Source organism: Amblyomma americanum, chromosome 9, assembly GCF_052857255.1.
Source record: "Amblyomma americanum isolate KBUSLIRL-KWMA chromosome 9, ASM5285725v1, whole genome shotgun sequence".
Lineage (NCBI taxonomy): Eukaryota > Metazoa > Arthropoda > Arachnida > Ixodida > Ixodidae > Amblyomma > Amblyomma americanum.
Genome location: NC_135505.1, coordinates 47,976,718 through 48,048,806, shown reverse-complemented (window position 1 = coordinate 48,048,806; position 72,089 = coordinate 47,976,718). Strand labels below are relative to the sequence as shown.

Below are 72,089 nucleotides of genomic sequence, written 5' to 3'. Positions count from 1 at the left end.
AATGTCCTAGGAATGAAAAGGTGATTCAGAAAAAAAATGAGGTACCTGAAATCTGGTGATACTGTAGCCCGGTGTAGGGATATATTGGGGTCCCGAAGCAGGCAGCTTCTAGACGGCCCCATTTAGGCCTTACTAGAAATTATCACATAAGCAATGATGGCAGAGTTCACTGCGCCTTGTAGACCTAAATATAAAGCACAGTCAACGAAAAATAATCGAATTGGAGCATTTTCAACAATTCACCCGTTGTGAACAGTATCTAACGATGACAGAAATAATTAAGCTGAAGGAATTCGAAGCGCGTAAGATAGTAAAACATAGAGAAAATTAAGAGAACTCAGTGTTTATGGCGCACGTCTACTGAGCCGGAGTACTCGTGTGCGAACACCACCGCGGCGGCCGCGTTTCGATAGAGGCGAAACGCAAAAGGCGCCGATGTTCTGCGCTTTATCAGTGCACGATAAAGGTTACCAGGTGGTCGAACTTATTTCGGAGACCTCCACCACGGCACCTCTTTTTTTCTTTCACTCCCTGATTTATTGTAGCGAGAGCTACACTACGCTAGTAAGAGCCGCGTTTCGCGTGGGCAGCCGGAGGCAGAACTGTGCATGCGACGTTACCATGGCAACCAGCTGTGCCGTTTCACACGTGTTCGCTGCTTCGCCGCGCGGGTTTCCACCGCTACGGTGTCCACCATGACAGCTACTGCGCCCTTTCCTTTCCTCAAAGCACATGCTTTCCCGGGTTGTAGGTGTCCACCGATATGTCGAGATCTGAGAGCTATTAGGCCCTTTCCTTCCGTCAAAAATGTTTCCTTTCCCGACAGAAAAAATAAAAAAATGAGTTTACTTATTAAGTTAAGAATTATGGAAAGGGAAATGCGGCGCGAAACCGCGTCCGCCAAGGTGGCATCGCCAGTTTGAGCAGCAGATATCGCACGTGCAGATGCAATACCAGCGATGCCGTCACTGGTTGACCTCAATGCGGTCAACCACAGTTAGATTTACGGCGCATGCGCGGCAGCGATGCATGACGTCACACCTCACTACCGCGCATGCGCCTCTTCTATGGAAACCAGCTGCGCCGCTCCGCCGGTGTTGTACTTGCGTCTGGCTATGGAGCTTAACGCATAAAAGCCCTGAGGCTATATGCATTGCTAATGAGGTACTCCATGGGTGAAGAAGCTGTGGTGAGCGCGTGTACTGCACGCGGCATCTTCGTCGGCTACGAGAAGATACTTCGGACGACACCGGAATCGTTGCTTGACGTGAAGAGGCCCGTCAGCGTAAGAATGAAGCTTGAAGGGCAAAGCATGCGTATCTAGCTCTCGCTACGCATATTTGCCAGCTGAGCCATACCATTGCCAATTTTTTTCTTCTATTACCGTGCGGTTTAGGTGTAAACCGAGGTATGTGAGACAGCTACTGCTTCATTTCGTTTCCTCAAAACGAATTTTCAGCGGGCCCAAATTTCCGGAGACCTTCACTGTGGCATCCTTCATAGCCTGAGTCGCTTGTGGACCTCAAGCCCTTTTAACCAAACCAAACGGAATCCATTTTCAATTTACACAAGTGGTATGGTGTGGCTCCAGCGTCCCGTTCAGTAAACCTCTCTCCTAATAGGAATACGGTAGCGCTTCAGCAACACTGTGCGCCTACTAAAGGCCGGTCTTTTATTACGGCTGACACCGATGTGAACGTATAGAGCCTATCACTCACCTCGGAACGAGCGATATTCTCTAAGGTTGAACCTTCGCACCAACGATAGGAAACTTCAATCAATTTAAAGTTACCAGGATTTACACGACTTCGCAAGAAACTTACGTCTCCGTGAGTATTTTCAACAACCAAAAAACTAACCGTGATACATGCCAAGGACATCCGACTAATTATAAGCTCTAAACGAAGACAGAGACAAACGTTTAGGTGCCTACATAACTACAGTTCAAAAGGGTATTCAGACATCGTAAATGAAACCCAAAACCAAAATACGGTCCGCAGAAATCCGTCCTGCGAAGAACGCCAAACGTTCAACTCTTTAACTTAGCGGTCCGACTGCCGGCAAAGGAGGTGCTATCGTTGTTATGTACAAGGCTCAACGCTGAACTGAACGTTTTCGACAATTCGTAAACAAACATGTTGACACTGAGCTCACTAGCGAAGCTTCAAGAGGCTTCAAAATAAAACTTAAAAATCCCAAAAATTCTATCCCTAAAAAAATAAAGATATCCTAGGACATTTAAAAGCAATGAAGATGGTAAGACATGTGCACGGGCGGTTCTACCTCGAAAATAAAGTTCACAAACGCAAACGTCCTGACTGTAACACTGTTTTAAGTAAAGGTGCACTAACTCAAAAAATTACCAGCGCCCTGGCCTTTCTATTCAAGGACATTATTCCAACTTTGCAAGCCTACATTCAGGACACAATTCACATCCTCTGAGTGTGCCTAATATTGAAATTCTGGGTTAAAACGTTTTACTCAAAACGACATGATTTATACAGAAATATCTCCTCCTCGGTGGCATAGGCGCTGCATTGGAGGCGTACCTACCAACGGAAACGCCGGTTCACCTGGATGACGATCTGTAGCTACTATTATCAGTTTAGTTCTCGTTTACAACCACTTCGAATATGAGGGAACAGGCTTTTTTCACGTGAGCGGTACGGCGATTGGAACCAAGATGAAAGCTGCTTACGCGAATGTATTGATGGCGGGTTTTGAAACACAATTTTTGGACACACAACCTTCGAAGCCACTCATCTACAAACACTTTCCGGACATCTTTTTTTTGTGGTCCCACAACAGAGCTAGTCTATTAACATTTATACCAAATTACAGCAAACTTCACCCATCAATATCGTTCACCCACAGCATCTAAAAAATAAGTACAAACTTCTTGGGAATACACTTTAGGAGCACCACTGCAAGACTACAGCGTGCTTTACTCAGAGACTCATAGATGACGGAAGCCAACAGTCACCGATACGAAAGTGCGTAAGAGATGTCTTTAAGTTGGTTTTATCAACGGGAGATTAATAAATGCAGAAGAAAAAATCACAAGCGGCTTAGCTCGGCTATGCCAGGATATTCGTAGCGTGAGCTACTCTGAGGAGGTAAACATCAATTGCCACTGAGCAGCAATTTGGCTCTCCTTCTCAGTGGTGTATAGCACACTGGCAAACGACCCGCTATATCTATGCCGCACTGACACCTCTGCGCATGCCCCCAAAATTAGAGGCGCTATCAAGGGGCTCTAGCGCAGCGTCAGGCTTGACTACTGCGCAATGGAGGCGCACAGCTGGGCACGCGCCGGCGCCAGTGCGTCTGCGGCGGCTATGACGGTACTGCTCTGGAATGCACAGACCGGCGAGGCGCGCGCGGTGGCGGCGGCACCGGCGCGCTAGCTGAGCGCCTTGTGACGTCACTGCTCCTCGCTCATGCACAGCACGGCTCTCCAGGAGCCACGTGAAGCTGCTCAACCTCAGCCAGAGTAGCTCTCGCTACAAAACCACACGTCATAAGTGTAATCCGAACGCACGACCTCAAAATTCCGCCTGTGGTGTTCTACCAACTAAGCTACGGCGACGACTATACAATCTGCTTTCCGGGGCATTGATGTGCAGTGTAAAGGATCCTTAAGTGTTCACCAGCGCATCCTCGTACATACCGGCGGACGTGGTGCGTATTGTATTACTGCGAGTGCATGTAGGAAACAGGTCGAACGGTGCGGGCGGAAGCTGTACGAGTACCCTATTATGCTACCTATGGCAACAAGGCTGCCGGATTCGAGGCCCTCGTTAAACTTCTTAGCAGAGAAGGGAATTGAACAAAGTGCTCGTTTTGACATACATGACGGAAACCAACGGTTACCGAAACCAAGAAGTTTAGGGGTGTCTCTTTTTTTAATTCGTTTTTCATCAAATTGCCACACGCCGCCGTTGCGATCCCAACGCACGCCCTCCGAATTTCGCGTGTGGTGCTCCACCAACGGAGTTACGGTGACGGCTGTCCCAGCTAACTGCACTACAATCGAATCATGAGAGTGCTCCCCAGCGACACCCTCGTCCATAATAGCAGACGTAGTACACGCTGTATTACCGCAAGTGCCGCGTAGTAATATGGTCGAAATGTGTGAGCGGAAGCTATGCGAGTACCCTCTTGTGCTTCCAGTGGCATCAAGACTGGCTGGTTCGAGACCCATGTTTTACTATTTAGCACACAGGGTAATGGAAAGAGGTGCTGTTTATGACATACATCACTTAAAACTACACTGACCGAAACCAAAGCGCATAGAGGATGTATTATTTTTTAAGCGAAAACCTTTACTACGCTAGCTAAAGCAATCGTAGCGTAGGCCGGAGAATGAGCTTGAACGACCTTTAGCCCAGCCACGTTAGCCGTGTATGACCATGTGTGGTACAGTTATTCTGTCGAACCCTTAATCCATATCCTTGATCTATGACCATTAGTTGACCTTTGACCTCCAACCTTTGATATTGGGTGACCTTTGGGTTTACCTTGGACCCTAAGAACATCCGATGGGGTGATGGGAAGCCACGTGATGACATCTCATGGATGTGTCTTAAGACCATGTGATACCACGTCATAGCCACGTAGTCGTATGGGTATGTATAGAACGGCTGTCGCGAGCTGCCATGGACAAGTCTTAGAGGCTTAGGAAGCGTCCTTGCTTTTCGCTGAATTCCAGGGTTAGCCGGGCTAAGCCATTTCTAATTTTTTAACTTGTAGTTTTTCATCTGTGGGAAATTAATAAAAGGAGAAAAAACAACCACATGCCGCCGGTCGGACAAACACGCACGACCTCCATCCTCCGACGCGTTTTCTTAAATTCGTAGTTTTTTTCATTAATGGGAGATAAATGGCAGCAGAAGAAAAACCATACGCCGTTGACAGGATTCGATTGCATGCCGTCTGAATTTCACGTTCCCTTGGTACGCTTCTCATCCCTTGCAATCCAGTCTGTCGCCCTTAAGATCCAATGCCTAGATAACATTATAAAAGTTTTCTGTCAGTTCCTTCTGAAAATTGAGCGACGCAACTGATGGAAATGCTGCACATGCCGCTGCTGAAAAACGAGCTGCCCGAGCACAGCCTTCGCGCCGCTTCCGAGAGTATCCTGTCGTTTCGCGCCGCCTAACCACAAGCTCATCGCTGACGCCGAGAGTACCCACGACTGCACTGCGCCGAAGTAGAGGCCACTCGGCGCCTTCGACAAACCTCTGCCGTTCGCGATGCCGAAAGCCAAAAGAGATGCTCTCAAATCTCGCTTTAGGGAGTATCGTAACCATCCTTTCGGTTCTTTTCTTGTTTTTTTTTATTTCTTCTAATATTTCGCTTCCTTGTACTCGAAGGTCTCGATCCCGTCCATGAAAGGCTCTTCTAGCAATATTACTTGCTGCCTTGTTCTGAGAGAAAGCTCGCCCTTCTCCGCCTCCACTACATCTCTCGTATCCCCGGTTTTGTTTTTTTCATCTGCTTGTTCTGCAGCTATCCTGTTTGCCCTCTAATATTCTGCAGCGCTCTTGTCTTCTACTTTCGTAATGTGCTTATCGCCTAAAACGAGAGAGAGTTCCCCCTATTCAAGCGCATTCAGAACTTTAAATACGTCGGCCTCTCTGTTCACTGAACATTTACCTTGATGAAAGACGGTCCACCATTCGAAACCACTGGATAAATAAACCTACATAATTTCACCAGTTGAGACCATTTCAATCTCCCAAAGTCAAAATGTACTTCAAAATTTTGATTGACACATTGCTTCCTGTTCTGATGTATTGGCAGCCTTGCCTATACAATATAAACAAGAGTGTATTAATTAAAGCTGGGACAACAGATGTTTGTTCAATCGGCCGCAAGCGCTTTCTTTTTGGAGCAAAGCGCCACTATGCCATGTTTCGTCAAGGTCATGGACAGCCGCCGCATGACCTTCAAGCAAAGGAGAGCCGGAGGTGTGTCCGGACATCATACCACGTGATGCGCCGCAGCTGTAGCTGCTGCGCCCCCGCCGTCGCAGAGCGGTGCGCTGCACCCCGCATCGCCAGCTGTGGTCACATGAATAACCGCGTGACTCGCCGCTTCCCTAATAAGGAGACAAAGCAGCTGCTCAGGTTGTTCCACCACCAAGAGCGCGGCGGTCAGTGCGGGGCGTAACGGCTGCGACAGCCCCGCGCCATAGACAACAGGCTGAGTCGGAGCGCCCTGCACATTTCGCTCGACGGGCGGCGGTGTTCAAGAGACAACGAGAAGAAAGCTAGAAGCAAGAACGTGATGAACGAGTTGCTAAGCGGTGGTTGCAAGCCAAGGAAAGGCGACTGAGGAAGGCATTGGTATAAGCTGCTAACAGCTAATACTTTCGCTCTGCCTACCTAGGTTTACAAGACTCAAACCTCAGCCATATTTAAACGTGAAACATGAGCCTTACCTGTGAAAGCGAGGCTTCTTAAAAAAGTTTTTTTTCTGCCACGATCTGCGAGCTGTCGCTTGTGCAATCAGCCAGAAACTCTTGATCATTGCTTTGTATTTTTTGTCGTAATGCTGCTTTTTGGTGTGTGTTTTTTGTTTGGGGAGGGAGCATACTTCAACGGACTCTCAAATCAGACATTGAGAATACGCCCTGGACAATAAGACTTTTACCGACAGTCGAAGGTTCTAAGGTTCCATGATATCTCTCAGTGCTCAAGGGGCTATCCAGTCTGCGGAAGAACCGCATGACAGACCATCACGAAAAGCTGCTTAGTTAATCGAAGTCCGGTGCCGTAACTCAATTGGTAAGAGCACCGGACGCGATATTCGGAGGTCGTGGGTTCGGATTCCACCGGCGGCATGTTTGTTTTTTCTGCTGCTTTATAAGTAATATTCTTTAAACCAATTGATTGTCACTAGAAATTAAAAAAATTTAAAAAAACATTCCTCTATGCATCTTGGTTTCGGTGACTGTTGGCTTCCTTAATATGTTTGTCAAACGAGCCCCTCATTTCCTTTACCTTGTCTGCTAATAGCTTAACGGGGTCTCGGTTCTGGCAGTCTTGTTGCCATAGGTAGCATAAGAGGGCTCTCGCACAGTTTCCGCCCTCGCCGTTAGATGACGTTCTACGTCACACTCGCGGTATTACAGGACGTGCTACGTCCACCGCTATGCTCGAGGGTGGCGCTGGTGAACACTCTCAAGGTTCGCTTACACGCAGTAAAACATAAATACCCACGAAAGCAGCAGATTGGACAGCCGTCGCCGTTGCTTAATTGGTAAGAGCACCGGACGCGATATTCGAAGGTCGTGGGTTCGGATCCCACCGGCGGCATGTTTGTTTTTTCTGCTGCTTTATAAGTAATATTCTTTAAACCAATTGATTGTCACTAGAAATTAAAAAAATTTAAAAAAACATTCCCCTATGCATCTTGGTTTCGGTGACTGTTGGCTTCCTTAATATGTTTGTCAAACGAGCCCCTCATTTCCTTTACCTTGTCTGCTAATAGCTTAACGGGGTCTCGGTTCTGGCAGTCTTGTTGCCATAGGTAGCATAAGAGGGCTCTCGCACAGTTTCCGCCCTCGCCGTTAGATGACGTTCTACGTCACACTCGCGGTATTACAGGACGTGCTACGTCCACCGCTATGCTCGAGGGTGGCGCTGGTGAACACTCTCAAGGTTCGCTTACACCCAGTAAAACATAAATACCCACGAAAGCAGCAGATTGGACAGCCGTCGCCGTTGCTTAATTGGTAAGAGCACCGGACGCGATATTCGAAGGTCGTGGGTTCGGATCCCACCGGCAGCATGGTTGTTTTTCTGCTGCTTTATTAGTAATTTTCTTTAAACCGATTGATTGGCACTACAAATTTAAAAAATTAAAAAAAACATTCCCCTATGCACCTTGGTTTCGGTGTCTGTTGGCTTCCTTAATATGTTTGTCAAACGAGCCCCTCATTTCCTTTACCTTGTCTGCTAATGTATATATATGTGTGCGTGCATGTGCGTGTGCGTGCGTGCGTGCGTGTGCGTGTGCGTGCGTGCGTGCATGCGTGTGTGTGTTTGTGTGTGTGTGTGTGTGTGTGTGTGTGTGTGTGTGTGTGTGTGTGTGTGTGTGTGTGTGTGTGTGTGTGTGTGTGTGTGTGTGTGTGCGCGCGCGCGCGCGCGCGCGCGTGTGTGTGTGTGTGTGTGTGTGTGTGTGTGTGTGTGTGTGTGTGTGTGTGTGTGTGTGTGTGTGTGTGTGTGTGTGTGTGTGTGTGTGTGTGTGTGTGTGTGTGTGTGTGTGTGTGTGTGTGTGTGTGTGTGTGTGTGTGTGTGTGTGTGTGTGTGTGTGTGTGTGTGTGTGTGTGTGCGCGTGTGGGTGAACCATACAAGGGAAAGGAAATGAGCGGTTCGTTATACTTATATACTTGTACGTATCGTTATACATAAAGCGGAACCTTTTTATATTTAGTGCTCATCAATGGAATTTATTACTGGTTGTTTTATAGCTTAAATATAACTTATTAGAAAGTAGAAGAACACCTACATGCCGCTGGTGGGAACCGAACTTACGGACGCTCGCTCCGTGTGGCCCTACCGGATACTATTATCGTTTTAGGAATAGAACTGCGACATTCCAACAAAGTGACGGACACGACCCGCAGCGGTTCATTTCGTCCATGAATAGTCTACGCCCACTCCAACGCTTTTCTGTTTAGGAGAACAGGAACGAAAGCCTTCCATTTCCGTGGAGCGGAATGCTTTGCTTTAGTCGCGCAAAGACACCTGCATGAGACCGCGCCCTCGAGTACCCTTCGTACTGACCATTTACCCTCCTCAGCGGTAAACAGCATTAATAAACATAAATGGACCTCGTCGGAAAACCTCGCTATCACATGCATATACAAGAGCTCTCAATTCAATGTGCTCGCCGACGTGATTAACCGCTCTTTTTGGGCTAGTTGGTGCATACTCGAATTAGAGAAAAACTTGCACCAAACCAAGCACGCGGCAAGACAAGAATGAAGACGAGTGTAAGTAAAGCGAAATCAGTGCACTCGTGAGTCAGGAAACGCATTCGCAAGGTAACTTTCAATGCCAATCAAGCATAAGTGCAGCCCGGATGGCGTGCTTTAACACGCGCATAGATTCACAAAAAACGGCTTTGTAACAGGCGCATTTCGGCCCTAAGCGCAGAAGCAGGGGATATAATAAATGCCATACAATATACAGTCAGGTGTTCTGTGAGCGTAGACACCGGAGACATTTCTTGAGAGTCAGTCAGAGAAAAACGTTAGCGCCAAAGAAACATAACTGTTCACTTCGGGTGGAGGCTTCAAACACAAGGTCATTGAACACAGTGTAAAGAAGACGATCGGCATACACGCGAACCGTACGGCCATCGCCTGGGGCAGTCTCCTGGCTGGACTAGCTGCCCTCAGACCGCTGTTGGCTCTGCTGCAGTTAAGAAGCTTCTGCGAATAAACCCCACCTTACATTTGGTGGAGGTGCGGGGAGTGCCGGTCTCACGTACCGCACTGTGGATCTTCAAACCGTTTTCAAGCCTCTTCCCTTTGCACCGCGGGAATGCGTCGGAGTCGTGCAGCTCTTTGATTCTGTTTTTAGACTCCCCGACGCTGCCGCAGAATCACCGCCGGTCGCCATGGGCGCCCTCAGCTCACCTACTCTTGCGCCCGCCCCGTCGTCGACCGACCTATTCCTTCGCTCTGTTTATTTATTTATTTATTTATTTATTTATTTATTTATTTGTGATACCCTCAAGGTACAAAGTACATTTCAGAGGAGAAGGGCAGTTGTTAACAAAAAAAATAAACAAAGCACAATTCATACAAAACTATAGAACAACGGAGGCAGGATAAAAAGAAGTGAGCAAAATGAACACGGAACAGATTAATAAAATAGTTTAAGAACAATACTAATACGTGGAGAACACAACACTCCAATAAAATATAAAATCGATCATTATGTAATCAGAGTGGTAAGTATTCTTCTAAATTGAGTTGAATCAGTGATGCTAGTTAATGATGCGGGTAGGGAATTCCTTTCTTTAGAAGTTAGCGGAAAATATGATTGCGCACATGTCACTGTGTTACAATGAGGCACTGTGACCTTGTGTTGATGATCACGACGGTGAGAAATGAACGGTGCTGGTTGAATCCATCGAGAGCGAAGTTGAAAATTGGAGTAGAAAATCTTATGGAATAGGCAGATGCGGAAGTGCTTACGGCGGGTAGCTAGGGGCAGGAGGTTTAAAGACTTTTTCATTTGGGTGACGCTAGATGTACGATGGTAATTGCCTAAAATGAATCTAGTTGCACGATTCTGGACAGTTTCCAGAACCTGTGTCAGTGAGACCTGTCCAGGGTCCCATATAGATGAAGCGTATTCCATTTGCGGTCGTACGTAGGTCATGTATAATAATGATTTTAATGAAGATGGAGCAAGTGTAAAATTTCTTCGAAGATAACCAAGCGTTTTGTTTGCTTTAGATGCTATATGTTCTATATGAAGTTTCCAGGACAGGGTGTTAGTTATATGTATGCCAAGATACCGGTACGATCTTACGCTTTCAAGGGGATGACTGTGAAGAAAATAAGGAGGACAAGTAGTATTTGAACGTGAAACTCTCATAGATTTGCATTTTTTAATATTTAGTTCCATTTTCCAATTATGACACCAGTCTAGTATGTTATTAAGATCGACCTGGAGAGAGCGAATATCGGAATCGTTAGTTATTTTACGGTAAATCACGCAGTCGTCGGCAAACAAACAAATCCTAGAGTTAACAGTAGCAGGCAGATCATTAATATAAATCAGGAACAGTAAAGGGCCAAGGACAGATCCTTGAGAAACCCCAGAACCAACTGGCACGGTAGAAGAATTAGTGTCATTAGCATGCACAAACTGAAGGCGAGAAAAAAGAAACGCGCGAATCCAGTTCAGAACAGAAGGGTCAATATTTAGAATGCTGAGTTTATATAGAAGTAATGAATGGTTAACTTTATCGAATGCCTTAGCGAAGTCGAGAAATATGCAGTCTGTGGAAAACGCGGAGTCTAAGTAGAAGTGCAGATCATTAGTAAAGGAAAGTAATTGGGTTTCACAGGAGAAACCTTTCCGAAAGCCATGCTGAGTCAGAGAAAAGAAGCTATTATCTTCAAGAAAATTAACAAGGTGAGTGAGAATTATATGTTCCATTATTTTGCAGGGTATTGATGTGAGAGAGATGGGTCGATAGTTAGATGGGTTCTGTTTGTCACCGGCTTTATGTACAGGTATGACCTTAGCAGTTTTCCAGTCCTCGGGTAGTACGCCATCATGGTACGACTGTGAGAATATGCTTTCCAAAATGATAGAGGTATATTCAACAGTATTCCGAAGAAATTTGCTATTAATGCCATCGATTCCGCTAGAAGATGTTTGTTTTAAATTATTAATGATCGGTATAATGCCATGAGAGTCAAACACAATTGGATCCATACAGTAGTAGTTACACGATTGGAGTTTGGGATGGTGGCGATCAACGGATGAGGAAGAAAATGACTGGACAAAAGAGTCATTTAGTGAAGTGGCACAAAGATGGTCCGGAATGGGATTTCCAGTTGCTGAAAGTAATGACACTTTGTCGTTAGTGCTAGGTTTTATTATGCTCCAGAAGCGTTTAGGATTAGACTTTAAGATGTTCGGGAGGGTTACATTAAAAAAAGAAAATTTAGTAGTGTTTAGTGCACGGGAATAGGCTAAGGCAGCTGATTTATATGCAGTCCATCGCTCAGGTTTTAATGAATTCCTAGCAGTTCGAAAAAGTCTTTTCTTTTTGTTAGAAAGGCGGTTTAAATATCGATTATACCATGGAGCTTGGTTATTCGAGTAGACGCGCCGAAGAGGAATATGTCGGTTAATCAATTCAGATACCTTATTTCGGAACATGCACCAGTTAGTTTCCACCGAGCGCTCGAGGTAATTAGGCAAGAATATGTCTAGAAAAGAGCTCAGTTCATCATTAATAGCAAGAAAATTAGCCTTGTTGTAGTCCCTAATATTTTTGGAGCGGTTTGATGAAGGTACGTGTTCATGAGTTAACGTGAAATGTAATACATCGTGGTCGCTCAGGCCAGGCATATGTATTACAGGTGACGTGCAATCTTCTGCAGTCGTTAATACAAGATCTAGAAGAGAGGATGAATTTTGAGTAACACGTGTGGGTGAAGTGACGATTTGTGTCAAGCCAAAGTCTGCGCAGATGGTGATAAATTGGTTAGTTTCTGCGCTCGGTGGGTTAGAAAAAGGGAACGTGTGTGACCAGATAATGTTGGAATAGTTGAAGTCCCCCAAAAGTAGAATTTGTGCGCTGGGATATCGAACAGTGATTTGATTCAGGCTGTCATGCAAGCTATCACAGAATGACATATCGCTGGAAGGGGAGCGATAGCAAACGCCGATGATCACTTTCCTGAAACCTAAATTCACGCAGCACCACACAGATTCAATATCAGAAACAATTGATATGCAGTGACAATCAAACTGCTCGTCAATTGCGAGCAAAACACCACCACCTGTTCTTTGAGTGCGGTCACTGCGGTAGACAACATATTTTTTATCGCAATGAAACAATTCTGAATTAGATATTTTGCTGCTGAGCCACGTTTCAGTTAATGCAATAACATTTGCTTTGAGGTCGTTAATCAAGGTGCATAATTCATCCTTCTTACGAAAAATACTTCGAATGTTAGTATAACAAACACAAAATTCTGATTTCGATGATGTGGCATCTCTTCCCCTCGCGCATTCCTATTTCTTATCCTTATCGGGGAGTAGTTGGCGTCCAGAACGAAGAAATCTAGTTGATGCAGAAGCATTCATCGGTGCAGTATTCGAGGATGCGATTTCAAAAACAATGTCATCTACTTCATTATAACTGTAACATTTTCCATTGACATGCAGTTTCTTATACCCAAGTTTATATGGTTTATGCAGGCTTTTACGGTATTCTCTTAGCTTTTTTTGAATGTTGCGTGTGGCAACGCATAAGTCCTCACTGAGAGCAAAGCCAGTGTCTTTTAACATGGAACATTTTGCGAAAACTGATTCTCTGTGCTTATAGGTAGCAAATTTGACAATAACCGGCCTTGTTTTTATTTCTACAAACCGACCGATCCTGTGCGCACGTAAAATGCTTTCACTTGTTAAGCTGAGGTTTAGTTTATCGGCAATGACCCCTAAAACTTTCTCTTCAGAATCAGCATACGCTTCACTTTCATCGTCTTTTATTCCGTAAAAAAGCAGATTGTCGCGTCGAGAACGGTCCTCTGCGTCGTCTAATCGGTGGCGCATTGCGCAGGCTTCCAGTTCAAGACGGTTAACTTTATCGCTTAGCTCAATAAGATCGGCCTGCCAATGCTAAAGCATTGAAGTCTGGCCTTCAACAACGTCTAACCGGGTCTCTATGTCGGAAATAGCTTGAAAAGCGATTCTTTGCTGGTTCTTTGCCCACTCAGCGAACCCAGCTTCTTGCGCTTCTTGAAGAGTTTCGCTCCTCCTTTGATTGCCACCAATGCGGTTTGAGGCGCACGTCGACTGTCGAGCACCGCTTTGACACCGGCGCCCATGCCCATCTGCGACAGCGCCCATATCGTGTTTCCGCCACTGAACGGCGAGTTGTTGAAGACACCATGCTTCAGAGCGGCGTTATTCAGCCTTCCACCCGCACCTTGGCCTCCCTGGTTGACCTCGTCAAGAAGAATGGCTCCGTTCGATTTTTCGTCGATTACCACCGTATTATAAAGATCACACGCAAATATGTCTACCGTCTGCCCCGTATTGATGACGCCCTTGATTGTCTACAAAGCGCGGAACTCTTTTCTTCCTTTGATTTGCGCTCTGGTTTTTGGCAGGTCCAAATGCAAGCTGCAGATCGTGCCAAAACCGCGTTTGTGTCTCCTGACGGCCTCTACGAGTTTACCGTAATACCTTTCGGCCTCTGTAACGCTCCTGCTACCTTCGAACGAATGATGGATACGGTTTTGCGTGGCCTCGTAGAAGACGTGCCTGTGCTACCTGGACGATATAATTATTTTTTCGGCCGACTTTCAAACGCATCTATGTCGCCTGAAGCGCGTCTTGCCATGCCTAAAAAACGCAGGCCTGCAACTGAACTTTAAAAAATGCACCTATGCCTCCAGTGAACAGAAAATTTAGCTCACGTTGGGTCGATAGACGGTGTGCGCCCTGACCCCGCGAAACTTCGTTGCCATGACTGAGTTTCCCAAGCCTTCCACCACTAAGGAACTGCGCAGCTTCCTAGTGCTCTGCTCTTATCTTAGGCGTTTCATTCGGAACTTTGCCTGAATTGCTGCCGCTTTGATTCAGCTACTCGGAACCAATGTCGATTTTTCGGCTTGGCCACCCGGATGCAACGACGCCTACATGTTGCGTCGTCTCCTCACAGCGCCAACCACCTTGCGCCATTTTGACCCGGCGGCCCCGACTGAAGTTCACACGGATCGCGGTGGTATTGGTCTCGCTGCAGTACTCGCCCAGCGCTAATATGGATTCGACGAATATGCCGTCGCCTATGCCAGCCGCATGCTTACCAAGGCTTAGTCTCACTACTCTGTAACTGAAAAAGAGTGCCTCGCCATTGTCCGGGCATTAGGCAAGTTTCGTCATTACGTGTACCGCCTTCATTTCGACGTCGTTACGGATCCCACGCCCTTTGTTGGCTTTATTGACTGTATTATCCTTCTGGCTACCTGGCGCGATGGGCACTGCGTCTTCTAGAATATAAGATCCGAGTCGTCTAACGGTCAGGCCGAAAGCATCAGAACGCTGATGCCTTGTCTCATTCACCGCTTTCCGCCGAACTTCCCAGCCTCTGCGAAATCGCAGCCCCTGTCCCGTCTCACACCTTCCGTGGACTGCCTTCTGAAAAGCTCAAGGATCCCTGGATTCGTGCTCTTCTCGACTTTCTATCCGACCCATCGGCGGTTACACGATCCCGCGAGCTACGCCGTCAAGCTTCACATTTATAGATCAGAGATAACCTGTTTTATCGCCGTAATTATCTTTATGATGGGCGAAAATGGCTCTTCGTCATTCCTCGCCACCTCCGGACCTATATCTGCTCACGTTTTCACGTTGACTTACAATGCGGTCACGCTGTTCTTATCTTGACTTACACGCCCCTCCGCCTCCGCTACAAGTGACGTGGCATGTACAATTTCGCTCTGAAATACGTCCGCTCGTGCCTCGACTGCCAACGCCGCAAGGCACCCACTAACCGTACTGCTGGCGAGTTGCAGCCGCTCTCTTGTCCATCTCACCTTTTCGACCACGTTGGCATTGATTTATACGCCCCCCCCCCCGGATACTGCTTTTGGCAACCGATGGATCATTGTTGCCGTCGATCACCTCACGAGGTATGCTGAAACCACCGCGCTCTCTGCTGCCACGGCACAGAATGTGGCATCATTTCTTCTGCGTCGGTTCATCCTTCGACACGGTGCCCCTCGTTAACTCCTCAGCGACAGAGGCCGCGTCTTCCTATCTGATGTCGTCAAAGCTCTGCTCCGTGAGCGCAACGTCATCCATCCGAATTGCACCACTTACCACTCTTAAACCAACGGCCTCACTGAACGCTTTAACCGCGCTTTGGGGGACATGCTAGCAATGTACATCGGTTCGAACCACACGAACTGGGATCTTATTCTACCGTATATTACGTTCGCTTACAATACGTCTACGCAGTCTACAACAACATTTTCTCCTTTCTGTCTGCTTTTTGGCCGACATCCCTCCATTCCGATTGATACTGTTCTTCTCTATCACCCTGACATATCTGAGTGCACCACCGTTTCCGAAGCCGCCAGGCACGCCGAAGATTTCCGCCAGATCGCCCGGTCGCTCATGACAGCTACCCAGTCCCTTCAAAAAACCCGACACTATGAAGCTCAACCTCCCCAGCATTTCTCACCCTGCTCTTCCTTGTATGGCTTTGGATACCTCCCCGTACTCCGGGCCTCTCCCGCCCGGAAACTGCTCGCTAAACATTAAGGAGCCTATCGCGTCTTGGAGCAAACATATCCAGTCAACTATATTGTTGAGCCCCTCACGTCGTCACCCGATCTCAGACGCCGCGGCCGTGAGAGCGTCCATATCCAGCGCCTCAAGACATACTACGACCCCGCGGTCTTGTCCATCCCTTAAGTCGCCAGGATGGCTCCTCTTCTATCCGGGGACCATTGTAAGGAAGACGACGGGCATACGCGCGAGATGCATGGCCTTCGCGTGGGGCACGCTCCTGGCTTGACTGGCTGCCTTCAGAATGCTGTTGGCTTTACTCCCGTTAATAAGCTTCTGCGAATAAACCCCACCTTACAACAGCAAAATTTCTGTTCGCTTGGCATGTCCTCAGCTAATTAAGGGGAACGCGACTGATGCGTTCCAACCATGGTAAGTCCGAGATAGGGCGTGTGCATGAACTAGTTGTTTCTAATTATCCTCTTCGACCATATACACGTTGGTTGTGTCCTTGCGCGCGTACATTCCCACGTTTAGTACATTAATGCAGGAATGTATTCAACGCCTGTATTTTCAGCTCGCCTTGGCCGTAGATTTTTGGCCGTCTGTACGTCCACGCAGAGCCAGAATGACATTCTCCAACTCGTTCAAAATCATTCCCGCGTGCACACAGAAGAGGCTCAAACAAAGAGATACGAAAGGCACGTAGCAGCAACCACACCCAATTAAGCATTGCAGCTGCAAAAAATACCCCAAAAACACCCCCCCCCCCCAAAAAAAAAAAGTTAGACAGAGATACATGAGAGTGCTTACGTGCGGGAATGTGAAAGTGTTTCTGTCCCTGGGTGCATTCACACTCACCAGCACACAAAGGCGCATGAACGATGCTACGCGGAGCACAGTACGAAGAACCGTAGCACCAATTTCTTTTATGAAATTCAGTTTATGAGGAAAAGAATTGGCAAGCTAACTGTCTGACATCTCTGTGGACACCTCAACCGCACCTTAAGGCAGGAGGTAAAGAGTCTGAGAAGGTATAAAATGGAATGTGCATCTGTTGTAGGATGGAATTCCTGTCCTAAGTTAGCCTACAATTCAATTCGCGCTTTGAGCCATATGCACAGATAAATCGTGTAACACCATGAACGCTGTACGACTACGGTTGCTTTAAAATTTTGGTACGAATGTTGTCGGGAAAACTGCTGCCTCATGGAAGTGGGCAACTGGCGAATATATATATAGGAATGATATGTGAAGGATTTTCTGTAGTATTTCAGAGTACACACAGACACGCCGCAGTGCCTTTCTCTCATGGGAAAAGTATTGTTTTAGCAATAAAATCTGAGATAAATTCGCTGCTAGTAGCAACCTCGCCCGCGGGATTATTAGCTGTAGCAATAGATAGCCCCAGTACACCCTGTCATTTGGTAATTATGCCATAAAATCTTCAGCACAGTGCACATCCTCGTGTAATAACACACAACAGAGTGAAGATGGGTTTATGGGGACCCAAGGCGTGCTAAAGCAAAGTTTCGATAAGCGGACTGGTCTTAGCTGAGCACACTCAGGCTCCTCCCTAAACAGTAGTTCACTTTGTTTTCTGTTCTCAGGAATCGCATCTTCCTGCGGGCTCTCTAATAGCGCAAGTAATAGATTTACAATTAGTTCGGCCGTAAATAAGGCGTTTAAAAAATGAATAAAATTCCCTAACCAGCGAAACACGAGAAAGAAAGATATATACACGACATCTCACGGATGATAAGTTTAATCCCTTCTTAAGGCCCCTCATATAGACGAGATTACCATACAGAGCCTCCTTGCAAACGTCGCAGGTTTTAACTCGTCCGGAACGCGCAGGGGCTATTTCTGATGAGTTTGAGCTGTAGTCGAGCACTAGCTAGTAGCCTCTTTAATTGAAGCTATTATCGCAACTCGTACTTGCTTGCACTTTTCCCGTTTCTCGCTTCGAGTGAGGTAGTTTTCGCGGCCGGTTTACATCTATTTTTCTTATTTACAGTGTATAGATAAAAAAGAATTCGAGGATCAATGCTGCTCCCAATATCCAGTGGCTAGTACACTTCTCCGAATGCGAAGTATAAATCCCAATTCGTTCAAATAAAGGTCAAGTTTTACAATGGATAAATAAAAATTTTTATTGCAGTAATAACGGAATCAAAATCATTTCTATAGAACATGCATCCATATTTTCACCAACTACTAGTAATATGAGAGGGTAACTGTGGAATCATTGCGCATTAATTGCATCGTCGCATGCATGAACTGTCTATAAACGTTGTTCTTTTAACCTACATGGAAGCGAAGCACAAACCCGCCCCTGTATTGTGCGATGTCAGGGCGCTGTTGCATTTGGGTTGCAAGCCCCAAGGGTAGCGTTGGCCTGGCGGCCTGGGGCAAAGCTGGAAACATCCGAAGGTCCCGGCAAAGGATGAGTCGACTGGCAACAGAACAACTTGTTTATTCTGGCATCGCAAAAGAGCAGCCGCCGGTCAGGGCGACCACGTTACTCGAAGGAAGGAATCGGAGTCCCTCCGGCGTCCGGGGCAGCTGGTTTTTTATACCCACGGAGTCGAGGGCAAGAAGGAACGGCTTGGGAAGAGGCGTCCGATACGGCGACGCTTGAACATGTCCAGACGTGACGGGCGCGTCCGCCAGGCCGGCGCCGGTCAGACCTCCTCGCCTCCCAGTTGGGGAGCTCCTCTCCCCGGCTGCCGCGCTTTGACAAGCGTGGGCGCCAACATGCACACACACACACACACACGCACGCACGACGACACGTGGCACTGAAACCTGCCTGGACGCGCTTGGCGGGAGGCGTTGCGGCAGCGAAGAACGAAGCCGCGGCGTCCGTTGCATCCGCGCCGGCTATACCGCGCGTCGAAGGCGAGACGTAACAGACCGCCCCGCCGGGAGAAGGAGATCCCGATGGTCAGGGGACTGCATCCGCTGTCCAGAGGGATGTCGCTCGATGATGCTCGTAATCGAAACCGATCGTCCCTCGACGTTGCTTGAGCGCAGCGCACAGAGAAGGCCTCGTTCTCGGGTTCAGGATCACATAGGACACTGCAAAGTCACTTCGGGAGAGTTGCCATTTTTGTGCTCGTTCCCAGCAAGCGTTAGAACTACGCCGAAACGCAACCGCTCAGTCAGCAAGCACGAGACAACCCTCACTAAGCTCTGCCAGGCTCTTTCCCCTTTTATACTACTGCCTAGTTCCTTACAGTAGTCAAGCAGCACTCAGAACGCGTCCACAAATTGGAAAATTGCACTAGAAATTACATAATCACTTTGAAACACTAAACAAAAGCAATTTGTTAAAAATCCTGCCTCAGGAAGAAAACATCAGTAACAAACAACTTTGAGGCGGATTCCTACGTTAGGGGCTTCGACTTAAGCCATCGGCGTTACCGTTGAGACTCCCCTTTTTGTAACGCACCTCAAAGGAATATTGTTGCAAAGCGAGGCTCCAGCGCAGGAGGCGGCCATTTTTGGGAGAGATGGTCTGCAGCCATTGGAGAGGGCAGTGATCCGTCTCAATGATAAACCTCGAGCCGGCTAGGTAGCATGACAATTTCTGAACGGCCCACACGAGACACGCACACTCTTTCTCGGTGGCGCTGTACGCCTGCTCACGACAGGTCAGCTTACGACTAGCATACAGGACGGGGTGTTCCACTTCTCCATTGTCCCTTTGGCACAGTACAACGCCCATGCCTCGCTCACTAGCATCGCACTGAACAACGAACCCTTTGGTATAGTCTGGCGATCGTAGCACAGGCTGGTTTGTTAGGGCGCTCTTTAGGGCGCTAAAAGCTCTTTCCTTTGTCTCGCTCCAGACGACTGTTTGGGGCTCTGTTTTTCTTAGAGCATCCGTCAGGGGAGCCGCGATATCGGAGTACCTGGGGATGTACCTCTGATAGTAGCCGGCGACACCTAAGAACGACCGAATATCGGTCTTCGTGCGCGGTTGCGGGAAGTCTCGCACAGCGGCCATCTTTATTTCAGAGGGGCGGCGACGACCCTGTCCAATCACGTGACCGAGGTAGACAACCTCGGCCTGTGCTAATTGGCACTTGGGAGCCTTGATTGTCAAGCCCGCTTCGCGCAGGCGGGTTAGCACTGCCCGCAAGTGTGCCATATGCTCAGACCAGGATGCAGAGAATATCGCTACGTCGTCTAAATACGGTAAAGCGAATTCTTCCTGTACCCGCAACATTTTGTCCATGAGGCTTGAAAAGCAGTATGGCGCGTTCTTCAAACCAAAACTCAAAACATTAGGACGGAATGTTCCCATTGGTGAAATGAACGCCGCATACCTACTAGCCTCTTCTGTAAGAGGAACCTGCCAATAACCCCTGACAAGATCTAGGGTGGAAATAAACTGAGCGCTACTAACTTTCTCAAGGCGCTCCTCGATGTTAGGGATCGGATAAATTTGATCCTTAGTGATGGAATTAAGCCTGCGGTAGTCGACGCAAGGACGAGGTTCCTTGCCCGGTACCTCAACTAAAATCAAAGGGGAGGTATAATCACTCTCACCCGCCTCAATAACACCGAGCTGTAGCATTTTCTTTACCTCAGCCTCCATAATATCGCGCTGGCGGGGTGACACCCGGTACGCCTTGGATCGTACTGGCTCTGGGGAGGTAAGTTCTATATTATGAGTAAGGACAGAAGTCCTACCAGGCCTCTCAGAGAACTGACCTTGAAACTCTTGTAAGAGTTGGTGTAGTTCGGTTTTCTGCTCAGCCGACAGCGGTGCATTAATGATTAAGTCACTAATGACCTGATCAGTGTCTTCCCTGTTCGTCACTGAGCCTAGTCCCGGAAGCTCGACCGGAAGCTCTTCTAACTTTCCCTTGTCGGGCATTTCCTCTCCAGTACCTGGTGCCTTCAACGCTACAGGCTCAATTTTATCCAGTTCTGATGTGCTCGGAATATCAGCTTGCTGCGCCTCCGACCCTTTCTCATTGTTCGACAACGTCGGCCCCGCAACAACCGCCTTTGCCGCGAGCTCCCGAACTCTCGGTCTGGTTAAGGCCTGAACGCTAGCCTCACCAAACAAAAGCCCCTTCTCGCGCAGGAGGTGATCGGACCTGTTCGAAAATAGGTACGGGTACTGGGGGGGGGGGGGGCAGCATAGATGACACTACGGCCTCCGCCTCAAGTGCTCCGAAAGGTCCTTCAATAAGCACTTTTGCTACGGGCAGACACACGCTATGAGCTTCCAAGGCTTGCTTGATCCATGCGCACTCGCCCGTGAACATATCGGGTTCTACGTAAGAGGGGTGAACTACATCCATTGTAGCTGCGGAATCACGAAGCACTCGGCACTCTTTCCCGTTCACGAGGAAGTCTCGCATGTAAGGCTCGAGAAGCTTCATGTTCTCGTCAGTGCTGCATAATGACAAACACACGACTTCTCTTTTTGTTTCTGGTCACTGCGCCGAAAAGTGACCCGGCTTCTGGCACGTATAACACACGCGCGCTTGCCTCCTCTCGAACCGCTTTCTGCGTTCGGCTTCGGCTGCCGCCGTCTCCTTACGTTCGGTCGGACTGCTTTCACTCGCATCCGCACTACGCGTGTCCCCCCTTGCTCTCATGGGTGTGAACTTCGGCCTCTCAGACTTGGAGCCAAATTCACCCTTTTGACCGTCCTTAGCACCGCGAGCCCGACGCGTCACAAACTCTTCGGCTAGCTCGGCGGCTTTAGCCACTGTACTAACGTCTGGCCTATCCAAGACCCAGTACCGCACGTTCTCAGGTAACCGACTGTAAAACTGTTCCAGCCCGAAACACTGCAGAATTTTCTCGTGGTCACCAAACGCTTTCTCTTCTTTGAGCCACTCCTGCATGTTTGACATAAGCCTGTAGGCAAACTCTGTATATGACTCGCTTCTGCCTTTTTCATTTTCCCGAAACTTCCGACGGAACGCCTCCGCTGACAGCCTGTACTTTTTTAGCAGACTCGATTTCACTTGGTCGAAATCCTCTGCCTCCTCTCTCTTCAAGCGAGCGACTACGTCGGCCGCCTCGCCGGGTAACAAAGTGAGCAAGCGCTGTGGCCACGTTTCCCGAGAGAACCCCTGCTTCTCGCACGTTCGCTCAAAGTTAACCAGGAACAAACCAATGTCCTCTCCAAGCTTAAACGGCCGCATCAGGTCAGTCATTTTGAACGATACCCGTTCTCCTGCACCGTGTGCCTGACTTCCATTAGGAGCGCGTTCCATCTCTACCTCGAGACGCTTCATTTCCAAAGCGCGCTCTTCTTTCTCTTTTTGCTCTTTACGTTCGCGCTCCTCTTTCTCTTTTTGTTCTTTACGTTCGCGCTCCTCTTTCTCTTTTTGTTCCTTACGTTCGCGCTCGTCTTTTTCTTTTTGTTCCCTCTCCTCAATGGTCTCAAGGCATTCCGACAGCTCGTCATCCTCAGCCTCCAACTCAAGAATCGCCCTTAGCAGTTCTGGTTTTCTGAGTTTGTCTGAGACATCAAGACCCAACTCTCTTGCAAGCTCCAGCAATTTCGGTTTGCGCAACGACTTCAAATCCATGGCTGCTCCGAATGCTGCTTTCTCTACTGCCTACTATTGTCTTGCCGCAAACTAACCCGGCAGCAACGACAACCACAATTACCAGCTCTGTTTCTGACACTAACAAAAGCCTGGCAAAACTCAGAAGAAGAAAGTCCCGCACTCACCAAACCTCGCAGCCAAGAATTCAGCGCAGTCGTTCCGCTGCAGGCAACCAGTCATCACACAGGGCTCGTTGCACTGCTCCCGGATGGTCGTTGTGCTGCTCAGCATACAGTTGACCGCATATCTTCGCTGCTGGCCTCCGTTGTCGGGATCTCACCGCTGGCAACCAGTTGTTGCATTTGGGTTGCAAGCCCCAAGGGTAGCGTTGGCCTGGCGGCCTGGGGCAAAGCTGGAAACATCCGATGGTCCCGGCAAAGGATGAGTCGACTGGCAACAGAACAACTTGTTTATTCTGGCATCGCAAAAGAGCAGCCGGTCAGGGCGACCACGTTACTCGAAGGAAGGAATCGGAGTCCCTCCGGCGTCCGGGGCAGCTGGTTTTTTATACCCACGGAGTCGAGGGCAAGAAGGAACGGCTTGGGAAGAGGCGTCCGATACGGCGACGCTTGAACATGTCCAGACGTGACGGGCGCGTCCGCCAGGCCGGCGCCGGTCAGACCTCCTCGCCTCCCAGTTAGGGAGCTCCTCTCCCCGGCTGCCGCGCTTTGACAAGCGTGGGCGCCAACATGCACACACACACACACACACGCACGCACGACGACACGTGGCACTGAAACCTGCCTGGACGCGCTTGGCGGGAGGCGTTGCGGCAGCGAAGAACGAAGCCGCGGCGTCCGTTGCATCCGCGCCGGCTATACCGCGCGTCGAAGGCGAGACGTAACAGCGCGTTAAAGGGAAGCTGAAGCACTTTTCGAAAAAAATGAGTTCTCTAAGTCATTTTGTAGCTTTTAGTCCGCAGAAACAGACTATCTCATTCAAAAAAAGCGGAAATAAACGCAAAAAGTTGTTTTTAGAAGAAAACGAACCCATCGCTTCAAGGCGCCAAACGAACGCCGCTCTTGCCCGCGATTGATCGGGACTTTCGTTACGTCATCCACGGGGATCTCCGGCCGGCACCGACGGCTTTGCTGCGTAGCGCGTTGCTTCAGCGGGCTTTTAAGGACAACGTTTTAGAAATTATGGATAATTCAAGCAGTGTTGAACAGGTTGGACTTTAACAATGCATGTTCGAGCCATCAGCAGCTTCAGAAAACGGCGGAACCAACGATCGACGCCGCAGAGTGCGCCGGCAGCGAAAGTCAATTCGCGGCATTTCCACGGGTTGGAAATCTCGACTGGATGGATGGGTGAATGACAGCTTTCATTTCCACCGGAAGTGGAGACACCTTACTACTCACCGCCCCCGGCACGCAGGCCTGGAGGGCAGAGGCCGGAGCCTCCGTGACTAAAGGCTAACAAATAGATTTTGTCTCTTCGCGGCGTCAGCCGCCAGGCGGATTGGCTTGTTTCTGCCGAGCGGGTTCTTCGCTGAGCAGCAGGGCTTCCCAGCTTTCTCTGCTATCAATATCTTCGTCGACTCAGGTGTAGACAGCGCATTCCCATAATCTTTATTTCCGGGTAACTGTGGAACCGCCGGACTGTCGGAATTTGGACGGGCGCGCGCAAACCTATTTCGAAATTGTTGAGAACTACAGACTAAGCAGAAAACTGGTGCCACCGCCTGATAAGAAGCTAAGCAAGCCGGAAATTTCGGAGCTCGCAGTGTTGCTCATCAAAACTAGTATGCTGCGAGATACAGTTGCTCCTGCTGTGTTTCGAGATAACCAGCAGAATTACTTGTGGCAGATATATGCATACCGCTGCTCGACCACTTTGTCGTTCTGACTCAAGGACAAATTTGTATGAATTCTGACGCCATTGTCGATCGTCAGCCATGACCAAGCGCTCATGATTGGTTTGGTTTATAGGGGTTTAACGTCCCAAAGCAACTCAGGCTATGAGGGACGCCGTAGTGAAGGGCTCCGGAAATTTCGTCCACCTGGGGTTCTTTAACGTGCACTGACATCGCACAGTACACGGGCCTCTAGAATTTCGCCTCCACCGAAATTCGACGGCCGCGGCCGGGATCGAACCCGCGTCTTTCGAACCGGCAGCCGAGCGCCGTAACCACTCAGCCACCGCGGCGGCTCCAAGCGCTCATGAATGAAAATTATTGCTTTGCTCAGGTATACTAAGCTTATATAATCGGTTTTTTGTTTAGTTAGGTGCAGCTGCATGTGCTGCGCGCTGATGAAAGAATAAGAGAATTGCTTATACTGCCATGAGGTGCAAGCAATCAGGAAAAAGCAAAAAGGCACATAGCGCGTAACGACCTCAAAAAAGTTCAAGACTGTGCCTTAAAGACAGTGCTGGAAGTGGCCTTAGCTCAGCGTGGATGTGAACCAGCTAGAACAGGCAAAGACTTTACAAACAGGTAAGAAAGTAATATAACGAAAAGAGAAATACTGCAGCACATAATTTGTGCAGGCAGTTTCGGCATGCTGCGTACCACCAGATTGTTTGGTTAACGTGGAAGAGGCTGGGGGAGAACAACCGACGGATTCTACCAAGCTGTGTGCTGAGCGCTGTTCGAAAGGAGTACCATACCAAAACTGATTTGTATGCAGGCTTCTTACACGGAACGCTGGAACTAGGGAAAGCAAACGGCACTGGCAGAAGGTTGCGTTTATCTGTCGTTCGCCAAAGCGCAGGCCGCAGCGGAGCAAGCGCAGCCGGACGGCCGGCCGACTCTCCGTGAATGGCGTCACTTCCGCCAGTACTCCGTCTCTGCCGTCCCCCCACCCGGCGCTTCCGGAAGCGACGAGGTCGTCCCGGCGGCGGGTTTTTAAGAAGCGATTGCAGCTCTGTTTGAGGATAGAATCGGGAAGAAAAATTACACACATGATTTTCAAGGCCCTTTCTTCCCAACCACAGCGTTTCATGCGGTTTGAAAACCGTTTCAGCTTCCCTTTAAAGTTCCCCAGATGGCCAAAAGATTCCGGAGCCCTCGGGGACGGGAATGTCTGTTACAACCGCTGCCGTTGCATCGACGGAAGTGGTTTTGCGACATGCATCTCTACTTTTCATTCTTTCCTGGTAAATCTCTTTCAACTTGCCTCTCTCGGCATGTGGCAGCGATTGTGGCTCAGAGCGAGGCTGTGGGTAGGCCGGTGCGATTCCTTTTCAATTCTTCCCTCCGTCACAACAAAACCCTCCACACAGGCACCAAATTCTCCTTATTTTATTTCACTCCTTCCTTTATCTCGTCCCTTACGGTACGGTTGATGTGTCTACCGAGAAGCGAGGCACTTACTGTGGCATTTTTTTTTGAAAATCATTAATAGTTTAGACCAGCTGGGAATCCTTAACGTCCACTGAGATCGCACAGCACAGGGTGCCTTAGCGTTTCGACGGAGGCGAAACGCTAAGGCGGCCGTGTGTTGTGCAATGTCAGCCCACGTTAAAGATCCCCAGGTTGTCGAGATTATTTCGGAGCCCTCCACTACGGCAGTCTTTTCTTCCTTTCTTCTTTCACTCCCTCCCTTATGCTTTCTCTTACGGCGTGGTTCAGGTGTCCGCCGATATGTGAGACAGATACTGCGTCATTTGCTTTTCCTGAAAACCAATTTTCAATTTTTAATCCTAGCGTCCTCACTCTGCATCTGCCGAATAACCTCACCTGTAGCGCGTCGTACAAATTAAAAGTGAACTATAGGCTGGAAAAGATTTGCCTGTAACACAAGGCACTCTAACCCTGCGTTTGGCTCGCCATAGACATAGCTGCATTTGCGCCTTAAAGCTGTCACGTCACCACAGAGTGCTTAAAAGTAATGTAACATAACAAGTGCCTAAAGGTTTATGCATGGCATCAAAATTTTGGACAGAAATATGCAGTTTTGCTTTCGGGTAATAAAGGCATCGCAAGGTTATATAAAAATATCACACTGGAAGCGAGCGAACGAATCTGTGTCTTGAAATTTGCAACGGAGGAGGGGTAAAAATAATGACCGAAACGTTTGCTGCAGTAAAGAGCTGTGTAATTATATTTACCACCTATCGATCATTACCATATTCTCTCATCGCAAAGCATACGGGCCTCCCTTCTCGCCTTCTTGTTTAGGCCATGCGTCACTGAGGAGTTCCGGGGTTCCAACCCGCCGCGGAGGCCGCGTTTCGATGGAGGCGGTCCTGATCTCATCTGGCACGTCTACCTTCCGAACGATCACCCCTACTCCATCTTGATAGCCCTGTCTCCTCAAGAGGGCTCTCTCATTTGTCTAGAGCAGAAACCTTTCCCTCCGTGGGACTAGCAGCGCTTCTCGAAGCACGTCGTAGTACGTCTTCTACAGTCCTAGTTCAGTCAGCTTGGTCGGAGGGGTTCGTATTGAAAGGAAGGTTCGTACCTTCCTGAGAATGGCTTCGACGTGATCGCCTTCCCGTTTGTTTAGGTGGTGATAAGGCAGACTATAGGCGGCTCGGCAGTACACCAGGGCACTAACCATCTTTTAGGCGTGTCCTCTTCCGTCATCTTTTCCTCCGGTTGGCGACTCTTCTAATCATTGTTATTACTTGCGCTGCGGACGTCGACGGGCACCGTATGGTGTGATATGTTCCGTGATTCTGCTGTATCTACACTTCAAGTGTTTTGAGCATGAGGAAGTCCGTAATTTTAGGTCCCGCAAGCGTGACCTCAATGTCCGCTTTGTTGTACCGAGGCCAGTGTACACAACCGGAGAATCTCGAACTTCTTTCGGGAGCACACCAGTCCGCGTCAGAACGCGGGCACGTGCACCCAACCCACAACGAAAGAAGGCAGGCCAGGGCCAGGATCATTGACCAGTTCTAGGGCAACTGCGAAGATGCTGTCTACGAGGATGCGGCAATGTAAAAAAAATGTCGGCATGCAGTGGCTGTGGTGATTGACCAGTGAGCCATCGCATCGCAGCAGGATTGCACGTTTCGGGACACTGGGGAGGCCGCAGCTGCTCTAGCGCCCTCTTTAGGAACCAGGACTCAAAAGTTTCTGAAAAAAATTGTGCACTCCCAGGATGCGAGCCGGAGTTTCAGGAACGGGACTACGAAAACGGGGCGCCAATATCCTCAGAACAGAGCGCCAATGCAAGCAAAACATCGGATTATATAGACACCTGAAAATGATGATGTGAAAGGCAATCTTCGGGCAGACCGCATAGCTAGGGGACACACTAGCTGAGTAAGGAAATGTGTTGCGGACGAATCAGTCACACTTCGAACATGCGCAATGATTTAGGAATATAGGAATAGGAATGATATAGGAACTATCAGCCACCACGTAACAAGCTACACAGGGACCAGTCAGTACCTTGGCGGAAGCTGCAGGTGCATTCGTGACCGCGCCTGTTTATCTACAACAAAATGCACCCGACCGCACACAGGGACGGACACCTGTCCTTGGTGCGGTGCAAGACCGAACCTCTGCCTTATTACATGGGGCTGCCAGTACACCACGGCAGTCCCGGTGATTTCCAATCCCACTTCGGTGCTGTAGGAGTCTGTGGTGTCCAGATACGACGCGGGAGACCAGCTACAACTGATTGACCGCGCATGCCGGGCAGCAAAGGCCACTGGAGCCATAGAAAAGGGACCCGACCACTAATGTACCGGCAAGAGCATCTGATTTGAGCATATAAACTTATGTCCCTCTCTCTGTCTCTCGATGGAGGTGGAACTCAAAAGGCGTCCGTGTGCTGTACGATTACATTCTTCGTGGAATTCTCCCATTTGGTCGTATTTATTCCGATACCCTTCAGACCGGCACCTCTTTGTATTTTCACTTCCACCTTCTCACTGCCCGTACGGAAGGATAAGGTGGTGGTGCTGACAACTTGTAATGGTAATTACGGTTGGGTGAGGATAAAAGATTTCCTAGCCGGCGCATCTTTTGCTGGGGTAGACATCGTGGTCACTTTGGTCGACGCAATTGTCGCAACGAGTCTTTCAATCTTCTCATTGGTTCTGGCTCAGCTGGAGCCACTCGGCAGACCCGTGCAATTTGCATTTCATTCTTTATTTAACGGCCGCAACGTACGCTCTTTAGGCATGATACTCGCGCTCATCGTGGAAACCAGATCTAGTTCCCCGCTATTCCGTGCTTCTTACTGAAGTACAAAGAAGTTGATGATCCTAGGACAGTTTTAGTCTCGGTAACACATCTCAGCTCTGCTGTCTTGAATGAGATTTTCACCGGCCCCTTTCAAGCAGGTAAGCAAAGCCTCAAAAAAGGAAACACAAACGCTGCCGCGTCTGCATAGGCACCAGAAGCGTTTGTAAGAGCCTCTATCGAAATAAAATTGAAGGCGACACTTAAGCTCCGCATTAAGGATGTCATACCATAGCTCAATGGGTAAATGTCCCTAGCAGGTGTTTCACGGAAGATTTTAAGCGATTCTCTATGACAGGTTTTTAGGTAAATATTTGAATTTTCCAGCATAGTAGGAGCAGTGTTGGCAGACACCAGAAAAGCGGTCCATCGCCTTAAGTGTTAAGTTGGTTGCATAACTTTTAATAATTACCTTTTTAAGTATTACAGTTAGGCGACTAATCTTAGAGATTTGTAGCCGATCGTTAATAATAGCCTTGCCAGTTTCTAGAATTTAAAAATCGCGATCACTCATGGGTCTGTGGCTCTACAAAATTTGGCTCTCTAAACTAGTTACGTGTGTTGAAAAGATTGTTTTGCCTGCATGCCTTTCGAAAGCGCATGTATTCTGGCACGGTGTAGCCAGATTTTTCTGAGGCACAGCACTGAGGACCGTCGCCTTATCTAAATTCGAAAAACAGGTATTGCTCTTACTGACGACCGGTTACAAATCTCCAAAGGCAGGCAGTTGCCTAGCTGTGATAGTTAAAACGTTAATTATTAGGAATTTGTTAACCAACCAACTACTCAAGGCAATTCATCTGCTTTCCGGTGAAAGCAGTTGAAGTTTCAATTTTAAACTAGAAGATCATCTGTATTTATGGTGGTCTTTCCGGTCCACTCGCATGAGCGCTGCGCCGTTAGTCAAGGGTTGTATCATTCGCAGTAGGAAATTGCATGATGAAAATTTTAAACATAATTAATGCTTAATGAAATTTTGTTTGGCCGACTAGCAAGTTCTTTTTAAAAAAGCCAACCCTGGCCAATGGTTTGAGTCGGTTGAAAATGGTCAATTCGGCCTCCATACGAAAACCTCGCTCACTGAATGCCATGCTTAACAAGCGACGATTACGTCCGCTTAAATAATCCTCCGAATAATCCTCCGAACTGCTATTTCAGTAGTTTGAACCAACTGATACCCAAGATGTAGGTTGAAGGCCCTTACCTACCTTTGGCGATACCGGAAGCTTCTTGCTAGGTTGTGGTGATATAGCATGCTCCAAAAATGAGCTGGCGACGACTTTGTTGTTTGCTAAGTCCTTCTGCGTTCTTTTAACTGTCTTTCGCTGAAATGATTGGTAGGCGTTTTCTTTTTTTTGCTAAAATGAATAAAAAGTTATTCCAAGTAGCCGCTTTGTTCGCTCCTGCCTCCGTTTATATCGCATGAGGGCCTTTGTTTAAAAAATTTGCACGTCGGGGATTGTCCCGAGCTACCCTTAAATGTGTATAATCTATTTATATGAAGCAGTCTTGCACCCATCCTGGTACGCGTTGACTCCTTTGGGTTAATACGATTATATCTGGGCATATTGCGTTCTTCCATCTCGCAGTACCGAAGTCTGTTTGTATCCTCATCACCGATGATGACTGAAAGAATATCTGCTTAAAAGTATTGGGAGACCGTAGTTATGCTCTCGTAGGCTCATTATGACGCACCGGCCGCATTTATCGGTGCAAAGGTATTTTAAACGGAAGTAACCATATAGCCTTCATTTTTCTAGCAGTTATCAAAGCGTTTTGCATGCATTGTTCGGAATACACTAGCTTCGCGTTGGCCTGTTTTGGCTTGTTTTTTGATCACTGTGAAAGTAGTTTTAAATACACATTGCACACAGAGTTATCCTTTGTAAGTAGAGAGTAGCCATTTGTTTGAGGCAGTGTGTAATGCGCTGTCTAATGTAGAGTTTCTAATTATTTTTGGAATTTTTCGGGTTCTAATGACTCCCCTCTGCATATTTACACGTGTGACGAATGTGCACCTCGTTCTTAGTTTCTGATTCGTAGTCTTGTATGTTGTGATGACCCCCATAATGCGCAGGTCCACACGGGACGGAGAGGCAAAGAGACACCGTATGGCTCAGTTTAAACAAACAGGTATATTCAATAATTACACATGATTAAGATTATACATCAGAGGCTGGGGCGTCCGAGCTTACGTGCCGACGACTTCATGGGGGCGATGGAGTGGCTCCGCAGTTGGGCTCGAGCGGTTGCTGGCAGAAGCTGCACGCCGTCGGGCTTCGGCGCTGAAGGCCCTCTTGGCGAACGATGTCGTCCTCAGCGTCTATGCAGTAGAATTTCAATAGTCGTCCGTTTCTTCGAGGATAGTTCACAAACCCTTCCTCTAGTGTCGTTCGGCTTGGAAGATGAACAGGAGGCGAGCTTGTAGATGATGACAGCAGAGCATAATTTTACAACAGAACAAACTTTGCACTACTTTACTCATCGACCGGGCAGGTTAGTGCCTAAGTAGCATCACATTACATGCTAAGCATGGAGCCCCAGCTCAGACTGGACTGCACCCGTTTACATGTGCTTTTAAGCACTTGATTAACAAAGGACTAAGGGCGGTCATTTCCAGTGGCCCGCCCAAAGCATCAATTCTCCAATCCAAAATAACATGCGAGATGGGGACCACCCCTTTGGGTTGGGCTTAGCCTCGAACCCAGAGTCTGTTAACAATATAAACTAAATAAACAACAAAAACGCCACCACTCTCTCTCAAGTGAGAGTATACACAGGCTCTCTCTTCGGAGCTAATTCACTAGCGCCTGTCTTTCCACATTCTTGGCGAGTACTGCCTGTCCGCCATGACAGGTGTCCGTCGCGGCCCTTCTGGGAAGCTGTGGGTGCCTTCCCGGCGATAGCCCACGACAAAGGGGGGGAGGGAAAGAATGTCGTCTTCGCGGTAGCGCATAGCGTCGGCTGTGGTACGGCGCGCTCTGGCCCGCTGACAGCTCCCTTGTCCTGGAATGTAACCGGAAATTGGGGAGGATAAAGCCTGTTTCCCCGGGGCGGCGGCGGGTCCGGTTTTTCTGGTCGTCACTCAAAGAGCATGGCTGGGTAATTGATGATGCCGCTGTCACGGGTCTCCGTCTACGCCGCGCCGTCGAACGTGGATCCTCGTAGCACACACGGAATGTCACAATGTACACGGATCAAGAGCGCTCTTTTGCTGTAAGCGGTAGGTTGGCACAAGCCCAGAGTGGGTATACCGAAGACATCTCATCACGACAAGAACGCGAAAACAGACTGAAGCATGGCACATCCCAACTAACTAGGTTTGAGAACACATCTGTTCCTGCGTCTTTAACTGGTCTGCGCTGTTTTTATGCGTGAAAAATCACGCACATCCATATGCCTCTACACGTGTAGCTTGAGTACCTGCCCAATCACTCTGTTACGCTGCACGTTACAACACTCTACATTCGCGTATGCGTCATCACTGTGTCCTTATGACATAGTATCGCCATTATAGTGTCCATCCCTGGTTAGGCAATGCGAGGGAATGTGCCACGATATCTTTTGTAGCAAATGGACCCACTCGACAAGGCCGTAAGGTTGAGGAAAGGGTCTGTTCTATAAGAAAGCGACCTGCTCGCTCCGAGTTCAAGCATCGCTCTCTACACTGCTCAGCCAGATTTTTGTGGCATGGTGCCGACCTTGTTCGCTCTTTTATGGACTTCCTGCTACGCAGGAAATGTGACAATGCACTATGACAGTGACTCTGTGTTGTGTTTTAGGAGTTCACTCTCAGTATTCCAAGCATTCACTTCAGATTGCTAGACTCCAGTTATATAAATATTTCCCTTCGGCGTGCTGTCTTGCCAGGAAAGTTGTGTTACTCTACCTACACAATGAGTGATCGACTACTGACGGTATGTGAGCTCAGTATGCCAATAGAATAACCTTGCCCACATTTTACACTGTCAGATGAGAAGGATACGACCCCAAACAGACATCAGAGTTAAATGCAGTAACTAGTCGCTGCATCTTGTTGTTGTACCGAAAGAAGGCTGAAAAATTCCCCAATTCTTGCTCGACAGACACGGCTCAAGACCAAGTTATGACAAATGCATTCAACAAACCAGAACCGTCTCTTCTCCAGGCCTCTCCCGTTAACGCCGAGGGGGTATGCATCGCGCTAGCAGTCATCTCCTCCAATCCAGCTCCGAATATCGAGGTACTATAAAAACGCCATAATTTATCTAAAGGTTGGATTTCTCCTATCACCATCCGGCACCGATAGTATAAACCTCCCACCTACACCATTCAGCTCATTTGGACGCCGCACATTCCTCCCTCCCAGGAAACGCGGTGGCCCAATCACACGCCCCTTGGCATTACTGTGCGGGCGGAGCTACAATGGAGCGAGATGAGCCAGGGACTGATTGACCCCATATGAGGACAGCTTCTTAAATTACGCACTTCAATGGCGCCTTTACCCACCGGCCGACAGTTCCCTCTCCCGCACGCACGAAACCTCTTGGCGTCAGCTTCAAACGAACGCCTTTCCAATCCCACAACTCTCTCCCATATTTACCCTACCCTCTACTCTCCCACAACCGCAGATTCTCCGGTGGGCACGCTTCCCACTCCTACATCATGTGCGCCCTGTCCTATCACTCTCTACCGCTTAAGTCACTACCAAATAACAGTAGGAGGCCGCGCTTCGCAGTTCGGAGCGGGGCCTTCAGGCTCGGCTCGTCCAACCAGCTGACTCAGGGGCGGAGGCGCATAAGGTCCTGGCCATTCGCGTAGTTCACCTGCTGCGTTATAAGGAGCTGCTCCGCTTCTACTGAGGTAATAAAATTTATTTCCTCGTTGTCAATAGCATCTTGCCCTCTGACGAACATGACTTGCCTTTTGGGATGAAACATCAGAAACCAATCCCAAATTTCAGAAGTCCGCTCACGATCAGACAGTTATTCGCGTTCTTACCTGTCATAAGCGCCTTTCCATGTGGAGACGCGCAGGCGTTACCCGCTACGGTGGCTCTGTGGTGAAAGCGTTTCTCTGTTAATCCCGAAGGCGCAAAATCAGGACACCACCGTGGCAGCCGCGTTTCAGCGGACGCGAAGCATGCAATTCGCCTTGCGGAGATCGACATGAGCACAAAATTAAGTGCCGAGAATGGACGGATGTTTTCAAAGGCATACATTGTGGCCTTTCGTTACGGGTTCCTTATTTCACTCTCACTTTCATTATTTTATTTAAGACATGGTTGAGGCGAATAACCCAAAGTGAAAGAGCTGCTTTAGATTTTCTTTCCTTATAAACAATTCCCTGCTGACGCAGCTGGGTCAAATTTCGGCCGCGGCTGCAGCATTTGACCGCCGAAGAAATGCAACGCTTGCTGTCGCCTGCTGTGACCCCCCGGTGGCAGACCCCGGGTGGCAGAATCTATTGTGGAGCACTTGATTACAGACACGCTTTTTCTTCGTTCTGATACTCTCTTTTCATCCATTCCCTCACAACAGCCCCGATGGCTGAGTGTTTAGAGCGCTCAAATGCTACGCACGACTACAGTAACAAGGAAAGTGGAGGCAGTGCACTCGAGGAAATCACTCCGACGCAACGGAACGCTCCTCTTATGTGACCTATTCTTTTTGTTCATCGAAGCACAAACAAGCGTGTCATTCAAATAGAGAAAATAACACTGGCAACATCCACCGCCTGACCACCGCATGAAGCTATTTTGGGAGATAGAGGCCGCAAGCTGTATATTCGGAATCTGAGCTCCGTGAGTTGCAAAGCTTTATTCAGTTCCATCCGAATGACAGTATGGCTTTAGTCCCAAATGCGATGCTGTCGTCAATGGCTTGCAGGCTATAAGGATGTGAAGAGCTGCTCACATTCCAGAGGCAGATCTGAGAAGTGAAGAAGAGGGCCCAACAATAAGCAAAGCATGTTTGTGGCATTACGACTTTATTTAAAGTTTGAGCTGTACGCCGTCTACGTTTTCTAGTATCTCCTTAGATTATGCAATGCACAAAAGCAGAGGGCTGCAGGAACTTCGGGACCTGAAAATTGTGTGCAAAATTGGGCACATGTGCAATATAAGTGTTTGCAATGGCAGTGTTACCCTAGTAGACACATTACTTTCGCGCCAAGGAGCGTCGTCAACGCTATGTGGGGTTCCTGTGAGTGTCATTACTATTTTATTTTTTTTTTGAAATCTAATGCATTGGTAAAATTTCTGTTCTGCAGTGAATATACATGAAAGCAGTTTAAACTCTCACAATTTTTGTAAATTATTCGCGATATTGTAATTCCCATACTCGGTACTTTCAAAGGCCTTTATGTTATAAGATATGTATATATTTTTCAGCACGTCTACAAGAATTTCAATTTCTTTTCAGCGATTTTTCGCAAAAAACAAAAAGTTACCGAACCTTGTTTCAAAGAATCTTTGGCATTTCTGCCATTGTGTGGGTGCCGCTAACGAAAATAGTTTTTATGCGTTTTTCCAGTGGCCAAGAAGTATTAAAGGGGTGACTCTACGCGCCGAAACACACAGAATCTCAAGAAAGTGGCTTAAGGACATATGCAGTTGTGCAGCTGTACAGCTATGCAGTTCCTCAGAGATGAAGGTGCTGTAGGAAGTCGAAATACATGTTATTGTTCTAAAAAACAACATATCGACAGTATTTGCACCATTCACAAGAACACATTCGAAAGACGCCTCGCTGAATACGCTTTCAATTAGTCAAGCCGCCATTTATGGATTCCAGAGCTTAAGCATCCAGAAACGCGGAATCAAAGGCTTCTAGTTTATTTCAAAAGGACAGACTGATGGGCGAGTTGGTGTTGGATTGCAGACCACGTACGAGCGCACACGAACGAAGACACTGACGCAAACAACACACGAGCTATTGTGTTGTCTTCAGCTCTGTGTCTTCAACCGTGTGCGCTGATACGTGGTGTTCAATAGCTCAACTTGTTTATTTTTGACTTCGTTCTCTAAGCTGAGCCCCTTAAGGCATGGTGCGTAGCTGGTCGTTTGAACGAAGAATATCTGTGCAGAGTGAAAGCGTCTTTAGCATCCGTGCATTTGTGCGAAGGCAGCCAGTAGCGGAGATATACATGAGCAAGTCTCATTCTCCGTTTACAGCGCTTTCTTAGGGTATGAGTAGCTTTTTCACCACATTTTCCGTATATTAGCATTCAGTAGAATTCATATATTTGTGATCACGCAGCTGCAGAACAAAAATTATTAGTCATCCATATTTATGTAATCCGTTGGGCCCACTGGGTTTCCTGGGCTGTGCATTTCCGTGTGGCATAAAAGAATCCTACTAAATATTTAACATGTTATAAGCACATTCAAGCGAGTATACAAGCTAAGTAATTTTTATTATCGACGGAATGGAAGCGAATAATGCGCATCCTGCATTCTTATAGTCATGTTATTCGTCTGCCTTCTTGCTGAACCAGGCATGAAATTGTTTCCGACAGCGCCCACAACTCTACATTCTATGCTCACAACTATTTGTGATGATTAGTTCACTCGCTCACTAAGGTTCCTCACTTCATCACTCTTCATTAGACGAAATGCACCCTCATCTGGGAGATGGCAAGCACTTTTTACCCGTTGGCTCGTAGTGCTTACCATAGCATTCTGGGATGTGCGTTCAAACGGTTCTGAGAACTTCAGGTAGGTATAGTAAGGCGAGCTCTGCAAAAGGAAAGAGCGCAACCATACAATGCGGCATAAGTATCATGAGGACTGATTCTCGTGGTTAAATTTATCATAGCAGGCCGCCGTGAAGTCATTGCATGGTTATAGTCATGACGGTTCTGATAGATTTCCTAAATAAAATAGCCACGTTGAATTTACGCTTCAGTAGATTGTAGCCCGCTATGTAGTAATCGTATGGGGTGAGATACGCACCGAAGCAACTAAGGAGCAGCCTTTGTCAAAACCTTAGGAACCAGGAAGTTTGCTTCTGAGCCACACCATGTGGGTTGAAATGCATCGTAGGCATTGCAAATAGCCTGGAGACAAGAAGACCTCTTGTCCTGCCGCTTCTAACGGGTAGCCCTTCTGACGGATAGGAGCCCCACTAGACGAAGAAACAAACACCCTGTGCTCAAAATTTCCAGCGAAGGCCGTGTGCTTGTTCTAGGCCACATTTCTGCACATATATATCATTTGCAAAACCTTGCAGTGAACATGAGTACTATTCCAAGTACGTAACCCAATATACAGGCAAAAATGTTACCGAAGCTGCCTACGTGAATCGTGTGAGGGTCACTTTCCTGGCGGGATAGCGCGACAGCAACAGAGGCCGCGGCCAACACTGTACGACTTTCAAAGTCGATGCACCGTCATTGAATGCGGAAACCCTTTCCTGCAATATATTTCATCTTTACTGCTACACTGAAAGAAGGCAGATAATTTTTCGCGCTTTGAAACCATTGCGGTTATTCCCGCAAGCCTCGGATATCCTATTTTGCTTTTACAATTCCCGTTCATCATTTCTATTGGCCTCTCAGCTCTTCGGTTAGCTAAAGTAGGTGCTTTTCTTCTGCATCTGACACCGGCGGACAAATCGACGACTTTATAACTGCGAGACTACCTGCAACCGCATGCACCGCCAGAACCACAATCTCAATCAGCTGAGGTACTATTATTTCAGATTTATCGTGTAAGCTACGCTGTTCTCTCTCATATTGTTGCCGTTCTCTCTGTGGTACTTAAATTTGCTACCAATGGCTTTTCTTTTCAATAACTTCTGTAAGAGGTAGAAGAGGTCCTTAAAGGAAAATTTAAGAAGGCTACTTATATACTTTTTGAAAGAGCGGTACTAGCGGGTAAAATGGTTTTATCTGTGCCGACTGGTTCCCAAATGTGGTGCACTTTCTAGCACTATTTCTCATGCCCACAGACAGGAACCTAGAAGAAAATAGTTTATTCTTGTTGCACGGCACACGTCTCTATGGTATCGCAACAGACTTTGGCTGAAGCAACATGTTCGAGTCATGCACAAGTTGAAATCTAACATTGATTTTCAGAGCTCGTTGACTACTATTGCTCAAGAATGTTTACGTGTACGCACCTTATTCTGCAATCCGGAAATTAGGCAGTCGGCTAACTGTAAATAAAGCGTAGTTAAGCATGCGTTCTGGGCTTCTCACCTGAACATATTTTACGTCCATTTTTTATCACGTGTTATGTTGCGACATTAAGAAATATTGCGGTCGCTGCCGCACATGTAATCAAATCAAAATTGCACCTAAATGAATTACGTGCTTCCAGTAAGGTCGAACTATCGCTTAAGACCTTAGAAAAAGATTTTTTTTCTTCGCTTCTATCTTGCAGCTGCAAAATTTCTGCCTCATCAGTTTACCATGATCAGGAAGTCGACTGGCAGATTGCATATGCACTTCTGAAAGGAATCCGCATCAAGCTCGCACGTGCTGGCTGCCACCGGAACCAGCCTGCCGGCGAGACCGCCGTCAATGCAGCAAAGCGGCTTGGTTTAAAAAAGGCTGGCCGCCTGTTTTCTGGGAATAGGTGCTCTCCACTGCATCAAGTGTGGCTCGGCAGGCAGGCAAGCTTACTCTAATAAGTAGTTGTGTGGCTGCAGAACATTGTTGGTTCTAATACAAGTGCTGGTGAATTTTTGTACAATTTACCTCGGTGCTCTTTAATGTCCATGAAAACCAAGATCTCAGTGTGTGGGCCTTTTGCTTCCTGTCTCATATAAAAGGAGTTCGTGGCCTTTGGCGCAGAGTAAGCGTACTCGTGCTTCAGCTGCGTACAACTCTGCTCACTGCGCTAACGCATGTATAGTTCGGGCCTTCAACGGGTAGGTTGCGTACATTCGAACTTGTTTCACTTAGCCTTCGCTTCCAAATCGAAACTATGTGGGAAGCGTGTACTGAATCGATCTCATAACGACCACTTAATTACCCATGCCCCTTAAGAAGCCACGAAAGACAGATGGAAACCTTGCCACCGACAAACCGTGGACGTACACAGAACCGCTTTACTTAGACGTGCTGGTACGTGCAAGACCACAGGGACCTCTAGCGAGCAAGACGGCAAACCTCTAGCCCTTAGAATGCCCAACACGTGCCAAGTGCCAGGTAACACCGATCGGCCGTGGTACGGCTTCTCTGGAGGGGTTCGTACTGTGGCAATGTCAAGACGGAAGCCTGTTCGTTCCAATGGCCAATGGCTACATCACAGAATAAACACGGGGAAAGAAAGCTCAAAACTCACTATTTCTAAAATGCTTTTTTGAGAAAGCGACTCAAGCATGAACTCAACATTCAAGACATAATAAAGGACTTTTCGTATTAGTCCGTATGAGGCAACTGTTTTTATGCTTGTTGCAGTCTATATTGAACGTAATTCTGCAATACTTTTAAAAATAGTGTTTAGAATCTCAGAGGGATTTTTCTCCTTTTTTGGGGGCACTAATCGTTACTCATGAAACAAGCTAGTAAAAAAGGAACTGGTTTTGTCAAAGTGCAGCGAATTACCATGAACCCTACAGGCAGAACAAACTGATTGCGGAGGTAGAGCAGTTTGACCGTGGCACTTAGGAGCAGCAAGCCAAGCAATCAGAACCGACACTGCTTAAACCATGCGTCTAGAATTAACACATTTTCCAGAAAACACAAGACCGATTTTAATTCATTCAATGTCGTAGAACAAAAAACATTTCACAATCTCAAGCAGAAACGCCGTTTCTTTACCGATTTCAGAGCTGCTCCTTCAACGGAATTTCTGCACGTGTTGTAATGCTGGCACGACACAATGACAAGCTGAAAGTGAAGACGGCATATATTTATTAAGGCGATAGACTTTAGTCGCTCATACTCCCGCTCGTCCGTTACATTTTAGGTCACGTGACCTTAAGGTCACATGACATCATGGCGCAGTGCGTTGTAATGTCACGTGACCTTTTGATGTCACGAGACCTCTCTGCCACGCTTGCTTCAGCTGCTCTTGTCCTCTGTCGTTAAACGAAATCGAGCGCGGCAAATTCAAATCAGTGCAACGGGTCGCAAACAGCTTTCGCCTTACCGCATTTAAGAGATATCTAAGTGCCTGCAACGCTTTTTTCTATACTTATCAGAAGATTAACGTTATCTTTGACTTAAGCGAAGCACTATAAAGAAATTTATATTAGAAAACTCGCATTAACTTTAGAAACTGCTCAACGACAGTAGCAGTTCAACTAGACTCACGAAGTAAAGCACCTAGACAGAAGCCACGTCACTCATCATTAGAAGAAACCTACTTTTAGCGAGACATTTTCGCAAGCTTTGAGTACGTGTAGCGAGTACAGCTGTAAACTGCAGCTTCTTACAATATTTTTCCTGGATCCCAATTGTTTCAATAGTTCATCATATGTAACCATTTAAATAATAAACTGGCGTTGAATAAGAGCGGAGCAAAGGCGCGAGAATTCTTTACACGCCTTATTACGAAGCTGCATTCAAATTCAGAGCCTATACCTTCACGGCTGAGCCCGCTGCAGCTATTTCAGAATCGCAATCCTTCGAGAGCATTTCCACTTCTTTGGGCTCCTCTGTCCTCCATATCACTTTGCACAAAGTCAAATTGCAAGAATGACTTTTCTTTTTATCACCGTTTTCTTGTGGACTTAATGGTAATTCATATCTGCACACACATCGAGAAATGCAGACATGAACGAAAAACTGAAACCACAAAGCCAGAACGCCGACTTCGAATTGAACTCTAGAATTTACTCCAGCCATGTACACCGCATAGCTCAGGAGGCCATAAAAAAGCCGCAGTATATCGACTTGACGGCACTCCCTTCAGCTTCGTCGTAATAACGGACACGACGCCACCTTTCCCTTGCCATATCGCGTTCATCGCCATGACTCCACACACCGTTCACAACTATTGAGCCGGGTCGAATCTAGCTCTCGGCCTGTATGGCTGTTCTGCCCACATTCCCGGCATCGCCTGAGGGTCATTTGCCATATCCTAGATAGCCAAAACTTCGTACCACTAAGATTTTCCCTCAGAAACTAAAGCGAATGAAATAACTCCATAAACTGGAGGGACACTTAAGCCCCGTATTACGGGCATGACGCGATGACGTTTATCGGTTAATTCCTATATATGAGGACTGGTCATTCTCTGTTTTACATTCATAGGTCATTTGGGACACTCATACAACCCGGCGCAGTGGTGCAGCGGTCAAGCAATGCGTCACTGCACCGGCATGCACTGTGCAAATCACAGCCATCGGTGGCAATTCTGAGACCAGTTTAGCTCTACCTCTCACGACCAACAATTTTTTGTCTGTGGCGGTGTGCAGGTTGTAAATATGTCACGAGGTCAAGTGGTCTACGTGAGACATAGTCTATTTGATTTTTCGCTCCTCCACCGCCATCGCCGGAGACGACGCCGGATATTTTGCACAACAGCAGAGTCAACGCTATCGCATTAAAAACAGATGCATCGAAGAAGTATTTATTAGTGAGCGTAACTACACAGCTCAACAACACAGTCGTAACCGTATCATATTATTTCATTATCCTTATCCAGTACTTTCCTTTTTCCGACTAAGTCGGGAGGAAAGAACTCCCCGAAATCTTCCTGACCTCATCTACTCACCTCCCCCGGGGGAATCGCCTTCTATGCTTGCTTATTTTGAAATACACCTTCTAACCTTAAAGAATAATCTTTTATCCTGCTTCCGTGTTACATTTGTTACGCTTGCCTATTCAGTATTCTTGATTTCGACCAGGATATCATTCCCTCGCTTTTGCTCCCTTAGTTGCTCTGGATTTTTCTTATCTTTTAACGTTGCACGTATATTATGCTTTCGATAGCTCAAATCATTGTCTTCAATATAAATTCAACCCTTTTCGTTGGCCATCACGTCTTCCTCCCCTAGGTAATTAACGGCAAAATACACCTGTGAAATAAAGGCAAGAGCCTGTTACTCTTCTGCTTTTCTAGCCCATTTTATTCTTGTAGTTATTTCGATTTCATGGTCCGGACCTATGCTCATTACCTCGTCTTGGTAGATCTGTACCTTTACCACTTCCAACCCTTATGTACCTGTCGTGATCGGATCATACCTTTCGGGAATGAATAATACTGCATTTGTAATTTTTCAAGCCAATCGCTCTCACCTCTGCAGGTGACTGATCATGCTTTGAAATTACTCCGCTGATATACAGAGCGAGCATATGTCATTAGAGCTTCACTCAGTAGCACGACAGCCTCCATTCATTCCCAGTTTAAACTCTTCCCAACCCAAATCTCCTAACACCCGTCTAAATACGCGGTGAGTACTATTGAAGTGACCGCGTCCTCTGCATAGGACACTTCCTTAACGGGACTTTTTAAACATTCCCCACGCTAGACTATGGTGGCTTTGTAACCGCTATTGATATCTCCGGAACCTTTACCTATACATCTTTCACACGTTGCTTTCCTAAAGCCCGCGTCACTGCTGGGGATTCTGTTGTGTCAAAAGAGTTTTTGAAATCTGCGAGGGCAATATATACGGGTGATTATATTGCAACGAAGACGGAGAAGAGGGATAGGATAGGATAGGAAAACTTTTAATATCCAACAAAAAGAGGGTAGCCAGAGGGCTACCCGCCTAGACGACGGCCGAAAGGTCTTGACTCTCGGCGGCGGCTTCGGCCAGTCGGACGAGTTGTAACTGAGTCGCCGGGTCGGAGCTCAGTAGTAAGGTCTCCCATTGATCTTTTGTGTTAATACCTCGTCCCTCCCGGGGAGCATGAGGACATTCCCATAGTATGTGGTCCAAGGTGGCCCTAAGTTCGCAGTTCGTGCATTTTTCTGAAAATTGCCCTGGGTACATAAGACTCCAGAGGGCCGGGTTTGGAAATGTGTAAGTTTGTAACCGGCGCCAGTTGATGGCTTGGTATCTGGACAAGGATCTATCCGCTGGAGGAAGTCTAGCTCGTTACAAACGATAGTGTTGTGTAATTTCTCTGTAGGTCACCATGCGATCCCTGTCTGTAAAGACCACCTCGCTCGGGTCCGCCCGGAAAGAAAAGCCTCGGGCGAACTCGTGGGCCGTCTCATTACCAGGCAGGGATGCATGTGCTGGTGTCCAGACTAGCGTAATTTTCCGGTCTATTACATGACGGCTTAGAATTGTATTCGTTAGAGGGGAGACCCGGCCCCTGCTGAAATTTAGTATGGCAACTTTGGAGTCACTGATGATGTATCTCGCTTTTGTGCCTACACAAGCCAGTGCTATGGCAGCTTCCTCTGCAGTCTCTGGGTTACCCGAGAGTATGGAGGCACTTATTTTGAGGAGTTGTTTATTATTGACGACCGCGACGGTCATCGTGTTCTTACCATACTCAGCGGCATCCACGTAGACCACGTCCTCGTCTTTGTAGGAGCGGAAGCGTTTCTCTAGCGCCTCTGCCCGCTTGGCCCGGCGCACTGAGTGATGAATAGGATGCATATTCCTGGGTAATGGGGGTACAACTATATTGTCTCGAATTTTTCCGAGCATGTCAACTTTGGCGGTTGTTCTGTTATCTCGGCTAAGATTGGGTTTTTCTAGAATGGCCCTGCCGGTTGTGGTCCCGGCTAAGCGTTCGATTTGGGACGTTCTCACTGCTTCCGTAATTTCTTCCAGGCTATTATGCATTCCCAGCTCTAGGAGGCGGTGAGTGGATGTACGGATGGGCAATCCTAGAGCTTGTTTCGTGCATCGCCTGATAATTCCATTTATTTTTTCCTTTTCTGAAACTTTCAGATCAAAGAAGGGGGCAGCATACGAGATACGGCTTACTACGAACGCCTGTACCAGCCGTAGGAGATTATGCTCTTTCATGCCGTGTCTTCTGTTAGCAATCCGCTGTATGAGCCGCATAGTTTGTTGCGCGCAGTTTTCCATCTTAGTTATTGCATCACCGTTATACCCGTTGCTTTGTATAATCATTCCTAAAATTCTGATTTTTTCAACATGAGGAATCTCCGCCCCTTGAGTTTGTAATTTGATGTTAGGGATGGTTCTAGTTTGTCTTTGATGCAGAGGTCTATAAAAAAGAAGTTCAGACTTCTGCGGCGAGCATTGCAAGCCCCTACGGCTGACATAGTTTTCGACCTCATTTATGGTCTTCTGTAGCGTACTTTCGATGTGCGCGTCGTGGCCACGGGTCATCCACATGGTGATATCGTCCGCATACATGCAGAAATTCAAGCCATCTATCCCCTCCAGTCTCTTCGGGAGCCGTATCATGGCCACGTTGAAGAGAATAGGGGAAAGTACCGAACCCTGAGGGGTGCCTATGCTGCCCAAGTGTATGTCTTGAGACTGACTTTCACCAAAGTGGATGCGCGCTATCCTGTCCGAAAGGAAATTGGCAATGTAGTTGTATGTGCGCTCCCCGACGTTTAAAAGTGCCAGCAGTGGCGGGGGACGGAGCGCTCGCGCTAGGCCCGCAGCCATTAAATCATATTTTCATCTGTCGTCACCACGTCGTTCCGTTCCTTGGCTTGCCACCTTTTAACATTTGGTGGAGGCGTTGGGTCCCTCATCGTCGTCCTGGTCCTTGGAGAATCGCCGCCTTCTGCTCGCCTTCATCATCGGCCCAGGGGACCTGTAATCCGCCGCCCAGCTCAACGCCAGCTCGACCTGACCAGAACCGACCAGCCGCTTTCCCCCGCCCCGTTTCCAGCCTCGACCACAGGACACGACGACCAGGAGCACACGCAATATGACCCGACGACACCCGAACCAAGACGGCACCCCCGCCCAAGCTGTCCGGCGAGTCCTAAAACCTTGACCTTGGGATGTAGGCGACCGACCTCTGGACCTTAAGCTCCAGAGACAACCGTTCATAAGATCATTTCGTTCATCTTGGTGGCAAGCCTTTCATCTTCTATACTTTCTGATCATGGTCATCGTCACCTCACCATTGAGAATCCAATCAATCAATCGAGGCGATTGCTCGGAGGACCCGGGTTATGTTAGGAAGAAGAAGAAGAGGGCAGTGGCGCGGGACGGAGGGCTCGCGCTAACCCCGCAGCCATTAAATCATATTTTCTTCTGTCGTCATGTCTTCCCAATCCTTGGTTTACAACCTGTTAGCAATATTGTCAACATGTTTGTAGCACTTGATTGATACTAGTGCTAATGTATTGTGTTGACGAAAACCCATTACGAAAACCACTTAGGTGGTTTGGGCAATTAGTCTAATATTGCCCACATTGAATTAGCGATTATTAGGACAACGAACAGTAAGCCGGTTTTGGAAATTTGCAAGTCTTGAAAATTATCGATTTGGACTAGCAACATGTAAGCGTAAGCTTTATATTCGGTATGCCTGAGGTCGTGATGCTTTGCGCGCACACAGCGGCCATGTTTGTCTCATCAAGGTACTTCAGTAGATATCTAGTTAGGTAGTCCTCAGAAGCAGCTTCCCGCCTTTCTATTGTCCTTGTGGTCTCCTTTGCTTCCTTGTTATTTACCATCGTAATTCTTAATTCCTATGCGCTGCCGTCTGCGCCATTATAGTCCTGGTTAATTTGACTTCAGTATAGAGATAGCTACAGCTCTTTTGTTACCCTATCTGATGTATATTGGTAATGTACCTGCCCTCCTTGTCTCTTAGCACGTGGGTTTATTTTTTGCCTATGCATAGGTTCCTTTTGACCGTCTTTTGTTCTTCCATTCTTTAGAGCATCCTCGATTCTCTGCATAATATAAATTCATATGTTTGTACATGAAACTTATTGATCAAATTTGATATCACAACGAGTTCTCTTCTACCTTTGCGGTGAGAGACTTTCATGATCGCAGTTTCTGTATGACACCTTTAGATGTCATAATGATTATTGAAATTAGGGCGACAGCTGAAGCACATAAGTGCTTAACGGCGAGCACGTATTTTACTGCTGTAGTTTAGAGGACTGACAAAACAAGGTGAAGGAGTTTTATACTATTAAGGTAAAGCTGTCAACAATCAGAAAATTTATAGCATTGACGACAGGGGGCAGTTATCATAGTAAGCCGTGACCTTTTATACTTCATAGACTAAAGATTCCAACTGTCACTTCATATATGGTTACAAAAGTGGCCACGAATAAAATGCCGCCATATTATCAATGTTTAAAAAATTTTATTTTGCAACGTTGGCGTGTCTGATATAGAGAACGGTAATGCCGTCTGAAATAGCTGTTATCTTGTGCGCACTGATAATTACTTTTTACCAGGTAGCAATCTCATTATAGCTGTCTAAAGTTATATTGAAATTTCCTATTCGCTGATGAAAGTACCTTGCTAAGTAACTAAGAGGACGAATTGCAAAGTATGATCAATAGCCTATACAGGCAAAGTAGAACGGTGGGTGCTAAAGTTATAATGCAGAAAACTAAAGTTATGGTGAACAATCTTGGAACGTAAGAGCATTTTCGGATAGGCAGCGAGGCGCCGGAAGTCATAACAAATACATAAACCTAGGGCAAGTCGTGAAAGCAGACGCGAATGTTGAGACTTAAATATATAGAGGAATAAGAATGGGGGAGAAGGCATTCGAGAGGTACTCGCATATCATTAAAGGCTGTTTACCAGCATTCGTCGCAGAGGGGCAGAAAAGCGGAAGTTAACGAAAACGGTTTAACTTTAATTGAGGACAACGCAGTGAGCGATGGAAAGAAATTGATTCAGAGGAGGCACGAAGAGACTACAGTGGGTATAGTAACATGCGCGAGTTAATGACTGCCTAGTCAGAGTCAACGCGAAAAGTCAGAACTGGAATGGGCAAGCAGGATATACGATAGAAATTGATTGTAACTGACTAAATTTCAAGTAAAAGCAAGCATAGCAAGGACGACAGAATGTTGGATGGGCATATCATTTCAGGAAGCTTGGGGCATACAGTGGCGACAATTGGAACAGGACCGCATTATTTGGAAAGATATTGGAGAGGCCTTTGACCTGCAGTGTGCGTAATCTGGCTGATGCTGATGCTGATGGCTGTGGGCCATATCTTTCGTCTCCTGAGAAAGCTCGTTTCTGAGATCTTCTCCAAATGTGTTCTGTATTTCCCCTAGGAATAAAAGGCGCATACCCACGACGGGTAACTGGCAAAGACATCCATGGCATATTACAGATGCCCGAAGTCGTTGTTAACAAAAATATATGAAGAAAAAAAGATTAGGAGATTCATATTAAGAACAAATGGGTTTCTGTGAGTCTAGTGACTCAAGCGCATTCCCTGTTGCATGTCATCGGGTTCGCCCTCTTCCATGCATTTGTACGGCGCAGCGAAAAAATACTTTTGAAAAATGTAAAGATAAAATGAACGCATATGCTTCACATACAGCTCGAAATATATAAGTGACCTTGAGAAAATGATAGGCGTAGTAACTGTCTCGCTTCTGACCGGACACCTCAACCGCGCCTTGAAGAAATGCAGGAAAGTTGGAGTGAACGAAGCCAGAAAGGTGTCATAGTGGAGAGCTCTAGGATAATTTCGAACACATGACGATCTGTAACGTTTACTGATACCGCACAGCAAACGAGAGCGAATTTCTTTTTGCAACACAGTCACTGGAACAGAATTCTAGCCCTTGTACCCACCGCTATTTTCTCAAGCAAGGCTTCGGGACTGGTATAAAGAACGACCAGTGGCCCTTTCTCTAGTGTAATTGTGGTGTTATTTAGTGTTTATATTTCTGTTGGTGAGTTTTTCTTCTTTTACGCAAGCTATAATTTATTCTTTAAAGTATCAGGAAATTTGGTCTTGTATAGCTTTTTTTATTTTAGCGTGATAGGGTTTCTGCTACCCCTGCAGAAACGTTCTTTTCGACACTGCATTCTTTAATTATTCTAACTGCTCTTCCTTGAAGGGGTGCTCAATGAAGATTTCTCGTATCTATGGTTAAAGCTTGAAAATGTCCTTGCTTATGCTGCCCCAGTACTTGTAAATTACTTCATCTACATTGGAGACAGCTGAGATAAGCATGAGGCCCTTCATTATTATTCGGTGGATCTTTTTCATCTTATTTAGGGCGCTCCTGCCCATCCCGTCAGCGTTTCTGACCTATCTCTGTCATCAAGTCCTGGCTCAATTTTTTATTTGTTTTATTCTTAATTGTTCTGCCTTGATTAGTGTCACCGTTTACAGGCTATCATTTTTTGTTTCATGGTCAATATTTTTGTCGGTCTCTGCATAGTCCCTTAGATGGGTATTTCCCTCTTCATTGCTTGCTTCGAAATCATTGTTCTTGGCTTAATCGCTGGTAATTCTGTTTCTATCATAACCACTATATGTAAACTGCTATTACTCTCTTCTCTTGAAGACCTCGGTTCCATCTGGGTTTACACTTTCTTCGGTTTTCGGTTCAGGACTTCCTGTTTAATTCACTCCTCCTCAGTTCCGTAATATCCACACATCTAATGTTCGGTGTTTCTCCCTGAGCGGTTCGCATCTTGAGCATTGCCTTAATTGGACTGCTTTTAAGCCCTCCATAATATTCTTTGGAAGCTCCTTATTTTATATTGATTCATTAGCATTCTTAATACCTTTTCCTGCATCAAGTCCGAAATCTCATCAGTATCAATCCGGCCATCATCGTCACTACTTTGAACGTCTTGGTTTCGCTGTCGTTTTCGCAAGAAATTACTTGTTGTTAGAGTGTTTGTTTCTTCAGCTTTCTTTGCAGTTGTCTACAGTTAACGACCGTTCGTCGAAATCCCGCCATCGACGTCACTATTGCTAGATATCTCTTTGTCCGCGTGGCTGTTTGTCGTTTGCTCCTCACTGGCAAAACTGATGGCTAGGTGACAGTTTTTCTTAATTGTTTACAACCTCATTATGATATACATGATTTTTGTACAGGGGTACGGTCTCTCCTTAAATGCTGTCTAGTACTTGTTCTCGCAAATTTGGCCCCGTGGATCTGGTGAGAGTATATCGCTTGCTTTTGCACACTTCTTTTAGTACTCGTCGGGAGGAATGTTTCCTTGGTGGGTTTTCTACTGCTGCAGGGCCTGCAGTCCCCAACCTCTCAAAGCGCCTTACTGGTGCTGCACTCCCTGGTTCGGTTAGTTCCAGGTCTTTAGGGTACAATGGGTGGTTAGCTTGCCACGTTTTGTGAAGAAATCAGAGGCGCTACGCTCTTAGTGGAACGCAGGAAGCTTAAATTCACGAATGTCGAGTTTCCGGCATAATGTCTTGAAAGACCACTCACCGATATTGGTCATCTCTGAGCCTAAGGTATTCGAAGCAATCAGACTTTCTGAGTACGAGCCCTTCTGCGAACTCCTCCTCCTCCCATGCGGGCAGCGCAGCAAAGTTACGGTGTTCATCCGCATTTACATGGTCTACGTTTTCTGCCGAGTTCAACCCCACAAGGACAATCGGTGCGCGCGTTTCGCGTTCAAAAAGGAACCATAGATTTCACATTGATTGCAGCGAATGTCTCCCCCTTCTCTCAACTGTTCGTTCAACTGTTCTCAACTGTTCAACTGTTCGTGTAACTTGAGGTCATCATGGAGGCAACCGGGCCTCCTTAGATTATCAGCGCCGATTTCAACGCCCACCATAGCTGTGGGGAAGTCCTAAAGTAAATGCCAGAGGAAGGAATCGGGCCTTATTTTCTTCGCATAGTGAACTTTACGTAATAAATGACGGCAGCCCGACGTACCTACCAGCCAGGTCCAGTAGCAGTTGCCTGGAGCTGTCGCTAGTTTCGCGGTTTCTGCACCGGCCTATCCACTGGTTTTGTGATGTGGAGACCCACGGGAGTGACCGCATTCCCACCTATGTCAAGATTCCAGGCCTTGGGGCATGCGTTTCAGCTAAACACGCGCACATCGATTGCACGGCTTTAAAAACACTTATGGAAGAGGTGTGCAAAGCAGCCCTCACTTCTAGTTGGGAGGACATTATAGCACCTGCAATGAAGGCTGATAGACGCTAGCTGGCGCACGCTAGACGCTAGAAGGCGCACTGACTTTCAAAGAATTAGGCCACCTACATGCTATTCAGCACCGTGCAGAAAGACGCTGTTGACGAAAAAAATGCTTAAGGGACCTAAGAGAAGCGCGATGTGTGCAGAGAAAAATGAAGCGACAAATGGACACGCTGGCGGACCAGCGCCGGATGTACCGTCGGTCACTGGAGCCTAAAAAGCCCATCTGCCTCTTTTGGCGGACGGGGCAGGGGCTTCGAACGCTTCAACAGCAAAGTCTTTCTATGCGTTAACTCTACACCAAGGCCGTCACCAGATTGATGTAGCAACCGACTACAGCAGGGCAATTATGGGTGCAATTATACATACATACATACATACATACATACATACATACATACATACATACATACATACATACATACATACATACATACATACATACATACATACGTATGTACGTACATACGTACATACGTACATACATACATACATACATACATACATACATACATACATACATACATACATACATACATACATACATACATACATACATACATACATACATACATAGTTTATTTTTGCAGAAATTGGAAAGGTCTCCTGAGCTAAAATCTGTGAGCTTGACTAGGCCCAGGAGACCCAATACTTGGCAATAACGTGTGTTTCCAAAAAGTAGACATTCATCCAAAAAGTTCACAAACGAAATTTATGTACACTATTTTCATATCATACACACATCATTTAGCATAGATGATGCATATCACAAAAAGAGATCTCACACAAAGCAAAACAGCAACAAAAGACTAATAACATCAATGTGCAATTTAATATGAAAGTTCACTAACAGAAGAAAAATAGAAGTAGAAATCATATATTCGAAAGTTAGAAATGCAGCTGCTTGAGTCTGTATTCATGAATAGAATAGTATTTGTTGAGCGCAACAGGAAGGTTATGGGTCAAGGACTGATGTTTATAGAGAATGCGAAAGCGCGGGATAATAATAATAATAATAATAATAATAATAGTAATAATTGGTTTTTGAGGAAAGGAAATGGCGCAGTATCTGTCTCATATATCTTTGGACACCTGAACCACGCCGTAAGGGAAGGGATAAAGGAGGGAGTGAAAGAAGAAAGGAAGAATAGGTGCCGTAGTGGAGGGCTCCGGAATAATTTCGACCACCTGGGGATCTTTAACGTGCACTGACATCGCACAGCACACGGGCGCCTTAGCGTTTTTCCTCCATAAAAACGCAGCCGCCGCGGTCGGGTTCGAACCCGGGAACTCCGGATCAGTAGTCGGGCGCCCTAACCACTGAGCCACCGCGGCGGGGCCGCGGGATCGCCCATTTGTCTGTGTTTCTAGTGTTTATGTTTGAGTTTGTAATGCGCTGCTTTAAAGACGCCAACAAAGCTATAGTGCTTTTTAGTTGTAAAAAGGAGTAGCAGGCTGCCTGTAATAAACGAAGTAGTATATGTTTTCTATGGTAGTAATGTTAAGGGAGAAAAAAGATCCTTTACAAGATGACATAGGTGTAATATTTGCGATGCAACGGACAGTCTTCATCTCAATAACTCCAGGCTTGTTTGAATTATAACTCGTCGTTGGGCTCCTAACTAAAGAACAATGTGTTAAGTGAGAGTTAAAGAGGGCATGATATATTTGAAGCCTGACTGATAATGGAAGGAACCTAGGACAGCGTGATACTACATCAGCGATTGAAGAAAGTTTTGTGGAATTGTTATTTATGTGCACGTCAAAGCCTAATGTTGAATAAAAATGAAGTCGGAGAATTTTATGACGACCGACAATATCAACTACTTGATCTTCCAGCATAATGGCTTCGCTGCTAATACTGGCTTATTTTTAGAATGAAACATAACAGCTTTTTGTCTTAGATGAGTTACCTACCTTTATTCGATTAAGCTTTGACTAAGCAGACGACCGTTCAAGCATCTGATATTACATTTTATTATCACATTTTGAATATTTTAACCACAGATTAGCATTGTGCTATCGTCGGCATACATAATGAACTTAAATGTGTTATTTATGTTTACTGGATCGTTCAGATATAAATTAAATAAAAGAGGACCTAATACAATCCTCTGTGCAACACCACATGAAATGGGCATGAATGACGACACGTTACCCGTTAAATGTATGCACTGTTGCCTTTCCTGCAGGTGAGATTTCAAAAGCGTTAAGCAGTTTCCACGAATTCCTTAAGCCTGCAACCTAGTGAGAAGAATTTTGTGCAGAGGGAGTCGAAAACCTTATTGTAATTTATAAATATCGCAAGTGTAAGCATCTGATTTTCAATATTTTATATAATAATTTCTTTTAAATTTAACACAGCTGTCTCCCTTGATCTGTCTTCCCGAAAGCCAAACTGTGAATTCGTGATAATGTTTCTATCTTCGAGGAACTTATTTATGCGAGAGAAAATTACCTTTTCTATGCCCTTTGAAAAAACTGGAAGCACTCATATCGGTCGATTATTTTTGGTGGAGTTTCGGTCACCGCCTTTGAAGATGACAGAGGCTTTGGCCTTTTTCATTGCTTCTAGAAAAGTGCCCGAATCCAAAATGAGAATAAAAATATGTGTAAGTATCGTAGTGATAAGTGGTAAACGTATTTGACTGCTTAAATCTGTAAGTTATCTATATCTAAAGCTTTACTATTGCTCAAGCTCAAAGAATTGCTATGTACTCCGAACTGATCTGTTGGGTACAGAAAAATGGTCTTGTTAACGATGCTCCTAAAGTCTAATGCGTCAGGAAGATAATTTTTTCGAACGGCTATGTTTACAGCCAGATAGTTTATATAGTCCGTAAGCGCTTTGCTATGTAATACATCGTCATTCAGCGTCAAAGAATCTGGCATACACTTTTTGCTTTCTCGAACTAGAACATTATTTCTCACTTTCCAGGATTTGTCGGGGCGCAGAGAAGCAATATCTGCAAACAAGTGTTCGTAGTATGCGCACTTTGCCCGCTTGAGTTCACCGTTATTTTATTTCGCAATTTTCTTAATTCTTTTAACGATATTTCAGAGCGCGTTCATAAAAATGAGTGATAGAGGCGGTTCTTTGCTTTGATGAATCTTAAATGTTCAAAGGTAACCCATGGTTTTCTCTTTTTTTATTAAGACCTGTTTGTTTTCATCGGAAAATATTCGGCATAAATGAGCACAAAACTTTCAATCAAAGCATTATAAGCCTCGATGTATTTTGCTTCTCTCAATAAAGATGACCAATATTTATTCATAAAGGCACGTCTAAACACGTCAAATCCATTGGCTGTAATGCATTGGAAACTGAATCGTTGTGTTCGACGACGTTCTTCCTGCCAAACCAGCATTATAAACCAAGAAAACTGGAATATGGTTCCTTATGTCGCAAGAATTCGTGCCAGGTTTCAAAACCACTACATCAACATTTACGACAAAAAGATTCAGTGCCGACGATATAGTGCATATGATGGGTGTAGGTGTGTTCATTACATTCCTAGAACCATATGATAGCAGTTCTCTGATAGATTCTCAAATTTCCAGCGTGTTCATCCTGCATCACGTGATACAGCAATTGATGTTATCTTTGATCGTGAGGAACTCGATTCCGTCTTTCCTCAAAGTAAGCGTTCGCCTTCACCAGGCCAGACGGCTTTGCATATGCTGCGCTGCCATACACGCGAATAGAGCTATACTCAACCTTTACAACCATTCGTGGCAAGACGGTGTTGGTCCTCCTCAGTGGAAACCTTGTGTGATACCACTAGTCAATCCATGGAAATTCCGGTTCAACCTTGCATCATTCAGCCCAATAGCTTTTTCCAGTTGCATGATGAAAATCATGAAAAAATTGATTCTGGGCATTATGAGGTGTATCCTAATGGTTATGGCGGGTTTTCAGCGGGGTGGCTTTACTATAGACAACGTCATTAATCTTGTGTCGACAGTCAGCAACAGAAACGCCAGAAGGGCGTGTGGGTGGCACTTTTTCCTGATGTCAAAGGTGCTTGCCATAATATAGCAGGTCAGGCTATCCTTGATGCCTTAGAGGCTGTTGAAATCGGTGGTAGGATGTTTAGGAGGATACAAAAGTGTCTGACCAAAAGGTCATTTTTAGCATGTGAAGACTGCTTGACACCGGCGCATTACACCTACCAGGGCGTGCCCCAGGGCAGAGTCCTCAGCCCTTTGTTTCATCTTAAACTTATAGCACTCCCAGAGAACCTATCAAATAGCGTCCATTTCTCTAAGTATGCCCACTACATCTGCACTTGGGCCTCCCCTGTGACGCATCTCCAGGTGCGAGCAAGACTTCAGAGGGCAGACAGCAATCATAACTTCCTCCTATCTCCGTGAGCGAGGTTGAGTGTTTCAGCCGAGAAGTACGCTTTAGTGGCATTAACGCGCAAATGTGGGACTATATCCGCTCACTATTAACGGCCATACTATCCCCACTATTCTACTCCTCATCGTTTTGGGGCCATCATCGTGCAAAAGCTCACCGCTCAAGGCCAAGGCATCTCCCAGCAAGCCGCGCTGCGTCTATACAATGCCGCAGCTTGGGGGCGGTGCTCTATGCGCTGCCGCTCGTCACGGTGCGCAAGCCGTGCTGGAAGAAACTCGAGCCCCAGCACCGCAAGTCCCTGCGCGTGTGCCTAGGCCTGCCCAAAAGCTCGCAGTGCGCCGCAACGTTGGCCGAAACAGGAGCGTGGCCACTTGAGCTCCATGCAGCGCGCAGGGCACTGAATCACATCGACCGGCTTCACCGCGCACCGGGCGGCGGCTTGCTGTTGCAGCGTATGCGCTCGCACCCGCGCTCACGAATGGGCGCGGCGCTGCTCGAGTATGAGCAATTGACACAAGGCCCACCCCCCAACGGCTGTTGCGCGCCCTGGCCTGCTGCCTCGGAGGTACAGCGAGAGATCGTCGGCATCGCGGGAAAGCGGAGCACCCCCTCTGTGCTGAGCAGTAGCTGGCCACAGCCGTCATACACGAGGAGCTCCAGGACCATCTCGTGTACACCGACGGCTCAGTGGCCCGCGACAGCTGCTCCCTTGCAGCGGCGGCTACCATCCCCTCCCTGCGACTGCACAGCCAGCAACACGCAACCTTCCTGGGCTCCTCCACCACGGCGGAGTTGATGGGGATCCGGCTCGAGCTGGACCTGCTGCTCACCCGCTCACCCTCGGCCCTCCGCCGTCCAGGAGTGCTCTGCTGTGTGACTCCCGCACCGCCCTCAGCCGCCTGCAATCTAACAGCCGCGGCACGCCACTAGTGCGGGAAATTCGCTCGCTAATCGAGCGGCTCGCACAGAGAGGATGTGCCGGGCGTGCACAGTGGGTGCCCGGTCACTGCGCCATCGCCGGCAACTAAGAAGCTGACGACTTCGCGACCGCTGCACACCACCTACCTGCCAGCGATCTGCCCCTTCCGCTGAAGGACATGCGTGCGGCCATCCACGACCATCGACCATCTCCGAAAGCTCCACCCCGACCCACGCATCGCAGGAGGTGAGCGCATCGACAGTATCATCGGCTGTCGCGCACTTACACGGTCACAACGTGTAATGAACCTCCGCGCTCGCATTCGCTGCGTGTGGCCCGGGGAACGACGGGTGCGTCACGGAATCGCGACGAGTGGTGTGTGTGATGGATGCGGTGCAGTGAAAACACTAGAACACTTGATCCTTTACTGTGCCGCGTTCGGCGATGCTCGTCGCGATATGCTCGCGGCCTACAGGGTGCAGGGCATACTACCAGACTCCATCAAGACGCTATTGTGGTCGCAGGGCAGTGGGCGCACACGTGAGCGAACTTTAGTGAGCCTCTGTGCATTCCTCGAACACACAGGCTTGACGTTCCGCCTGTTCTCCGCCAGGTAGTTACACGCAGTGACCGACCGCTCCGCGAGTTCTACCTGCAAGGATTAATAACTGGACGCCCCACTCCAGTTGTAGCCAACACATTGCTGTGGGCGCGTGTTTTAATTCCTCTAAAATGAACTAAACCCGTGCACAACCTGGACGCATTTCTTACTGTGTCAATAGTTTGTATATTTTACTTCTCCCCCTATCCTCTCTTCCTGTCCCCTCACCTCTTTCATTTAATTTCTCCATTCTGCCTGCTATCGTTTATTTCTGCTACCCCAGCTCAGGTGCTTCAGTATCGACGGCAGATGCTGGGGCTAGCAAAAATCTCTTCCTTCCTTTTTACTATTATTTTAATAAAAAAACACTAAAAAGTCAGCATGGAGCCCGCGTTGCACCTTTTTACAGAAAGAGCTAGTATCTACTGCTCCCCTATTCAGATTACTTGGCACAAAATCATGGGGCTCGTCGATTCTGTCAGTTCTGCAGTTGCACAGAGCACTCTTGGTATTTAAGACGTGTAGTACACTCTTGCTGTCGAACAAACTCAATGCGAATATACGTGGCCTCCAGACTGTACAAGGGCAGATTCTTCGCACATGGCTGGGTCTCCCTCGCAGAGCATCAACACTTGTAACCATTGCTATCGCCAAACACTACCCCCTTTCGTCTTTGCACCCGGCGTGTCCACATACGTCATCTAACAAGGATTCCCCAGCTATCGCCAAACACTACCCCCTTTCGTCTTTGCACCCGGCGTGTCCACATACGTCATCTAACAAGGATTCCCCAGCCCCACCTTGTGTCAGTGGCAGTACAGAGACCAGACGCAGCGTTTTCAGTGGTAATAGCAGCCCACCAGTCGGCCATCTCATCAAAATTCCCCCCGGCTGCACGCCCTTCCTCGGCGCTATGGTGTCTGCGGGAGTCATGTGTGCGCTTTACAACTCCTGGGATAGCACAAAAAATCAAACTTATCGACGCCAGCCCTTAAAGAGTTCAGACTCTGTCTAGTCCACACCGAATACAGTGAAAGCACAACTACAACTTTAGCTTGCGCCGTGGTCATTCCTCTACGACAAGCCAGTATTAACCAGCTAACTCCGCATCGGACAACCTTCTCCAGGTCAGAAATGGCCGCTCTTCATGCGGCAGTACAGTATATCAGATCACAAACAAACCACATATGGCTGTGTTCTTCGACTCAGGAGCTGTCCTACAATGTCTTAACTCTGCTTTACGCCATGGCCATTACGAGCAATTGGTAGCCGAGACAAGTCATCTTCAACACCAGGCACTGCATGAGGGTCATTACATCAATCCTGTCACACGACGCAGCTGACGCGCCAGCTTAATCAGCCTACGGCAGTGCTAACATTGTCGCAATACCATTAAAGAGACCCGACGCAGCAGGACATATAGGAGTACTTGGCCGAAATGAGATTTTAGCGTGATGTTCATCCCCACGAAACTCGGCATGGCGTTTGCACCACCTCGACCCCTTATTTCAACTGAATACTCCGTTAGGCCTCTGCCGCTGCGATGTTACACTGCTGTGTCGCCCGTGGCTGTAACTAGCGTTTACAAATGCCTACTCCAACTTATTCGCGATGGAAGACTCTCCTGCGTGTGAGATCTCTGGGTGCAATGGAAAATCAAGTACCTACTTCGTGACTGCCGTTTGTGTGAGCTTGAGCGTGTCCTCCTGGCTGCAACGCTCCGCCGCTTGTCTACTTAGAGAAGCTTGTCTGTTTACCGAATCTTGACCTAAACCTTCAAAGTAGAGGACACCTGTCAAGGTGCTTTTCAAGTTCCTAAAGGATTCAGGACTGAGTTCAAGGTTATAAACTTTGAGGGTGTGCCCTGTGTACCTTGTCAGTAATGGCCTGCGGACAGGTGAAGAAGTAATCTTCCTTTCCTCGGGAGACGACGACGAAGCCAGGCGGTGAAGATGTGCGTCGCATGCGCTCCCGCTAAGAAGCTGTTTTTCGCATTCAACTTGGGCCTGCGTGCCGAAAAACACCACGAAAGGTTCCGGTTTCGTCACTCCGTGCAAGAGGACACCGGAGTTTGGCCAATCGGTGGGCTATTTTGCATTTTATCGAACCTTTCACTTTTCGAACATGTGGAAGCTAGATAGGCCTAACGCCCTGATTTAGCGTAGGCTTCCTCTACGGCACCTCTCTCTTCCTTTCATCTTTCTCCCTCCTTTACCCTTCCCTTACGGCGCAGTTCAGGTGTCCAACGATATATGAGACAGATACTGCGCCATTTCCTTTCCCCCCAACAACCCTGCATCGACGGGAGCCGGCATATGGGCTGACCCCGAGACCACCACGATGAAAAACGTCGTCGACGGACACTAACTGGACCCCTCGGAATCCGAGAACAGTGAGTGGAGACTGTTCTCGGCATGCACGACCGCATGAGAGAAAAAGAGGGCAAAAACCCGCGGACAAAGGGAAGGCCGGCGAGCACGGCGCCGGGGGCAAGAAATCTACTAACAATCAGAAAAACAGGCAGGACGCGAACATCCGCAAGAGGGCACCCATGCCGAAGCTCCCGGAGAGCGACTATAAAATAACCTTCAGGCCCAGAGGCTGGAATTTGAACTACTACCATGTGCGTGGCCGCGAACCTACTAGGGAGACGTCCAGGACGAAGACATTTCAAGAATCAACTCTGGTAGCAACACCTACACAATCAGCACACCGAATCGTCAACGCGCAAGCACTTACGTGAGGATCAAGGCGATAGTTATCGGGTAAAAGACCCTCGATATGGCGCCCTACGTCGCGGCTCCCGACGACGCCATTAAGGGCGTGGTATACAACGCCTACGACATCAGAACCCCGGAAGAAGTCCGTCAAGGCTTCATTTAGCGCAACCCAAACATCGCCGGGCACAACGCTCGAAAAATCGGAAGGTCGAGATCTATTTTGATCACCTTCGGAGAGAAAAAGCTCCCCCCCAGACAAGTCTTCTACTGGGGATCACCCGTCTACCCGTACCGAGAGCGGGTAGAGACCTGCTACACTTGCAGAAAGACGGGACACAGGACGAATGTGTGCTACAAGCCACGGCTAAAGCGTTGCCGCAGATGCGGCGAAGAGCACCCGGACCCAACAGAGGGAGAACTACCGACATGCAAGCGAAATGCATTGTATGCGAGGGGGCGCACAACACCTGCAGTCAGAATTGCAAGTACAGGCTGGTCAAGAAAGTAACCTGCAGACCCAAGAATGACCTGGGGAAACATGACTACGACCACCAACCAAGATTGAGGACTAGGGATGACAGCGGGAACCGCCAAGGCTACCGGGGAAGAAGCAGACCGAGCTCCTTGCACCACTACCGGAGACCGGGGACGGAGGCAGCAGCTCGGGTCCGTGCAGCGGCAGAAGCTCGAGCAAAGGAAGAGGTTCAAGCAAGAGCAGAGACACGGGTAAAACGGTGGGCTGGCCAGGTAAGACCTCCATTTGGGAAACCGCTCGGGAGAAGGAACTGGTAGAGCAGCTCGCTAAGAGAGACAAAGAGCTCGATAACATAAAGAAGGAAATGGCGGAGATCAGGAAACTTATTAACGGTAACACGCAACAGCCGAATGTGGTCGAAAATCCACCTTTGCAGCAGTCACAAAACACGAGTTTCTGTTTACAATCTGTCTGCAATACAACATAAACTTGAAAATACAAGCGAAGACTACGTGATGATAGGACTAATCCCGAACACAAAAGCGGACAACAGCCTCTTTATTCTGAATACGTACAACTCACCCAGAACCCGCGGGACAGGGCTGCCGGATCTCTTACGTAAAGCCATAAGACTAGCTAATCAGAAAGGACAAATTATCACGGGTAGATTCAACGCCCTCCACCCGGCATGGGGATATAGGAGGGCATCCCCCAAGGGAAACAAACTATGGACTGAAATCAAACACTTAAGACTCACAATACTATACAACCCGCAAGACCCCACAAGGATAGGCAACAGCGTCAGAGTAAACACGTCGCCAGACTTGACGCTAGGCAAAGACCTATAGGGAGAGAAGTGGTCAATCACGGGACACACCTTGGGTAGTGATCACTATATCATAGAGATTTAAGCACAAACCACGTCGCTGAAGGGAAAGCTGCACAAAACGAAGCTGACAGACTGAGATGCTCTTAGAAAACTCAGGGACAGAACCGCTCCGAGGGAAATCACGGATCTAAATCTATGGGTCGAGATACTCAAAAGAGATGTAAACAGACACACTAGAGAGACCCCAACCAGCGGAAATAGTTATATAAAGACTCGAGGTCGGCCCATATGTGGGAATCCCACGAGATCCTCATGAAGAGGGTAAAAAAGCAGAGGCACGATAGAAAGCTAAAGCAGAGAATATCGACACTCGAACGACAGATGGAAGAGTACGCGAACAAATTTCAGAGTCAGCACTGGGGACAGATTTGCGATAAAATGAATGGGAAGCTAGGGTGCAAGAATACGTGGCAACCTCTTCGCCACTTGATAGGCCCAGGACAAGCTAAGACAGCGGCACAAGGGCAGCTGAAAAGATTGGTTCACAAATACCAGGGCACGGCCGAAGACCTAATAGATATATTGAGAAAAAGATACCTGAACAGAGACAAAGGGGGCTCTTCTCTTACATACCGAGGAGCAGAGAATGCAGAGCTAGATAGGGACATCTCGATAGCGGAGGTATGGAGAGCAACGTGTCAACTAAGAACCACGTCGGCGGCGGGTGCAGATGGAGTAACCAACAAAATGTTGAGGAATCTAGATCTAGTATCCGTCACGGCACTCACAGACTTCCTAAACGAGATATGGAAACAAGACACTCTACCTTGAGAATGGAAACATGATAAAGTAGTGTTTATATCCAACCCCGGCAAGAAACTTGAAGTGAGAAACCTCAGGCCGATATTGCTAACGTCGTGCTTGGGGAAGCTGATGGAGCATGTAGTACTAAGCAGACTTAAGGAGTACGCAGGGGAAAAAGAAGTATTTTCCAAAACCATGCTAGGATTTAGTAGCAAGTTGTCTACGCAGGACGTAATGCTCGAGCTCAAAACAGACAAAATAGCCCCCCCCCCCCAAAAAAAGGGGCCACAAAACCTATACTGGGCCTCGATCTATGAAAAACCTTTGACAACGTCAAACATAACGCCATACTAACTAATCTGGCGGATTTTGCCCCTGGTAAGAGAACCTACGAATACGTTACAGACTTTCTAACCGAAAGAACAGCAGATATAAATTTAGGAGACATTAGGTCGGAAAACTTTAAGCTAGGAGACAAGGCCACCCCGCAGGGCTCAGTGCTGTCCCTTTCTTATTTAACTTAGTTTTAAAGAACCTGCCACCACTATTCAAGACTATGAAAGCAATAAAACACATGCTATATGCAGACGATATCACAATATGAACGCACAGAGGCAATGATGCTGAAATAGAAAAAAATCTACAACAGGCGATAGATATTGGTCGAGGAATACGCGGAATGGGCAGGGTTAAAATGCTCGCCACGCAAATTCTAACTTCTGGTGATCGGGGGGGGGGGGGGGAGGGGGGGGGGGGCTAGCAAACGCGATACCAACGCAGAAGACATGCTGTTAGAAGTCAATGAGTCCCCGGTAGCCAGAGTGGACAAAATCACGGTCTTGGGACTGATAGTCCAGGGCAATAGAAAGAACACAGAGAAAATAAATAGGCTTAAGTCGACAATTAACTTGAAAACCAGGCCGATAAGCCGAATAGCCAACAAAAGATGAGGAGTCATAGAGAACGATCTGTGCCGAATGGTTCAGGCTTTTGTTATAAGCAGAATAACATACGTCACCCACTATCTCAAGCTAGGACAGGCGGAAAGGAACAAAATAGAAGGGATCATAAGACAGCCATATAAAGCAGCCCTGGGACTACCCCATGGCACCCCTACGGAAAGGCTTCTTAAACTTGGGATCTACAACACCATCGCGGAACGGTGCGAGGCACATCTAATCACACAATTAAGACGGCTCACTGCCACACATACGGGATGAAAGATCCTGGCCAATTTAGGGTTACGTGATAGAATCCCGGAATAAAACGCGCAGGCAAAACTAGCGATTGAAGTGAGGAACTCACTCACTATTAAACCGCTTCCAAAAAACATGCACCCTGCTTTTCACGATCGCAGGAGGTGAGCAAGAACAAAGGCTCTTGAAGCCAAGTTAGAAGGCTTGGAATACGCTGCCTACAGTAGACGCGGCGGAATACGAGGAAGGCGACTCATTTTTGGTCGTGGGCGTGAACGACTCGGGAGGAACAATAATGGCCGGTTCGGTTAAAACAAAGAACTCGGAGACAGCGGAGGAGGTGGCTATCGCCATGGCAATGGTCAACACCAAAGATGTCACCATAATTAGCGACTCCAAAATCGCTATAAACAATTTCGCGACGGGTATGATCTCCAAAGAGACATAACGAATCCTAAGGCATAAAGACTGGAATCAAAGAGAGGTGGTACTAATATGGGTGCCGGCACAATCGAGGAACAGGGAAACCAGTTGGCTCACAGTATAGCTCGAGGTTATGTCAGCCGAGCAGTGAGCCAGGTTGAGTCCCCCAATTTCACGGGAGATGCATTCATGTCCTTTCACGACTACACTAATCACTTTAAACTGGAAAGGAGGATATATCCGCCAGCAGACAAGAAGCTCGACAAAATGCAGGAGGTAACGTGGCGTCGGCTCCAGACGCGATTCTTCTTTAGCCCGTCAGAACTAGCTCAGATGTACCCAACACAATGCAATCCAACTTGCAAAGACTGGGGCGAGATAGCCGGATACGATCACATTCAATGGGGTGCGAAAAGGCGCCGCCACACGCGCTATCTGCTACTAGTCCCTTCTCTAGAGCGGTGGGAGGCTATACTGGCCAGCTGAGACCCGTTGACACAAGTCCGGGCCACTGAGTGGGCTCACAATGTCGCCGAGAACCACCGGCTCGAGGCCATCTAGTAAAGCACCCACATAGAGCTAATGCTGACAATAAATGTTTTCCAATCCAAAATCCTTTCCTCTATTTTCTTTCTATCACTCCCTCCCCCTTCCCACGTGCTGGCTACCATAGTGGGCGTCAGCTGGTCAACCTCCTGCCTTTCCATTCATCTTTCTCTCTCTCCAGTCATCTTTCTCTCTCTCCACTGCGGGGTGGTCGACAAAGGTCGAATGTTGTCACCTTTTTTTAAAGATATGGCGGGTTTAGGGCTTTCGGTCTCTCAGTGTTGTGAACAACTTCTGTATACTTAAGTATAATTTGGAACTTCTCCACTCATCTCCTTACACTTTGGTCTGTCGAATATGCACCGTTGTAAGGAATGGCTTCTTGCTTTGTTGCTTTTGTATGGTTCGGAAGAAAAAAAATCAGCATCAGGTATCGTCTATTTTTTTATTCATACTTGTACTTAAGCTCTATAAACGTGGAAAGTTTGATTCCTTATATATCACTTGCCAGGAGGTTGTCAGAACTGATCGTTGCGATTGTGGGTAGGATCATATCTCAATAAATGATTCTTAAAGCCGCTTAATGTAAAAAAAATTGCCTCGCGAGGTGTGGTTGGTTGATTCGGTTGTGTAAATGTATAACTTCGATTGGTTTTCCTACTTCGATACTTTTCTTTCGAGGAGGGTAAATTTTTATTGCAGGTAGGCGTTGTGGTCACGGCAGTCTCCGGGATTGTTTAGTACACGTATAACAAATATTTCTTCCTATATCGGTAAACACTTTGTTTTGCCTGCTGCATAAACTATTTTCGGATGTGATAAAAAAAACCGAGTTTCACTCAGTCCAACGATATATGAGACAGATACTGCGCCATTTCTTTTCCCAAAAAAAAACAATTATTATTATTATTATTAACCCATTATTATCAGTCCACTGGTTGTAGAACGTTAACCCGAGTGAAGTGAGAGCTGCCGCCCACTTAGTCGCTGATGATGATAATCAACCATTGGATACAGCAAATGCAGCAACCTTAGCGGTCGCGCTCGGCATGTTTATGCCAATAGAGTACTCTCTAGCTTTTGAAGCAAGTTTTTATCGACAGGAGCGATTAAAGACGCATTGTTACGAACTCTCGATTGCAGTAGGCAGTGCGAGGCCTATCCAACTTTAGCTTTCAAGTGTATTGTCGGCGTGCCAGGTAGGGCTTTCTTTTGTAGAAATGACGCCTCTCCTCCAAAGTCTCAGTAGCTTCAGCGCTGAGAGGTGCAAAGTAGAGGTGCAAATACTGTCCGGAGCGGTGGCAGCGTTTTGATGGAGGTGAATGGCAAATTACTTCACGCGATTTCTGTGATCAGCAAACAGAAAATAATGCCGAAATGAGCTCGACTCTTATCACTTGAACGTCGCCATAAATCAGAGGTGCTTCGGTACATTAATGGTGGCACTGTTATGAATGTGGTGATTTAATTTGTTCGATATGTTCAATTTCCGAGGCACTTAGATCTAAACAGCGCTTAGGTGTCACAATTCATATATAGGTAATTAAAAGCACTCCCAGTCACAGCTATTCTATATTTCTAGAGCGTCCGACTTCAATTAGCCACAATTGCCGTAGCTGTTTCTAGTTTTAAAGACAAAAATTTATGAAGACTTTTTTCATGATCTATACATTCAAGTTTGCAGAAATTGCTTCCGTTAAATATTATTCAACTCTCTGCAAACAGGTACTCTTAGTGTGAAATTGGCCTCAGTCTCTGTGCCCTTCAAGCACCGTAGATTTAAAAGCGCACAAAACCTCAGACCTCCTTTCTGCTTCCCGAATAGACTGAGGACACCAGAAACCTCGTTTCCTATGCCAGTAAGTCACACCAGGCCCATTTTGTAATACATCAGGAGAAAGCACAGCCCACAGCATTATATAATCGACAAATTTTCTGGCCTCTCTCGGCTGCAAGGAGCGAAGGAATTCAAAAGGATCCATGAAAAACGATTTCAAATAGATTTCAAGATTATTCGCGTAATGTAATTCAAAATAGCTTTCACGCTATGGAACTTTAAATGGCGACTTTGAAAGCACAATTGTTTCTGCATTTCAGAACACTTCTTTGACAAACAATAGACAATTACGCACTTCGCGGACTAGGACGAATCAGGTTTGCGATGAGACGACTGTCATTTCTGCCTTATGAGAAGCCCAGCTTTTTTCTTGTATGCCGCGTTTATGTCCAGCAGTGCTCGTTGAAGGCATTTTATTTATTAGCTGGGAGATGGAAGCACGGCTGCTAAAAGACGAAGTCGGTAGCAGTTCTGAAACAACGCCTCCGTGAAGGGATTAACCGGTGATATTTGAAACATATACCTATAATCTCTAGTCAATGTTTAAAGTAAAAGGAATCAGTTTAGCTTAAAGTTATATTTTAAACAAATCTAACTTTGCGAGAACTGCGAGAAATAAATCTCTAGTAAGCAGGTAAGATTTAGACATTGAAATATGAAGACAGCCCACATTTCGCCAAGAACAACGCGCAGTTTATACAGCCATTGCTGAAACAATATGTTCGGAACTTTTCTTGAAAAATATTAAAATATTTCTGAGTATATATTTATGGACATCAAAATAATTTCACATATTGTATCCAGGCATACAAGCTGCTTGTACAATCACATGTGAGCAGTGAGCGAAGTTTATTAGTGCAGTTCAATTTTAGTTAATATTCGTCCAATATCCCCCGTCCTACATCGCGCTCATTACGTTTTGTGAAGAGCGTGACAGTAATGAGGGTCCATTCATTGTTCAGTCTTTTTTCAGAGCGAGAGCTGTAGAACGGACCCATCTTGTGATGAACGCCTAAAGTCTACCTGTTTCGCCATCTCATAACCGCGGTTGGTAAGTGCAGTCACGTAATCCCCGGTGATGCGCGCCCCACACGTGGATCACGAAGGTGCTACGAGGCGCACATATATATCGAAGCAGTTTCTTCCAGAGTGCCATCGTACGCGAGAAGGTGCACCAGAGCCATCTCTAAGATTCTGCGCTTGTGATCGCTCAGTATATGGAATACACAAGCAGTTAGAGATAATGGCATTCCAGACATGTATTTCGCACCAATGATTGAATAGGCATTTGTAATGGTACTGGGAGATTTTTGAGCGGCAATACACTTTGAAGTAATTTTTCGCATAAGAGAATTGTCGCCGAGACACATACCTTCCGGAGTTTTTCGGGTGGAATATTCTTAGCATGTGCAAGGATTTCCTTCTTGCATAGTCGCATGACTTCACCAAATAGGGATTTTGCATGGAAGAGGCGCGGCCCCACTGCTGTAGTGAGAGTGCAAAGTAAAACGCTGGTATTAAGAGCTGTTGCTGTAATGTTATGGAAAGTTGCATCAAGAAATAGTTTCATAACGATCATACTATTCACCACTTTGCTCTTCCATATAAAATGTGCGGCCAGAGAATAACATAAGATCAATCACATTCCCTCCAGCAGCTGATAGTAGATACGAACGCCATCGAAACTCCAGAAGTGGTTACCAATCCAAGCTACTGAGTCCGAGTTGGGACAGCAGGTCCAGACCTCAATGGTTTAATAACTAGTAGAATATGACTAGGATGAAGAGCTTTTGGCTGATACTCTCAGATCATGATTGGCAGCTTGGCATTATGCCTTGAGACAGAAGTATACTGTATGGCAGGGTAACTTACCGCCGCTCATTTCACTGGTAGAAATGGGGCGGCTAACAAAATGGGGTGAATTTTAACTGAGAAGAACGCAGTGAGCTTATTCAAAGGAATATGATGAGGACAATGTTATCGGACAGTAAGACAGAAGAGCGGCTGTTTAAGTAATTCTGTTCTTTGGCAGTAGGCTTCACTGGGACGCATATTCGTTGTACTCAACCACCCTTTCCCAAGTTGAATCATACCGTTACCCTGGAATTCACATCACCAGCAAGCTCTCTTGGTCCGAGCACATCACGAAGATTGCAGCTGATGCATCGAAATCACTTGGGTTCATCAGACGGCACCTCAGTTTCTCCCCTCCCTCTATTCGCAGTCTAGCTTACAATACTTTCGTCCGAACCAAACTAGAATTTGGCGCCCCAATTTGGAATCCACATCAGGCTTACCTAATCGATAGCCTAGAAGCCATTCAAAACCGTGCAGCCCGATATATTTCCTCCAATTACGACACCTACTCCAGTGTTACCAATATAAAATTATCGCTTGACATGGAGCCTCCGACGCATAGACGGAAAATCGCCCGTTTGTCATTATTTCATAAGCTATACTTCTGTTTTCCTTCGCTTCGGGATTCTCTTCTGCTTCCACCTTTCCGAACATCACGCCGCCTTTTCAACTCCATGAGCATTCTACGTCTGCACGGCTCTTGAAACGCATTCAACAAGTCATTCCTGCCTCTTGCCATTGAAGAATGGAATTCATTACCAGACCATATTGTAATAGAACGCGATCCATATAAGTTTCGGCAGTTGCTGACATCCCATTTGAAAACATGATGTGGAAAATTTCTTGCCTGCTTCTGTTTGCCTCTGTTTTTTCTTTACTGTTGCTGTTTTTATATTTTGTTAATGCTTATTTAAAGGTCTTGCATATATCCTGCTGATCACTGATTGTGTCAATGTTGGACAGTGAACTACTTTGTTGTTTTCGATGTTCCGCCCCCCCCCCCCCCTCCTTGTGTAATGCCCCTTCCAGGGGTCCTTAAGGGCCAATAAAAGATGATTATGATGATGATGATGATAATAGAGATCGGTAATAACTCTATAATCGAGTAAAGAAAGATGTTGCATCTTTATCATGTGACCTCAGACCACTCAGTCGGCCCTGAAACGGATTTGAAGGTGTCTAAAGAAGTCTCATTAATTTTTCTTCTTTTAAGCACTGATTGCGGTACACAACGAAAAGCGCGACAGTGCAAGATACAAAATATAGGCAGGTTATTACTTACATCGATAGTTAAAGAACAGTAGTGATGCTTTTGATTTATGGTAACAGAACAAATACCAATTTGCGTTCGCCATCCCTAGCAGCACTCCCTCTGTTGCCACGTTTTCTTTTGTAACGCGGGCCGCGTTGTGTTTATAATTTACAGCAGCTTTTTCGGCGTCCTCAGTGGTTTTCTCTTGCTCATGGTTGCCGGCTCCATGCAAATGGTAGATCTCTATTTTGTGAGAGATCGTGATGCTACCAAATTTAAATTTTTAACTTATTTCTCTACACTCTAGCATAACCTCTACGGCAGTAAATTTTGAGTGGTTGGTAATCATTTGAGGTCTCTTGCTGCATATGATTCTTTTACTTTCGCCCTTGTGTGCTACTCTGAGCAGAGCTTCGCAGCATGCATTAATTCAGGGCACGTTTTCTCATTGATGTAAATAAACCATATATATCAACTAACCGCGTGACACATAATATTCGCTTCAGTATATACACATCTTTGAAGGAGCTCTAAACTAAGCTTTCAACGGTCGCGTTTCTGCAAACAAAATATTTATAGAAGCATTCCCTCGAACCTTGAGTAGAAAAATATGGTGTATACTAAGATTAAACCAAAAGTTTAGGAGGGCTTGCTGTTTTCTTATTGCTTAGCGGTACATAGTAGTATGCAGTTTATTCATCGATTCTATGACATCATTAGGCACCTATTTTTGCACTCTAATTGGGGAACCACTTTCTTGCAGGCAATCAAACAATGAGACATCATTTTACACGATGCACACGCCTTTTCATGAAATATAATACACCCTTATATATGCATGTATATAGCAGCTATTTAAAACATTACTTACGAGGCAGTTTCGTGTTGCATAGAGAGGCGTGATCCACCATGGACGCCACAATAAAAAGTATGGTTCCTACAGAAATTGGGGCACTGCACCACCTGTACTGCATACTTTCCAGGAAGGTCTTGTGGCTATTACGAAATTTTTGAAAAAAAAAATAAAAATTCTTTCATCACTGTCACAAAGCCAGACAAAACTGTATCCTGTTTATGGGTCTCTCTTTTTCGACTATCGGCACCTCCCTCCACCTCATAGGAAATCAGAAACCCTAGATGCCGTCACTTAGCGGCAGATACAGAGGAACACATTTCCAAACCTCCATAGACTGCATCTCATACACCCTACATCTCATACATCTCCGACACCTGCCACTGGTGCCAGGCCCGCCCTACGCTCTTCCAGATTTTGTGGGGACGTGGGGCCAAACCAAACACTCTACAGACGGAAAACACGTCTTTTGAGCGGTGGGAGGCGCTGCTGACCAGCGATAACCTGGAAGACCAACGGGCCTTCATAAAACAAAAGTCCGCGGGGCAGCTCAAGCCAGTAGAGCCCAGGAATGAGGGCCCCAACCATAAGATCGCCCACCTCCCATTCACTTTAATTAAGTTTTTTCTCCTCCTCTTCCTCCTTTTTTTATTATCGGCTGCTAAAGACCAACCAAACGTACGTTTAAAAATATCTACACAAGTTGAGTGAACAATATACATTTGTTTTCCGTATACATTCACAGAGTGAAAACAAGTTTGACGTGAAGTATTGTAATTACTATTTCCTGCGGAGAGTGTGCGCTTCCTCTCGGTAAGCATTTCTCCAGTTGTGCCCTTCGGATAGGAAATGGGAAAACAATATTTACGGAAGACGCTGTCTCCCGTCGTGCAAATCAAATGCCCGCATTGTTTGCGCCCTACATCTCAAAGCTTTCTTAGCTCGGACTATAGTCGCAAAACAGAGTACGAGTGCACAAGTAGTACTTTGGAGACTGGACAAAACATGTCAACAAAAGCAGGAAAACACCGCAGCTCGTAAATGACACCCAACCTTTGCCACTAAATATCTTGCATTTTTGTGTGCATTTCAGCCATGAACGTCTATTACACGTGACTTTTGAAACCTTCGCCTAAAGACGAATCTTTCATCCTTATTGAAATCATACCTGGTATCGTATTTAAGGAGAAACAACGCCAGGAATATTGACGACGCAGATTCCTGTTTTGGGTCATGCGCTCTACAAACTATAGCGAACATTCCTGCGCGTCTGCCTGCTGTGTGTGCTTCCTAATCAATGCTAGAAAATATAGAGACTGTCTGGTTTGGTGTGGGAAATTTCAGTTTGTGTAATGAGTATGATGACCTTCAATGGAATAAAGATGGCATCGGTTGGCAAAACCATTCTCATAATTTCCTATAGCAAAGAAAACCACCGCACAGGTTGGTGTGTGTTAGTCCGCTTCAGCAGCGCCTCGGGTCTAAGTAATGTTTTAGCGTGACAGGTGCATGCAATAAACAAAGTTTATTAGATTTAAATAAATCCCGCTGAGTAAACAAATGCTTTACGTACGACCCAACAGGCTTCCTGTTAAACTGCACCACACGATCCCACTGTGCATTGCAGAGCAGCGTCTTCTACTTTCATCTGCGGCGCGAACAGTTGTGCGCCTTTCCTTTTCACAAAACCAGCGCAATCATTAGACCCCGTTCATTTTGAGGACAGTAAGGACGCATAACTCGCCCTGCCCCCTCGTGTCAATGGACACCTCAATCGCGCTTTGAGGTGTTCGGCTGTTGTATCACTCAGAGTAAAACCGTGCTTTCGCACAATATTAAGGCGTAAGCCTTTCTTGGCAAATGAGTGGCACGGACAGCCGTTTACAACGGAAGCTGTTCTCAAAAGTGACCACAATAACTGTCAATCATGAGTTGTATGGTGTTTAGAATAAAATAAAGTTTTACGGTGATCACACCCTCAATTAAAGAGAAAAAAGTATTTTAGAAATTCCAAGGGAAATAAAATTTTTTGTCCCACCTGTGCCACCAAGCACAACATAAATCACAAAATCTCTTTTCGATCAAACTGCAAAAAACTCGACTGCCATTCGTGGTCCTCTAATGTTGGCAAACGCACGGGTTGAAAGAAATACTGTACTCAATCGATAGGAGCGAGTGTAACAAAGCACGTCATTTTCTTCCTGAACTCTTGCTAACTTTATAAAGGGGAATATACTAGTTGAGTATTTTCCTGCATTGCCGCTCCACTTGACATAGACTACAATAACGCTATCTCATCTTGTCCTAAGCAGCGGCAAAAAAAAAACTGAATCTTAGTGGACGAAGAAGGTGCCGAAAAGATGTGAAATCGTGCCCGCCATATTTTTTAAAACAGTTCAGCGCATGCTACCATGTGTCTTGGATTACCACAGCGCATTTGTTTAATGCAAATGCTTGCTCGTACAACTACATAAAAAGTTCCAGAAATTTTGCAATCCGCGATTTTACAAGACAATCGCTTTAGCAACAACCTGTAAGGAAAAACGCAACATTTTGTGGTACTGAAGGGCCTATGTGTCTTAATAGCCTTCTCGCTTGCTGGCAAACTGCATTTTTCATATGAAGCATAGCTGGGACGTCCGAAAGAAAAGTTGGGATAGCCGAGTAGCAAAAGCACAAGAACAGGTTTCTGAAGAGCATTACGACCGCGCCCTGCTGCCAAGTTTTAGGTTTCCCTAAAGACCCCCTTCACTGAACAGAATAGGAGGGGGAATGAAATGCAGACACCTTCTTAAGAATTTAAGTACCGCTTCTTTTCGATCAAGGAGGACTGCCACGTTCAGTACATTCAGAATGCGACAAGATCTAGTCCGTGTTGCTAAAAATCACCCCCCTCCGAGAGCTTGTGCTCACGTTATGCGACTCAGATCAAATCCGGTGGCCATTCAATAGAGGAGACGCGAAAGAGGAGCACCTGTGGCACTAACAGAAGTAAAGAGATTGCGGGAAAAGGACAAGAAATTATAAATGATTATCGTAGTAAAGCCACACAACAGGCCCTGCATTGCAATTACCGAGTTTATAGCACGAAATTGAAAAAACCGATTTTGAGTGTTGCCGGCATCAAGTATTTTTTAGGCTGATAGGCTTAAAAAGGCTTTATTGGTGCCCTTGCAACCAAAATTGTGTACACCGATTGCGAAACTTACTAATATCTTAATTTTTCAAAAAACATCTCATTTTCCTCGCCTGATGGAGAAAAATGCATCATTGTGATGTTTTAATTTCATTAAACGCACTGTGTGCCCTCTCAACAGGGATTGTTTAAACTTGGGGAGCGTGATAACTGGGCGGTACGATATATTTAAAAAACAAGGGTCTTTGATAAATGAGAATATCGATATTAGGCTGTGTAACAATGTGTCACGATTTTCTTCTCTCTGCATACATGATTTCTGTGCGCGCCATGTTTGTTCGTTCGCCGTTCGAATTGCTGCGCAGTTTTTCCCAGCTTTCATGTCCGGCCATTGTTTCCTAATCTCACAGCCCTTTTTAATCGATGTTTTCTGTTTCTTGCCTGTTTTCTAAAATGAGCTTAAAAATTTCCTTCAAGTTTTAATAGGCCTTTGCCAGCAGTTGAATTTTCAGTGGCATTTCTTATCGTTCAGTGCACGCAATATGTTTTTTCCTATTTGCGTTTTAGTTGCCAGCGCGTGTTC

At 46.7% G+C, this 72,089-nt stretch overlaps 1 long non-coding RNA gene across 1 annotated transcript; it reads right to left on the bottom strand.

Moving 5' to 3' along the window:
* Nucleotides 1–39,485: 39,485 nt before the first annotated feature.
* Nucleotides 39,486–68,508, bottom strand: LOC144104946 (uncharacterized). Its single transcript, XR_013308663.1, has 3 exons — nt 68,389–68,508; nt 65,781–65,893; nt 39,486–39,557 (listed from the first exon to the last, which is right to left on the bottom strand). It is a non-coding gene; the product is annotated as an uncharacterized LOC144104946 (long non-coding RNA).
* Between the last annotated feature and the right edge of the window lie 3,581 nt (nt 68,509–72,089).